The sequence below is a fragment of the Glycine soja genome, chromosome 1, assembly GCF_004193775.1.
Source record: "Glycine soja cultivar W05 chromosome 1, ASM419377v2, whole genome shotgun sequence".
In the NCBI taxonomy this organism is placed as follows: domain Eukaryota; kingdom Viridiplantae; phylum Streptophyta; class Magnoliopsida; order Fabales; family Fabaceae; genus Glycine; species Glycine soja.
In genome coordinates this window covers 55,037,827-55,108,303 of record NC_041002.1, presented here as the reverse complement: position 1 = coordinate 55,108,303, position 70,477 = coordinate 55,037,827, and the positions used below count along the sequence as shown (strand labels likewise).

At 31.5% G+C, this 70,477-nt stretch overlaps 9 protein-coding genes and 1 pseudogene across 11 annotated transcripts in view; 5 read left to right on the top strand and 5 right to left on the bottom strand.

Moving 5' to 3' along the window:
- LOC114424341 (DNA-directed RNA polymerase IV subunit 1-like) overlaps window positions 1-3,963 on the top strand; it is a 14,050-nt gene extending 10,087 nt beyond the window's left edge. Inside the window, exons 15-17 of one of the 2 annotated variants that reach the window (XM_028391193.1) lie at window positions 308-540; window positions 2,193-2,304; window positions 3,176-3,963. In XM_028391193.1, coding sequence (XP_028246994.1) covers window positions 308-540; window positions 2,193-2,304; window positions 3,176-3,346 — 516 coding nt within the window. In that variant the 3' untranslated portion in view covers window positions 3,347-3,963. Of the gene's footprint in view, window positions 1-298; window positions 541-2,192; window positions 2,305-3,175 lie in introns of both variants that reach the window. The other variant, XM_028391186.1, reaches the window with a different exon arrangement.
- Window positions 3,964-5,669: 1,706 nt separating this feature from the next.
- On the top strand, window positions 5,670-6,963 carry LOC114397703. The gene is made up of 4 exons (XM_028359919.1): window positions 5,670-5,844; window positions 6,018-6,166; window positions 6,328-6,527; window positions 6,909-6,963. Exons 1-4 carry the CDS (start codon window positions 5,670-5,672, stop codon window positions 6,961-6,963), a joined length of 579 nt encoding a protein of 192 aa, XP_028215720.1.
- A 3,645-nt stretch (window positions 6,964-10,608) lies between these two features.
- Window positions 10,609-12,644, top strand: LOC114424331 (molybdenum cofactor sulfurase-like). The gene has a single exon (XM_028391177.1). The coding sequence runs from the start codon at window positions 10,674-10,676 to the stop codon at window positions 12,501-12,503; it is 1,830 nt and encodes a 609-aa protein (XP_028246978.1). The 5' UTR covers window positions 10,609-10,673; the 3' UTR covers window positions 12,504-12,644.
- A 5,390-nt stretch (window positions 12,645-18,034) lies between these two features.
- On the top strand, window positions 18,035-23,394 carry LOC114424320 (hydroxymethylglutaryl-CoA synthase-like). Its single transcript, XM_028391166.1, has 12 exons — window positions 18,035-18,166; window positions 18,710-18,816; window positions 19,374-19,506; window positions 19,848-19,991; window positions 20,169-20,327; window positions 20,579-20,652; window positions 21,195-21,270; window positions 21,454-21,509; window positions 21,595-21,682; window positions 21,856-21,996; window positions 22,086-22,235; window positions 22,803-23,394. Exons 1-12 carry the CDS (start codon window positions 18,104-18,106, stop codon window positions 23,025-23,027), a joined length of 1,416 nt encoding a protein of 471 aa, XP_028246967.1. The 5' UTR covers window positions 18,035-18,103; the 3' UTR covers window positions 23,028-23,394.
- Window positions 23,395-24,947: 1,553 nt separating this feature from the next.
- On the bottom strand, window positions 24,948-26,215 carry LOC114424309 (bifunctional dTDP-4-dehydrorhamnose 3,5-epimerase/dTDP-4-dehydrorhamnose reductase-like). Its single transcript, XM_028391157.1, has 2 exons — window positions 25,645-26,215; window positions 24,948-25,565 (listed from the first exon to the last, which is right to left on the bottom strand). Exons 1-2 carry the CDS (start codon window positions 26,179-26,181, stop codon window positions 25,119-25,121), a joined length of 984 nt encoding a protein of 327 aa, XP_028246958.1. The 5' UTR covers window positions 26,182-26,215; the 3' UTR covers window positions 24,948-25,118.
- A 3,751-nt stretch (window positions 26,216-29,966) lies between these two features.
- Window positions 29,967-35,948, bottom strand: LOC114397628 (annotated as a pseudogene).
- A 1,767-nt stretch (window positions 35,949-37,715) lies between these two features.
- LOC114424294 (phospholipase D gamma 1-like) lies at window positions 37,716-43,262 on the bottom strand. The gene is made up of 10 exons (XM_028391136.1): window positions 42,090-43,262; window positions 41,520-41,636; window positions 41,122-41,316; window positions 40,347-40,595; window positions 40,141-40,209; window positions 39,918-40,065; window positions 39,542-39,690; window positions 38,950-39,126; window positions 38,647-38,844; window positions 37,716-38,302 (listed from the first exon to the last, which is right to left on the bottom strand). The coding sequence occupies exons 1-10, from the start codon at window positions 43,053-43,055 to the stop codon at window positions 38,009-38,011; spliced, it is 2,562 nt and encodes an 853-aa protein (XP_028246937.1). The 5' UTR covers window positions 43,056-43,262; the 3' UTR covers window positions 37,716-38,008.
- Window positions 43,263-45,232: 1,970 nt separating this feature from the next.
- Window positions 45,233-51,938, bottom strand: LOC114424302 (homeobox protein HD1-like). The gene is made up of 5 exons (XM_028391145.1): window positions 51,105-51,938; window positions 50,891-51,011; window positions 46,130-46,320; window positions 45,914-46,045; window positions 45,233-45,729 (listed from the first exon to the last, which is right to left on the bottom strand). Exons 1-5 carry the CDS (start codon window positions 51,363-51,365, stop codon window positions 45,589-45,591), a joined length of 846 nt encoding a protein of 281 aa, XP_028246946.1. The 5' UTR covers window positions 51,366-51,938; the 3' UTR covers window positions 45,233-45,588.
- Window positions 51,939-57,965: 6,027 nt separating this feature from the next.
- Window positions 57,966-64,884, bottom strand: LOC114424278 (ubiquitin carboxyl-terminal hydrolase MINDY-2-like). 2 transcript variants are annotated; one of them, XM_028391126.1, is made up of 12 exons: window positions 64,516-64,884; window positions 62,149-62,267; window positions 61,958-62,064; window positions 61,784-61,871; window positions 60,405-61,485; window positions 60,237-60,291; window positions 60,031-60,112; window positions 59,802-59,882; window positions 59,407-59,454; window positions 59,212-59,261; window positions 58,985-59,108; window positions 57,966-58,580 (listed from the first exon to the last, which is right to left on the bottom strand). In XM_028391126.1, the coding sequence occupies exons 1-12, from the start codon at window positions 64,709-64,711 to the stop codon at window positions 58,488-58,490; spliced, it is 2,124 nt and encodes a 707-aa protein (XP_028246927.1). In that variant the 5' UTR covers window positions 64,712-64,884; the 3' UTR covers window positions 57,966-58,487. The 2 variants fall into 2 exon arrangements, with proteins under 2 accessions (XP_028246927.1, XP_028246918.1); XM_028391117.1 differs by having other exon boundaries at window positions 59,350-59,454; window positions 64,516-64,881.
- Window positions 64,885-67,074: 2,190 nt separating this feature from the next.
- LOC114424266 (protein STAY-GREEN, chloroplastic-like) lies at window positions 67,075-69,326 on the top strand. The gene is made up of 4 exons (XM_028391106.1): window positions 67,075-67,428; window positions 67,524-67,697; window positions 68,430-68,597; window positions 68,704-69,326. Exons 1-4 carry the CDS (start codon window positions 67,300-67,302, stop codon window positions 69,046-69,048), a joined length of 816 nt encoding a protein of 271 aa, XP_028246907.1. The 5' UTR covers window positions 67,075-67,299; the 3' UTR covers window positions 69,049-69,326.
- The last annotated feature ends 1,151 nt before the right edge of the window (window positions 69,327-70,477 follow it).

The window sequence follows — 70,477 nt, the reverse complement described above, 5'->3', positions numbered from 1 at the left end:
ATAAACACTTTAAGCTGATTTTTAAGTCATGAGATTGTTAAAATGTATGACTTTTGTTTCTTCAGTTATCATTTTCCATTTTCAATTCATACATGCTAGTTTGCTGTTTCCCAGTAAATTTACCATGGTTGCCATTTCTCTGATAACAAAATAAGTGCATAAAAGCTGAGATTCTCAGTTTGTGCCTAGTAAGGATAGACTAAGAAGAGTTCTATGGTTGTTAATCGTTATTGAGAAAAACTAGTATTGTACATGTAATACTGTCATTTGCAAATTGTCTAACATTTGCTTTTATCAGGGACATCAGGTAGCTAAGTCTGTAGATGTGTATGAGCTGCTTGAAGCCAGTTTTGACAAGCCGAACAATAAAATTGGTACTCATTTGCACAAATATTCATCTGACAAATGCGGTTCTGAGTTTAGGCATAAAAATGGTTATGCCTTGAAAGAGGGAAAACAGTGGAAAACCATTTTAAGAAATTTTGTGACAGTAAATGATATTCAGAAGCTGACTTTTGCATCGAGGTGCATATTGAACAAGTAAGATAATCCACTTTTAGCCTTTTCTAACCTCTGTCGTGGTTTGTGTTTTTAATGGTATTTAGCAATGTATATTCTATGTATGACACCTACATTACCATATATAGCATGAGCTAATATTATATAGTACAGTTGGAAGGTTGTATTTATTATTATGCCATGGTAGTTTCTTGCAGTTAGGTGCTTCCACGAAACTACTTTCTGCTTTGTAATCATTATACAGTTGGAAGGTTGTATGTTATTTGCCTTGGTAGTTTCTTGCATTTAGTTGCTTCCACAAAAGTACCTTCTGCTTTGTAATCATTATTATGTTTTCTTCTGTCTTTTTATTTTATTTTTATAGAAAAGTTTTTCATTGAGTAATGAGTTCATGCTGCTTTACCTTCTAGGGCAATGCGCCTGTTGTTTGGATGGAAATATTTCTTTAGACTTATTAGAGATATAAAAGTAAAACTATCCTTGAGACTCAGCCTAGCTTGAACTTTTAGAAAATTGGTTCTTAACTCATTTTATATGTAGCTATTTCTCTCTGTTTTGTATTAAGTATGACCAACTACAAAATTCCCTGTTGAATAAAACAATCCTTGAGGCTCAACCTAGCTTGAACTTTTAGAAAATTGGTTCTTAACTCATTTTGTATGTAGCCATTTCACTCTGTTGTGTATTAAGTATAGACCAACTACAAAATTTTCTGACATATTGCTATCAATTTATCTCAGTTATTTTCAGAAGTAAATAACATAAACAAATTAGTAACATGAATAATTTAATGAGGGAGTTCCGAGTAATGGATGATTGGGAGATGAAGAGAAAAACTTTAACAAACAACAACAAAGCCTTAACCCACTAAAGATAATTCAAATGGTTATAATTTGTTTGTAGTACAGTAGATTCAAACATATAATTGAACGTGATCTAATTTGTTGAGGTTTATTTTATTTTATTTTCTACATAACAAGTATTCATTGATAGATTATCATCATCATTATTGTTCCTGCCTTTGGGGAAACTGCCAAGGCAGTTCCATGTTTGTTTATTTATTCTGTTCCTCAAGGCTGTCTTGTTTAGGTTCTTCTCAACTTTGGGGCAGGGTAGGCATTTTTTTTTTACATAATGGATTTTTCAAGGAAGTTTAGAGCTTGTTTACTTTGAGAAAGTGTTTTTTTTTTTTTCATTCAGTTTTCAATTTTAATTACACAAATGACACCTTATTTTCATTTGTTTTTTGTTTTCAAATATTTGTGTAGAAAACAATGAAAACCATAGAAAGTTATTTTCACTGTTTTCCATACAAACATTTGAAAACAGAAAAAAAAATGAAAACAAAGTGACAATTTTGTATATTTAAAAGGGAAAATAAAAACAAAAAACATTTTCTCAAACTTAAAAGAGCCTTGCTTTGACCTGTTTCCCGTTAAGTTACTTTTTTAGGTCCCTATTGTTTTATTGAGTTTTCATACAAGTCCTTGTATTTAATTTTTTTATTGGGTCTCCTAAAAATATTTAGATTTGTTCTGTATTCTGTATGTTGTTGCAAAACTCAGGGTATATTTTTTTGGATATGGTTTTGTTTTGTTGTCTAGGATCACTTGCTTTCATTGAGGATCTATGATTTGCAGAATAATTGTGAATTTTGGCTGTTGTCAATATAGGTATTCAATTGATGAGCTGCTAAGTGAGAGTGACAGGTCAACAATGCTAAGGGTTTTGAATTTTCATCCTCATAAAAGTGAGAAGTTTGGCATTGGACCACAGGACATTAAGGTATGTGTGCTTGCATGAGGTGGTTTTGATGTGTGATCAAAATTTATTTTGTTTCTTCGTACAAATGTGCATTAAGGTATGTGTGCTTGTGTGAAGAAGGTTTGGATCTGCAGTCAAAATTTATTTTGTTTCTTCTTGGTTCTTTCTAATGTGCTTAAAGGTAATGTATATTAAATTGGAGTGCACTTTAAATTTCACAGTTGGGAAATTTTTCTATATTCTCTGAAGAAAATTATCTATATCCTCCACTTAAAATGCTCCTTTGAGAAAGGTACTTGTTTTTTTCTGTCTATGTTCATTATGAACATTTATACCTTATTGAACTTGATGAATTCAGTGGAGCCATGAAAACAAGTATAAATTGCTCAAACATCCCTCCTTCACCTCCCAATGAAAAATACAATAAAAGATGCAGTCATAAGAATTGAGAGCATTGTTTGATTGTTATGAACTTAGCTTGATTTATCAGAATGAAATCTTTCTTTACGTCTTGTTTTTGTAAATGAAAAGGATGGAGCTAATTATTTCACTTTTCTATATGGGAAATTTCATTCCATGGTTACAAACTAAATTTATAGGTGCAGTATAAATTTAGTTTGTATTATAATGTTTAAAATAGCAGCCATTTGGCTCCCACTATAGCATTATGCCGCTATTTGGAATTGATAATTATGATTCCATAGTAGCATTTAAGGGATAAATTCCTATCAATGATAACGATATAGCAGCTGAGAAGAAAGAGATGCTTGTGTCAATTTTGCTTCTTTTGCCATGGTCAAATCTTTTGCTAGTAAAAATGTATCGTGTAATGAAGTTTTCTTCTTGCTCCCGGTCCCGGTTGCCCATGCCTTTTTCCCTTTTCTATTCGCAGGTTGGATGGCATCCAAAATACAAGGATAGCCGGTGCTTCCATATAATAAGAACTGATGGGACGGTTGAAGATTTTTCATACCGCAAATGCATTCTTGGTGCTCTTGATATCGTTGATCCAAAAAAATCAAAGATCCAGGAGAAAAAATGGTCAGGACATGGTGACACGTAATATCTATGCATATCCAAGCATAATAAGTGACTGTCATTTGATCTGGTGACAGTCACAGACTCTATAAAATATGAAGTGATGTTTTCGCCGAAGAAATCGTTGTAAAAATACAGTGGGAAGGGTAATAGTAGTGCCACAACTCTACAATCACAAAAAGCAACGTTGTTTTTCTGCCTTTGTTGTATTATACTATCTCAAGGCTAGACTGGGTGATAGCTTATTCAAATGTCGCTCGATGGATTTAGCTCGTCTGATAGAGGTAGTGCAGCAAATCAAGAGTAAAGTCATAACTTTTGTGCAGCAGCACATTTTGAAAGAAAGGAGATGATTCATAGATGGGAGTATACAAGATGGAACAATGGTAGTATTTTTATTTTTTTTTCAATCTTAACAATTTAAATTTTATTTTGTATAATAAAGATGGAGTGGGTTCTTACCCTTAGCTTCTTTTTGCTTCTTCCACTAATACTTTATTTGCCAACGATTACGTAAGGCAAAGAAAGATCTAGTGGAAGCAGCAACGAGAAGCTTGTAAAAACTTGTACCCCCAGACCATTTGTATTGATGAATATGTGGCAGTTAAATATAAGATATGCCTGATTCAAATGTCATGCTTATCTCCGCATATCTCTAACGCGCATATTGAATGCGAGTAGTTTCTTTCAAGCATGTATTTCACTAAAACATTATCGTTAGATTAAAAATCTACGTCATGCATATCATACTAAAAAAATTACATTAACTTTTTGTGTATGTTATGTGTAGGATGTTCTTCACTTCGAAATTGAAAATGCCATTATATTTACGCAAATTATGCTTATAACCTAAATATATATAGGTTATCCTTGACTACTTTTGTATTTCAATTATTAAATTATTAAAACTATTTTGATAAAAAAAAATGTTTCATGGTCGTTCTTCCTCCAATTCTCATTTCCATAAAAAATATGTCTGGTCTGTACTTAAAATAAAATAGATAGTCCATCCTAACATTTTTTTCATCACTGATCTGACCTAACGTTTTTGTCATCAATGTAATTACAGCATGGTCTTTCTCAACAAAGAAAAATAAAGGGTAAATTATATTTTTGATTTTCCTATAATCTATAATCTGCAAATTTGGTCTCTTATTTTTTTTTAATTTTAATCTCCAAGTTTTTTTAAAATTTATAATTTTGATTCATTTCTCAATTTAACATATACGACCCCCTTTGGCACTATATCACATTTAATCATAATTGTGTTGTTTGGATTAATCATCAAAATACTAATACATAATTAGTCAAACGTTAACTTTTACGGTTAATATATGTTAAATTGAGATTGGACCAAAATTGTTGCGAAAAAAAAATGAAGAGACGAAAATTTCATATCATAAATTATAGGAGCCAAAATGCAATTTAGTGGAAAAGAAAATATGGTCTTTCTGCCTACAACATACAAACGAAAGCAGTGGGGAAAAAAGTATGTAAGTATAATTACATATGTCATAATATTCATGATGTTGCACATGACTTTTAAAGTATAAACCTATCATCTAAAGATCCAAAATTAAAGTTATCATTATCACATAATCACTATTAAAATTTACTCATATTTACCTTATGCATCCATTTGATTCAGTATTATGAAATCAGGATGGCGCTGATCACCACAGTCCATATTACCACAGAGTATCTATGATGCATAGATTGTTTATTGAGTTAATTAAATTTTTTTTGTTAGATCCTATACTCCACTTAAGAATTAGAATTTTTGATTATTTTTTTATCCAATGATAAACATTAAATGAGTTACTTATATATAGTTGAAAAAATATTTTTTATTATTTAAATTTGGTTAAGTAATTAACATTGTTTATATAAGCAACATATATTATTGACTCTAATGATAAATTTATTAAATAAGATCATTTAACTTTAAGCAACAAGTCAACAACTTTAAAAATGACCCAAGGAATCTAAAGAAAAAGAAAAGGAAAACTAAAGTACAGATTATAACATTTTTTTTCAATTAAGAAATATATACAAATTTTCTCACTCGGATAGGTTGGTGCAATAAATTGGGCCAGACAAAAGAAATTGTAAGTACACGGCTAACTAAAGTTGAAGAGTCTTTTATTCACTTGTATTATGGTAAACTTTTTTACTTCTATTTAAAGTGGGATTATTCCTTATACTTAAACTCCAATAAACAAATCACAAAGTGTGCATTTTCTTGAATCATTTGGTTCCGGTTTGTGCCACAAAAACAGAAAGTGGTCTTTACGTTAGTGAAACTTATAGCCGCGGGTATCGTTAAGCTTTTCGCTTTATAGGTTGGTATGAATTATGAGCAGAACAACAAACCAAAACAACTTGGATTCACAAATCATTGCTTCAATTTTAGCTGTGCTGTGCCAGACAAGACACTTATAATGGGAATTTGGTGGTGGAGGCTGATTCTGCTTTCTCTTGCTGGGATTCTCTTCTCTCCTAAACATGGTGCTTCCCAGAGAGGTACATACGTACGTAATGATAACATACCTTTCTTTCTTCATTCTCTTTTTGGATTGCAGGGTGAAGCAGATATCAAACCGAATAATAAACTTTAGCAGAGGATGGCTGAAGTATAATAAAATGATTAATTAGAAAACAAACTTTTGTGGTTGACTTTATACATATACTTATAGGTATGAAATATACGTTTATGAAGAATGCAAGCTCAGCTCCAAGCGTGTGGTACTACGAGTACGAGGACATCATAATTGGTGGGGGGACGGCGGGGTGCCCTTTAGCAGCGACCTGTCCCAAAATCACAAGGTTTTGCTGCTTGAACGAGGTGAAAAAAAGAGATGAAAAAGGTGGCGAGTTTAATTCCTCTACTAACAAAAACTATAATTTGCCAATAAAAAAAACATAATTAAGCAAATGCAATATTAAATATTAATGCATGCCGAATACTAGTCACAATTAACCTCTTCTTTGATGTGTTGTTGTTAGGGAAGCTGGTTGGGATGGAAAGCTAGTGAAGAAGTCATACGAATGGGTGGAGCGATTGTGCGGCAGTGGCAATCAGCGGTGCGCGGTGGATTGTTGGAAGTAGGGGTGCTTCCTTACAATGGCTTCACTTTCGATCATATTAGAACCATCGTTCAGGGGCGGATTCATTCTGGACAAGATAATGGGTCCAATTTCAACGGGTGAGTTGCAGCTACAAACCACTGATCCAAAGACTTGAAGAGATGCGTGCGTGGCATGAGAACCATCGAGAATCTCTCGGTTCAGGTACCACAACATGCAACACTTGAACTTCTCTGGAGCAGTTCTGCAGAGACACTGTGATGATCATATGGCATTACAACGGAGGATGCCAAGTTGGAAGAGTCGTTGATGCTCATTATAAGGTTATTGGCGTCGACGCTCTCCGCGTTATCGATTAATTATTCTCCCGGAACTAATCCCCAAGCCACTGTTATGATGCTTGGAAGTTACGCATGTAGTATCTCAATCTCTATGTGAATGTAAGTATATGGTTGCTGCTCAATATTCTAACTCTTGTTTTCTTGATTAATTTGGTGCAGGTATATGGGAGTTAAAATTTTGAGTGAGGGACTTGCTGGCGGTGAAACCGAGTAGTGTGTATCATATATATGTTCTTTGAGGTTCATCAAATGGTGTTATAGGTCAATGAGAGAATCAGATTAGGTTTATCAATGAAGTTACTTCATAATGAGAAAGATAAGGAATGGCTGCTGTCGCATTGCTCAATCAAAGCCAAAACAGTGGAATAAATATTGTTTCAATTAGAACATTTTTTACAATTCCTCTAGCCGCGGCTACAACTAGAACATTTTTTATGTGTTCCTCAATGAATATAAAGAAAAGTGAAATTAGTTTTTTTTTATCAAATCATAGTTAACCAAAATAGATCCTTAGTTTACTACAGCACTGTTGCCTTTACGGTAAAAAAAATTATACAAAAGGAAAGAGAGAGAATGAAGAAAATGAAGCAAGATGATGCCAGTGAAATGAAAAAGGTTAAAGAGGAGCAGAGAAGGATCCGCCTTATGATACACATTAGTTACTTATGATATAATATTTTCTCAACTTGTCCCTCAAATTAAATTATTAGTTTGTGCACGTTAATCCCTGAAATTTAAACTTTGTGAGTAAAAGTTAAGAAAATATTGATGATTATTTTTCAAGTTAAGCCAAAATTGAACTAGCTAGTTAAGTAATATTAAATATTGTAAAATTTATTTTTAAAAACTTAAACTCCAAAGTGGTAAGGTGCAATTTATTCAAAGAGAAAAGCTAGCTAGCAAAGAATCTATGACGATGGAGTAAAAAATAGTGGTGACTTTTTAATTTTTAAGATAAAAAAGATAGCTTTGCATGGAATGCGTAGAAAACAGGCACCACAGCACTGAATGAAAGGATATCCAGGAGCATATGCTACATGGCCTCTCTGAAGCCATATTGGAAGATGTGTTTAGATTTACAATAGAGTTTGAGAAGGACTATATAATAAGCGAACTAGTTGCATGATTCATGTTGCTTTCTTTCTCCGCCAAAGGAGAGTTGCCCGGTAACTGATTTTAGCTTAATTATTAGTGTATGCACTTTGCTCTACTTTTCTCCTTCTACACCGTTTTACGGGTTGGGTATGCAATCATTCTTTAAGAATTTTTCCAACTATTTATTTTAATAACATTTATATTTTTTTAATGAATCTCACCAGAAGTTAATTTATTTGTCTTAAAACAAGTTTTTGTGAAGAAACTATTCTTACACGTGACTTTTACCTCATTTAACTCTAATGGTAAAATTGAACGAGTATCTATAACGCTGGTTCTTAACAAGTTAAATAACTTTGACCGAGATGCTCTAATTAACTATATATGCATAAGGTATGTTTCAGCGCTAACTTTATTCCACACTCAAGTACATCCCAAATCGTAGGATCATGGGAATGTCATACTTTAATGAAGAATATAAATTTATTAATCTTTATAATAACTAATTTAAAAAAGAATAACTTTTATATTGGTTAACAATATAAAACGTGTTGCATTAACAATAAGTACCTATTAAATTCAACAAAACAAAGTGAACAATGTAATGAGATTATTTTTTAATTTTAGACTAAAATATACGAATAGTCTATTAATCATATAAAGGTTCTTAAGGAAAAGTAGCTGCAATTAGGGATCATGAGGTTGGTTGGAGTGGATTTACAAGAGACAAGTATGAAAAATTAAAATATATAAGCTTTTGAACAATTTATTTATATACTGTATAAGTTTATATAAATCATATACTAAATTATTAACTAATAGTATGTTTGATTTAAATAATATATAAAATTAATAAATAACACGAATAACCAAATAAGATATTTAAGAACTAAATTATTTTATTAGTTGCGTAATTTTAATATTTTTTAAAATTATTATAATTATTAATTTATGTTTTTAATAATTATAAAAACTAGACTGTAAAATATATTATTAACTCTAAATGTATATGGTGCAGGGTGGACCCATAATACATAAATTATGTAAAATATATTATATATTATTACTAGGAGAAAGAGGGTACCTCTGTATATTTTTTTATAAAATAACAATAAAATGAAACATAAAGAAAGAGTAAAGTTAAATAGAAAATAAGAGTCTAAAGAAGTTGTGAATAATTTTAGTAGGTAGTGTTGAGAACAAAATAGTCTTGACAAAATGTGGAGATCAAAAGAAAATATTTTCTTTATATATTGCAATAATGAAATTTGTAATAGATGAATGCTTTTGAATACATAAATTACATTAATATTAAAATTCATAACAAATAATTTTTTTGAACATATAGATTATATTTTAAATTTATAATAAATAATTCATATTTTGATACAAAGTTACTTAAAATTGATAATTTTTAAAAAAATTATTGAATTGAATTTAGAAATAAAGATGATAATGATATGTTGAAAGAGATGGAGAAAGTTTCTTAAAAATGTTTTCATTAAAGAAAAACTAGTAAAAAATATTTCATTTAACACAACTATTCTAAGTTATATATGGAGAAAATGTTATTGGTACACGTCATACAATAAATTATACAACTAAAAGAGAGAAAATTTTGATAAAAAATAAAGAGAAATGAGAGATAATAAATAATGTGATAAAAAATAATATTAAATAAATTTTAAGTGTGAGTTGAGTCTCACATTAAATAAAAATAAAAAAATTGAACATGTAAGAAAAAATATTCATAAATCTTAAGTTTTTGAATTAAAATATATTATCAAAGATCAAAGCTTCCGAAACCAAATTTCTTATGTCTTGGGCGGAAATTACACGGTTTGACTAATCATAATGAGTCCCACCTACACCTAGGCTCTTACACATACATGGAGTGTTTCACACTCGTTCGACTTCCCATTTACACTCATGATGATGGACATTTCATATTTGTGTTGTAAAACCCATGACAGAGCGTTTATTTACTACAAATTAAGGGAAGAGAAATAAAGAAGTTTGAATTGAATGTAAAAAAAAACAAAAAAAAAAACTGTACTCCATAGAAAAAATGGGCCAAATTATGGCTAAATGACCAATTTAATGACATGATGCTAATAAAAAGTTTTCCGTGAGTGTAATCACAAAAGTTGAATCAGTAGAGTGAATTAGAAAAGGCAAATATCACAGATAAAGACAAACAGAATAATTTCAAAGAAGAATTTCGGGTCTTCGTGATAGTGCCCGGGCACTATGAAAACTCAGCCTTCGCCCTTTAGCTTTGTTTGTTTCCTATTTCAGCATCGTATAGGTTCTGAATTTTCAAGTTAATTTCAATACTCTACAAACTCCAATAGTATACTAATTTAATTCCTTCATAATATTGTCTAAGGCTGTAAAGCAAGGTACGTATTATGGACCAACGAACTTTGCTGTCCGGATAGTGATTTTCCACATACCTAATCTGATAAGCAAACCCAATCAATCCAATATTAGTTTGTCAAGGAAATTCATTGGTGTCATGGTGTGAAATCAAACGATGCCGTAGTCGATCAATATCACCAGTGTAGTAAATTGCCATTGTACTAAAAGCGAAAATGTTTTGTATAAGGGTAGAGTTAACAATTAAAAATTATAAAATTATGACTTACGTTAAATTTTATTGAAAATAGTCAATGGAAAAGGGTTGTGGAATACTCCAAGGGACAAAGACTGACTATTGAACATAGACATTTAAACCAACCAACTTAGTGAAACTTCCAATGAAAATGAATACAAGTAGAAAAAAAGAAAGACAATATAACAGAATAGTCTGAAAGTGAAAGAAAGAAAATGTATCCACCTTGCGCAGGGGGAGCATCACAGCCCTGCTACAATGGTTGTTTTCCTTCTTCTTTTCTTGCCTCCAACTCTGACAACTCTCATAACACTCCCAATTCTAGCCATGACTTTGAGGCAGCCACATCTACGACTCTTCATCCACACACCCAATTCACCAACCATGAGGCTCTCCCTTCTTTGGAAGAGTCCTATATTAACTTCACCAGAGCATACCCTTCATTTGGCAACACTAGTCAAGTTGATCGAATTCGTGACCAAGAATATCACCACTTGAATCCCTCCAATGTTTGTTTTGACTACACCGGATATGGCCTTTTCTCCCACGCTCAGCAGCAAAAGCAAACGGCTTCAGTTGCTTCTTCATCTTCTTGCCCTCCTCCATCCTTGCCTGAACCACCCTTCTTTGTTATCTCCTACAAGCCTGTAACTTTGCATTCTCAGATACTCTACGGCGGCCAGGAATCGGAATTAGAATCCAAAATCAGAGAAAGAATCATGGCGTTTATGAGCATCTCAGAAGCTGATTACACCCTTGTTTTCATTGCCAATGAGGTTTCTGCCTTCAAACTTGTAGCAGACTCTTTCCAATTTCATCCTGATGGAGAGCTTCTTACAGTGTATGATCACAAGAGCGAGGCAGTGGATGAGATTATTGAGACCTGCAAGGAGCAAGGAGTTCATGTCTCGTCAGCTAAGTTCTTCTGGCCAAGTCTCAGAATCATGAGCAGAAAACTGAAGAAAAAGATAATGAGTAGAAGAGGGAAGAGAAAAAGAGGTTTATTTGTTTTCCCACCTCATTCAAATGTTACTGGAACACCCTATTCGTATATTTGGATGTCCTTGGCACAGGAAAATGGGTGGCATGTCTTGCTTGATGCACGTGCATTGGGATCTAAGGAGATGGACACATTGGGCCTCGCTATGTTTAAGCCTGATTTTATGGTATGTTCCTTTTACAAAGTCTTTGGTGAAAACCCATCAGGTTTTGGGTGCTTATTTATCAAGAAATCCACTATCTCTGCTCTAAAAGAATCAGACAATGCTACAAGCATGGGAATTGTAGGCCTGTTTCCAGCATCTAGACAAGAAACTGAACCAAAGGAACAAGAGTTTGTCATGGATAATGAAGAAACTGAAACAAAATCAGTGTCAGCACATGGGACTGAAGAAGTGTTTTCAACAGAAATTGTGGAGTTAAGCTTAAGCGCATCCCTCGAGTCAGGTAAATGTAGAGAAAGATTTGGCACGGTGAGTGGAGGCTTAGAGGTTGAGTGTAGAGGATTGGACCATGCTGACTCGGTGGGGCTAATAGCAATTAGTATTAGGGGTAAGTATCTTATCAATTGGCTGGTTAATGCATTAATTAGTCTTCAACATCCACATGCTCCAACTGGGCTTTCTCTAATTAGGATATATGGACCTAAGATAGATTCACACCGTGGACCTGCTGTGGCATTTAATGTGTTTGATTGGAAAGGAGAAAAGGTAGATCCTGCAATTGTACAAAAACTAGCAGATAGGAACAATGTATCTTTAAGTAGTGCTTTTTTGCAAAACATATGGTTCTCGGACAAGAGTGATGAAGAGGGACAAAGGACTTTGGAAAGCAAAGTGCATAGGGTGAAAGTGTTGGGCCAACCTAATAAGACACAGAGCAGTGGTTTTGGGATAACTGTGGTGACAGCTTCACTTGGTTTTTTGACAAACTTTGAAGATCTATACAGGCTATGGGCTTTTCTTTCCAGGTTCCTAGATGCAGACTTTGTGGAGAAAGAGAAATGGAGATACTTGGCTCTAAATCACAAAACCATTTATATATGAGTTGTTACCATTTTGCTTTCGATCATTTTTTTTTCATTTATGTTATACCCATATAATTTCTATATTTCCGTACTGTTCAACAATGTATCTGTCTACTAATCTACTGCATGTCTGCATCCCTCGGACACTAATAAGTGATAACATCATCTCAAATTGTTCTTTTTCTTTTCTTTTCTTTTTTTCTATTTTTGGTGTATTATCTGATTTTGTTGAATATGATTTTTTTTGCATTAATATATGATTTTTTTTCTTAATAGGTATTTTTATTTTTATTTTATGTTAACTTTCAATTATATGTTTTTGTCGTTAATATTAGAAACTCTAATTTTATTTATTTATTTAGTCGGAAGAGATTTTAAAAGTTTAATTTGATGAAAATAGAAAAGTAACTTGAATCCAACCCCAAAGGCCCAAATAACCAAGACGATTGGTTTGAAGAATAAAATTGGATCGCTGGCCCAATTCACCTGGTTACGTATGTTGTTGGTGGCGACATGTAACCTAATAAGGAAAAAACCACATTATTGTTATAGTTTATCGTTTGAGTAAATTACAAGGATTCTTTCTGACATTTTTTCTTATTACACTTATATTCTTCCATTTCTCGATTTTGTAATCCTATAAAAAAATCCCTAATCTATTTTCTGGTGTAACATCAGACACCCATTTTCACCACTCATTGCGTTGATATATAGGTGCATGATTGTTGACGTGACACTAATATACTCATGTAACACACTAACACCTGCCAAAGTACACTAATACATATGTTAACATTGGTATATTGGCAGTGCAGATGATTTCTTGGCTCATTCTCAGTATAGACCACTAGTTATCTTGGTTGACCAATTAGCTAGCTTTTATTAATTAATATTATTGTTTCAAATTCTTTTAACTAAAAGGTTAATATTTTATTTTTATTTATAATAAATAACTCTTTATCTTAATATAAACTTCAAATTAAACTTTAAAATATACATTAGTAATTATAATCTCTCTTTGTAACTATTACTGTGGTGAGAATCTAACGAAAGATGATTATAGGGATAAGTTAATTTCGGATAAATTCAAATCTAAATTGATCTAGACTAATTTAAACTTTCTCAATTTCATTCACTAAATTTTCTTCATTTGATTTTTATTTTATTTTAATTTGTTTTTCACTTCTCACTTATTTTCTTTCCTACGAGACTAACAAACAACAAAAGGTAAGTCGAAACACACATATATATATCAATAACATTAAATATGACGTTAATATATGTAGGCTCTAGCTAAAGTCAATTTTATTAAGTGTACAGAGATAGATAGATCGGTTTTCTTTTTTATTAAGTCGAGTTGGTGAAGTCAACCTAACACAAAATCATCCTTAACTCAAACTTTTTTTTTAGAAGAACTTAACTCAAACTTAGCCGAGTAATTTGTTTTTTGAATCATAAAAAGCTGGGTAATTTTTGTAACTCACGTTTTATTAAATATTCTGGATGGCCTATCAAATTTGATTGATTTTAACATCTTAAGTTATGCTTGTTTTAAATTTTGGTATGCTTGATTTGAAAAAAAATGAATTTTCAAGAATTAATTTAACATTTGAATTTGTAATAATAAATTTGAAAAAATTATATTGTAAAAATTTAATTTTTTTTTAAAATATTTTATGTTTAGATATGATTTTTTAAATGCAAGTAAAAAATGATTTTTTATTTGATAAAATAAAATTATTTTTAAAATGTAAATAAGATATAACTTATAAATATGATTCCTTAATTAGTTCAACTAAATATTTTTTTCAGAATAAATTATATTCATTGTATTATTAATTTTTAAAATAAAAAATGATAGAAAATACCTTTCGTTATTGTACAAATAGATTATTTTCCCCCAACTAATATCCAATGAGACACGCAGACATAGACTTGTAAATTTAAAATTTATTCATTTTAAATAAGTTTGATATTTAAAAAATAGTTATTAAATTTGGATGTGTTTCTTTAGCTATTTCTAATATTATTATCTAATTAAAATTCAAGTTTCACTTCGATAATTTATATTAACATTTAATGAGAAACTTAATGACATGAATTATCAAAGTGGAATTCTAATTTTTATTGAAAAATAACCTTAGAGAGATTACAGTAAATGCTTATAAATTTCATTCGTAAAAATTTTGTTTAATTTAAATTCAATAATATGCTATCATTTCTACGTTTCAATATAAGTGGCGCGCTGTATTTGAAAAAAAATCCTTAATTAAATGTTAAGTTATTTTAATATTTTAAATAAATTTCATTTTAAATTTTAATGTAAGATTGTATTAATAATAAGATTAACTTTGTAAAATTATTATTATTTATTTATTTATTAAAAAAATTGTCTGTGTAAAATTACCTAAGATAATACTTATTTTGAGATAAACTAAGTATATATCATCAAATTAATAAAATTTATTATTTCCTTTTTTTTATAAATAGTACTCCATTCATTCATTTTAAATTGTTAATTTTTATAATTTTTATGTTTCTATTTATCTCTCCTTTGTAAATTTCAAAATCATATTAATTATTATTTTACTAATTATATCCTAATTTATTTCTTAATCTTTACTTAATTTACATGTGCATTTATTATGGAGAGAAAATAAAATAAAGAATTTTAAAACTATTTTATTAGAATTAAAAAATTTATTATATTTCTAATTTTTTTCATAAAAATTTTTAAAAAATAGATAAAAAAAAACGAATGAAGTATAATTTAGTGTTTTTTCTTACCATTCAAATAGTGCGAAATCCCCTCAACCACAAGACATAAAACATGGTCTTGTACATTGAAGGGAAGAAAAAAAATAAACCAAACCGTGTCCCCTCGTGCAGAGCGTGGAATGTGAGGTAGATAAAGAATCATTTATTATGAGTTATTGAATGGGCCTCATTTATATGCAGTTTTCTTTTTGGCAACGTGAAGCGCGAGGCTGTCGTACGGCCGTCAAAAAATTAATCCTCTATTAGATTAGATCTTGACTAATAATACTTATCATAAAGTAATAATAATTTGTGTTTTTTTAATTAAATAATTTAGGATTCGAATATTTTTCTCTTATATGAGATCATAATTTTTTATAAATTTTAATTATTATTTTTTACAGAGATTATTTTATACTAATATTATGTTTGGGATGGGACATTTCGTGAAAATAGTTTGAGTTATAAAAGAAATATTGTTTATATTTTATCGGTACTGTTATGTATGAAGAATAAAAATATATTGGGATGCAACGTATTGGGAAGAATACATTTTAGATATTGACTAATATTATGAAGAATACATTTTTTTTTTATTTTGCATGAAATGTTCTGGGGGATTTGGTATTGGGAGATTTGGTTAATGAGTAGGTTCATAATCTTTTATAATAATCGGTGAAATTATTTGAAACTCATCTTATATATTAAAACTTGTTTATAGTTATAGTTATTGTATAAAGTTGGAACTCAATCAGGAATCTTTTATTTTTTTCATGATGCATTTGTCCTTGAAGGTATCTTTTCTCATGACTTGTGGATATTATTTTTTATTCTGATAACCAATATAATATTTTACTTTGTCTTTAAAAAAATCATTTGCCATAAAAAAACTTATATTAACAAAAACTAATTTACTAACTTTAATTGTGAATAGAATAAAATTTATGGTGTTCAAAAATTGAATATAATATGATAAAAAAGAATCATATGACTCACTTATTTATTTTTATGGAAAAATTAAGAATATTAAAAGTTCCTTAGATTTACAAACTATCAATTATTTTTTACAAATTCTTATGAGTTTGAATGTTTGTAAAAATTTATGAAATTTTTTGAAATCTCTTAAATTTATAAAAAAAATCAAATCTTATGAATTTATATTTTATAAATTTATTAAAATTTAAATCATAAAAGCCTTTTAAAAAATCATTACATTTTCATAAAATATTTTAAAATTCACATAATTTTTTAACTTAAAATATATTTTAAAATCCTAACTGAAGAACGACATAGGTCATAGGTGCATGTGAAGGCAAGAACTTTGTGAAGATAATTTGAAGTAAAGTTACACACGGATAGAATTAATCCTCTGTTACTTACGTTATCAAGTGCATCACCCTAAGCTAGCTCGCCTCACGTCAGATTGTAGCATCAGCATGTGAACGGCCAAATAACTAGCAATGTAATTAAAAATGATGAATTAGATACTAGCTAGCCTCGGTGCCATGCCAACTGTATCTTGCTTAATTTTGTGCTGTGCCCATCAAATTGATTTGAAGACAAGAAGCCTCCAATCTTCATCCACGACTTGGATGGAGTGCCAAGACATAATTTTATCCATCAAATAAATACCAATATGCCAAAGAGATGTTCATTTTATGGAGTACATTTTTTTGCGTTTTACCAACTATTTCTTAAACCATCTCTTCTTCTGTTTGGAAAACAAAAATCAGGGGTTATATTTTGATAACCAATAATTTCAAACACTCAATTAATAATTCTATTTTTTTTATCTCTCATAATATATCATCAATCAAAATCAATAATTTATCTCTTCTTTCTTTTTCTCTCAAATTGTAACCAATTCAAGATTGTTAAGAAAAACATTTTTCAAAAAAAAAAAAAAAAGAGTTTGGTAACTTGGTAAGTGATTAACGGTTCTACAGTTGCAATAAACACTAATAATTATATATTGGGAAGCATATGGCTCGCATTGCAACGGCACATGTTTTAAACTTTAAAGTTGCCTATGGGGCCCTTCAACAGTGCAAATAGTAGCATATTCTTTGAGATTCATTGTTTTATCCCAATATTTATTAGCTAATTTTAACATAATAACAATATTTATTGGCCTAGATGTGTTTCCACATGTGTAATTAACATAATAATGATTTTTAAACTGTGGTTATAATATATAAAAATCTAAAACCTTTTTGGGAAGAACTACTCTATTTTTGTGTTTGATTTATCTGATTTTGTTCCACGAATCTTAGAAAGAAAGAGAAAAATAGGTAAAAAAAATGAAAGAGAAAGTGAGTATATTCATTGTAATTTTTAACATAATTTATAGTAAAATAAAGTCAGTAATAATTATATACAAATTTAAGATACCCATTTTTAATTTTTAAGAGTTAATAATAAATTATGGTGGAAGAAAAATATTTATTTTATGTTTCAATGAATGATAAAGATTAATTATTGTTTTTCACAGTAAATATTTTGTTGCTTCTTCTTTGGCTAAATCCGATTTTCGTTTTGGCTTGAATAAAAAAAATAAAAAAATGAGTGTATTAAAAAACTTGTATCCATAAGAAATATAATCATAACAAGAAAGTGAAGGGGGAGAAGAAAAGGGAGATTGGTAATTATAATATTGCAAGAGAGACTTGCGTGGTTGTTGGTTGGGGCTAAATGGCAAAGCGGTGGTAAAAAAAAGGGCAAAAAAGAGAAAAGGACGTGGTGTGTGTTTGGGTTGGGTCCTGCTTCTACTTGTACACCTCACCACTGGCTGTTTCCTTTATATATATGCTAAAGTTCCCAACACTTGCCATGTGAGTTTCTCTGCACTCGATCAAACACAAAATGGAAAAGAATGTGGGGATTCTCGCCATTGACATCTACTTCCCTCCCGCTTGCGTTCAGCAGGTCACCCCCATTTTCTCTCTTTTCTTTTCAGTTTGTCTTTTAACGTTTTCCAAAACAACCGCGGAAGCTGAGCTCGGTACCTAGAACCTTTGCTCACGCGAATTTTGTTTTCGGTTACTGTTACTCAATTCATTCAAGATTTAGTAGTGCGGTATCTTTTATTTCAATGAGTTGGAACTGGATCAAATCAGTAACGGTTTTCTTAGGTGCATCAAATCGATTTTCCAACCATTTTTGGTGCAAACTGATGCTGTGACTGAGGTCTCGAATTTTTATTTTTTTCACTTTATGTTAGATGAGTTGTCATGTGAAAGGAGCTAGCTGGAAATCATAAGCTCTACGAAATTATTGATTTCTTGTTGATTTTCCCATGCTTCTTTTCTTTGAAGCTATACAATACTCTCGATACTTCCGAAGCATCGTGTCTCGGACCTTATTTTCTTTTGTACTGTTTTTTTTATCTCACTGATATAAAATTGATGTTGCTTCAACCTTTTTGACTTTTAAGTAAGGTTTTCATTTTCTTCACATAACCACACGCAGGAAGCATTGGAGACTCATGATGGTGCCAGTAAAGGGAAGTATACCATTGGACTTGGCCAAGACTGCATGTCATTCTGTACCGAAGTAGAAGATGTCATCTCAATGAGGTTTCTACTCTGATTTGCCATTGTGTTTGGACTTGTCATGTTGTTGCTTGTAGTTACTAGTTAGTATCCCTGCTTCCGAGTTATCCTTGTCCTTTATTGACTATGATATCATAATACATTATATTTTGTAAATGCTAAAGTAAGTTTTACAACTTACAAGCCACCCATGATGAAGATTTAGCTCTGTCAGTTTTTTCCAGGATACATGGAATAATCTGATCTATTTTGATGTTGTCATGAACCATTTAAAACCACAAGAAGGTCATTAGATTTTTGCATTATGTACCACTAGTAGTGTCTCTTTTAGATTAAAATGAATCTTTTAATCTTCTGTGATCTTTTAGTCTTAATGTAATTTTATTGTTTTATCCGTCTTGCGTGACACTAGACATACGGTTGAACTTTGAGGCCATTTTAATATATTTTACACTCAGTGGCTGGTTTTGGCATGTTTAATGTTGAATAGGAGTATAGGACTCCAGTGCTGAAGATTTATCTTCAAGCTTATAATTAATATTTCTAATCTCATTTCTTGAAGACTAATATTGCATCTTCAGTTTGACAGTGGTTACTTCTCTTCTTGAGAAGTATGGGATTGATCCTAAACAAATCGGTCGTCTGGAAGTTGGAAGCGAGACCGTGATAGACAAAAGCAAATCCATCAAGACATTCCTGATGCAGATCTTCGAGGTATAGCTTCAGTGTCTAACCACGTGGATTTTGGATATATGATTCAGCCTTAGTTCCACGTATTTAATCTTGGAATGAAATTTCTTGAGCAATTTGGGTGTGTCAAAAGAGCACACGGCTAAAGTGGCTTATACCTAGCTGACAGCTGTGCCCTTTTCATCCTAATACTAACCCGTTACCATCTTTATATAAAGTTATTAAGTAATGTTTTACTGTCTTATAGGATATTTATAATGTTAATAATCAGATTGGGTTGGTTCTATCATATAATTTTCTCAATCACATCATTTATTTCCTTTAGTTTCTAATACAATATTCATTTATTTGTTTGAAACAAACAGAAATATGGAAATACTGACATTGAGGGTGTTGATTCAACTAATGCATGCTATGGAGGAACTGCTGCTCTGTTTAATTGTGTCAATTGGGTGGAGAGCAATTCATGGGATGGACGCTATGGACTTGTTGTCTGCACTGACAGTGCAGTAAGATAATTTCCTAAACATTCACGTTGAATTTGGACTATATTCAGCAATACTAAACATGCTTTGCACTTTCTTATATGTAATAAGGACAATACAACTTCCTAATTCAAAGTTCTAGATTATGTCGTAATGATGGTGGATTAATTTCAAGCTTTTGTAAAATGTTTCCTTTCTCAGGTCTATGCTGAAGGACCTGCCCGACCTACTGGAGGAGCTGCTGCTATTGCCATGCTAATTGGTCCTGATGCTCCCATTTCTTTTGAAAGCAAATTGAGAGGAAGTCATATGTCTCATGTTTACGATTTTTACAAACCTAATCTTGCCAGTGAATATCCAGTAAGCTTTTGAATCCCTTTTCATTTCTGTATAACATTTACCTTTTGGGATCATAAACATAGAAAAACAACTTGCAATTATTTTCCCTTGTGATGATCAAAATTATCCTTGCAAGTTTCACTTTATTTTTGTCTTGATGTGACATGAAGGATAGCATTTGATTGTTCACATCCATTTACTTTTACCCATAACCTGCTGATAGAGTTTCAGGATGCCAACTGCAATAAATTCACATATTTTTTGTGCTGTAGGTTGTTGATGGAAAGCTTTCACAAACTTGTTACCTCATGGCTGTTGATTCTTGCTATAAGAATTTCTGTCACAAGTAAGTCTCTAATGTTAATTTTAGTTATCACAAACATATGTTTTATAAATATAAAATTGAACTCATTCAAATTGATTGAAAGAGTCAAGCCCAAATAACCCAATTTAGATATAGGTTTACTCCACATTTTACTGGCTCGATGCAAATTGAGTCCGGCCTGTCTTGGTCCCTATTGACATTTTTTTTTGTTACACTAAATCACATTTTCAAAATCTTAAATGATGTAATGATGTGAGTTGTGCGCATATTGAAATTTATTCGAAATCACGAGTGAGACTCATGAAATAGGAAAGGTGAGTTTGTGTTGTTAGCATTTCTTATATTCTAAATGGGGCCCATCAAGGTTTAAAATTGAAAAGAACTGACTGTAAGAATGGAGGAATTCGAGCTAGACAGGATACTGAGCTTGTCCTGCTGATTAGCATTCCACTTACTAGTCGAAGATAAATAAATCTGATAATATTTGTATTAACACTTGTATTGTGTTCAAAACATCAATAATAACTGACCAATGAAGTACCTAACCATATTTACTTTTGCAGGTTTCAGAAATTCCAGGGAAAACAATTTTCTCTTTTTGATGCTGAATACTTTGTATTTCACTCTCCTTATAACAAGGTAGTTTAGATTTCTTAAGGATCTTGTATTTTTTCTCCCAACTCCATACGATGCATAATATTGCTCCCTGTAACATATTCTATATATTTCTGTATCTCATTGATGTATCTTCTTAATATGTATATTTGTTTTTCTTTAGTATGTCTATTTGTATATTTCTTCTAATTCCATTTGCTTCTGCAGCTTGTACAGAAGAGTTTTGCTCGGTTGTTTTTCAATGACTTCTTGATGAATTCCAGGTCCTCTTCATTTCTCCATCCTCTGAAAAAGTTTCGTTTTCAATCTGTTAATGTGAAGGTGTTTTAATATTGATTATGATTGCAGCTCTGCGGATGAGGTTGCCAAAGAAAAACTGGGACCTTTTGCAACTTTATCTGGTGATGAGAGCTACCAAAGTCGGGATCTTGAAAAGGTTTGAGATCCTATCCCCAAAAATCAATAATCTCCTGTTTCTTTTAGATACTGATTACCTTTCCTTTTTGACCTTGAGTTGGAAAACAATCTAAGGTTCATTTATAGAATTCTATTGCAAATGGACAGTATTGAAACTTTTTGCCGATGATGTGCTATATTATTAATTTGTAGGCATCCCAGCTACTTGCAAAGCCTCTATATGATCAGAAGGTACAACCAACTACTTTGATTCCAAAGCAAGTTGGAAACATGTACACTGCGTCTCTTTATGCAGCATTTGCCTCCCTCATTCACAACAAACATAGCACATTGGTGAATGTTCTGACCACTATCTATGATCAAGCTTCTTCACAACAATGTTTCGTGCTTTCTAATGAATATTTACATTTTTCAATTTTCAGGCAGGTAAGAGGGTGATATTATTCTCATACGGAAGTGGCTTAACTGCCACAATGTTTTCTTTGCAATTACGAGACAGTCAACATCCGTTTAGCTTGTCAAACATGGCTAGAGTGATGAATGTCGATGGAAAATTGAAGTCAAGACATGAGGTAATGATCTATAAAAGTCTAATCAAACATGGAAATGCTCCACATGTGCTATTCTGGTTTAATATTAAATTGAACGTAGCCATGCCGAAAACATAAGAATGCATTTGTTTTAACAAATATTTAACTGATAACTGACAACCGACAAATTTGGTAGAGGTCAAGTTGAGAGACAGATTCAATAAAAGAATTCCTGATTTCTACTTTTAGTGTTTGGTTTATATAGTTACTGTCAGATACTATTGCATGTTTGGGGGATTTTTTTAAAGCTCTAAGGGGGTAATTATTTCCTTAAATTTAGTTGAATCAAGCATGCATATATAGGTGCTAAAGAAATTTCCTTTTAGTTGTGTCCTTCCAGAAATTTTAGAAACTTCAAAGATAGATGTATCATTTTCTGAAGTATCTTAGAACTTGAAGATTAATAATACCTTAAAAGTCAACGGGACAATAAATGGTTGAAGTCGATCAGTCCTTTGTTTTGATTATTGTTGCAATGTTTGTTAAGATGGTGGAAACAGAACCCTGTGTTGAATAGTCTTTTGATGAGTTTATTTTTTTTTAATGCAGTTTCCCCCGGAGGAGTTTGTTGAAAACTTGAAGTTAATGGAGCATAGATATGGTGCGAAGGAATTTGTGACAAGCAAGGACAGTAGCCTTTTATCTCCGGGCACATTCTATCTCACTGAAGTTGACTCCATGTATCGGAGATTCTATTCAAAGAAAACTAAAGAAAGCAGTTTGACTCACGCTGAGAACGGTGTGATTGCTAATGGCGTTGCTAATGGCCACTGATGTTGAGCATGTACAATCAGCAGTCAACTTCGCCTAGAATGAGGAAGGGTATTGTTATTTGCGAAGTTCTGTTGGTAAATTGTTTCTGGGGTGGCAAGTGTTATCGATTCAAACATTTTATTGTATTCTTTTAAGATGTAGCTAGTTACTCTAGTCTAAGTCTTGTACACACAAAAAAAAAAGTTACTCAAGTCTAAATTTTATCTTTTTCTGTGTATTTTTTGCATTTTAGTGAATGGAAATTAGTCTTTGAATAAAAAAAAGTTGCAATAACTTTTATTCAGGTGGGTTATATGAATCACATGATGGGGTTGGACTCAATTAAAAATCAAATTTTTAGGATTATTTATCATATAATCTCTTTTAATAGTTTTCTTTAGCGTCATTCTTGGACTTTTTTCTATCCTTTTTTTTTACAGGTACAAGACTTTCTTCTATCAGCATCTTCACCTGAATCGATTCTGTCGTCTTTTTCTTGACAAGTGTTATATTAATAATACATCATTGTATATAGTTGTTCTGTAATCCCTCCATTTCATCAGTTGTTTTAACCTTTTTTTTTTCTGAAAAAATTTGTTGTTTTAAAATTTCAAAGTCTAATTAACATTTATTCTCAAATATACAACATATTTAATACTCACTATTACTAGTGCATCAAAGATAAAGTTATTAAATTATAACATTTTAGTTTAAATATAACTATTTTATTTCTATTAAATATTTTTTTAATTTACGTGTATTAATCTTTTTTCACTGAATTTGTGTATTAATCTTTTTCTTTTTACAGAAATTTATGTGTTTTAATCTTAAACAACTAAAAATTCGGATGGATGGAGTATCCTGAACTTTTTGACAAAAAAAAAGGGTTTTAAAAAAATTATTTACTGATTTGGTGTTATTTTTTAACAATTTACATAACATGGGTTATTTTTATCACCTAAGATGCAGGATGTGCTACTCTGAGTGGTACTTTATACTCGTTTGACGCCTCCTGTTATGATTGTCATGATATTGATTATATCTATTGATGTAAAAAAAATAATATTGCCCATAAAAGCTCTTACACTAATGGTTACCCTAACATGCATGTTTTATATAGTTAAGTTACACAAACATTTATATTTCCAAAACCTTTTATAACACTTCTTTCTGCACATTATCCTATATTTTTCTTAAGTGAATAAAAGTCATGTATAAGTGAATACAAATAAATTATAAAAGTAAATAAAATTAATGACTATGAAACTATAAGTGGATTATTTTTTAGAATAAACTATATGTGGAGTTAGTCTTTAAAGAAAAAGGATTACATATACAATATTTACGTTTCTAATTCCATGTGGTATTTGTTTTTGGTGGGTCCGTGTAACGTGGAATATTTTTTTGGAAATGTGTTTTCTTTTTTCGGAAATTGGTTATAATAAATCCGAGCCTATAATAATGATTCGATATAAATGTGACATTTTTTTTACATTTGATAGTATATATAATTTATGTCAAATATGACATTTTTTTACAACACTTATATTAGATGTTTAAATTTTGTTTTGTACCAAAAAATAATATATTTAATTTTGTAAGAAAAAAAATATACTACAAATTTTAGAAGGATGAATTTTAAATATCCTCATAAATCATGAAAATTATATTTTAGGCTTAATACAATATTATGGCCCCAAGTGTCTCTCATTATAATAATACTGTCCTGACTGGATGCATCTTTACTTTAGGCCCAAACATTTTTAATTGAGTCCATAATGAAATGACTACACGTAAAGACGTGTTGCTTCGTTTTCGCTTTTCAATCATTCGTAGTTTGAAGAAGCCAAGAATCATTCTTCATTAATCGTTATAGCAAAAATGAGTCCATGGCTCGCTCTCACTCAAAAACTGGAACAAGAGAAAAAGATGATGCAAGAGTTGATTACTTAAAATTAAGTAGGTAACAACTAGTTTATTCATATCATAATAAAAAATACAAATATAACATAAAAATTAAATGCAACAAAACACACGAAGGAAAATCTGAAATGGTCAGCAGAAGAAGATGTAAATTAAAACGGTAAACTAACATAACATGTCCAAGTTATGTTATGCCTTTTTCTGATTTGGCTGGAATACATACTTAACGAGGGAGTCTTTGATGGACAAAAGTTGAGGAAACTCCTTCTTCAACTTAGAGGCGTCAAGCTCGTTGTTGCTTCTAGGGGCAACAATCACCTTAGCCTGCTCCTCCAGAGTGAAGTTCTTCCATGTAAAGTTCGGATCCACGTATTCCTTGTACATCTGTAAAATCTCGTTGTGACTTACGACTCCAGGGTTGGTGAAATTCCAGATCCCAGTGAGGTTCCGCTTGGCCATCTCCAGCGAGATTGGGAGAAGCTCGTCCAATATGGTCATGGAGTTGGGAATGTCGACAACCTTGTCGTATCGAGTGATCTTAGTGATGAAATTCCGCGGGTTCGACAAATCCGACGAAATCGGCATCCTCACACGCAACGTGCACACGTTCTCGTAGTTCCCAACCAGATCCTCCACCTGTCACATCACATAGAGAGAATATTGATGTTTATAGAAAAGATAAGATCTCGTGGTAGTGTAAGAAGAGAGTAGGTACCATGGCTTTGGTCTTGGAGTAGAAGGATCCGGTGAAATTGGGAGTATCGTGTTCCTTGAAGGCGATGCCGGATCCGAGAGTGTGGGAAGAATCGTACTCGAAGATGCAGCCGGTGGCGTAGTTGATGAGGATGAGGCCTTTATGATGGCAGACGTCGGCGAGGGTGAGAGTGCCGACGACGTTGGTTCGGATGGTTTCAACTTTGTGAGATTCGCACCAGTCCACATTGGGTCTACCCGTGACACCCGCGGCGTTGAACACGTGGCTGGGCTTCACAGCCGCTATGTCCGCCTCCAACGACGACCGGTTCTCCAATCTGCCGGTGCCGTACTCATATTGGATCCCGCGCTCTTCGCAGAGCTTACCCAGTAGACCACCAATCCAACCGCTGCGACCGTAGATCAGAAATTTCAATTGCTTCTCGCCGCCATTTGCTTCTGCACCCATCCTCTCTCCCAATACAATCTCGCCATCTTCTACTCTTCTCTCTTTTATATACACACACTGAGCGCGACGGTGATTATAAAAATTATACATTAAGCAAAATTTAAATATTAATTATGGTCTAAATTTTATATCGATTAAACTTTTTGTACAGAAATATGATTATGAGATGTTTTCTTTTTCTTTTCTTTTATCTCTTTTCTTCATTTCTTTACTTCTCTCTTCCATTTCTTCATCCATCCTAAAAATCAACTGTACACTTCAGTGTTTTTCTAAAATATATAATATTTGCAGTCAAAAAATAAAAATATATAATGTTTGCTTTCTTTTTACTATATTATTTGTTTATTGAGTTAAATAAGTTTTTATTCCTTCAATCTTTTTAAATCTCAATTTTTAGTTTCTCAAATTTTTTTATATAACTTTTCGTTTTTTTATTAATTTTCTGTTAGTAATTTTTTGTCTGTTTTTAGTTATTTATTTATTTTTATTTCTCAAAATTAGTCTTTATTTTATCAGTTTTTTAGTATTGTATATATTTTATATTTGAGATTAATTTTAAGCAATGAAAATAAATAAAAGGTTAAAAATGGGTAAAAATATTTTAAAGGACTAAAATTTATTATGAAAAAAATTATTAAAGAACTAAAAGTTGCTAAGAATATTGAGTGATAAAAAATTATAATATGAAAAGTTGAATTACTGAAAAGTTAATTGATTCTTGTTTATTTTATTTCAAGTTGTACACAGAGAATTTTCTTTCATCATGTGGCGTTACTTGTATGCATTTGTCTTGATGAATACGGATAAAATATTGTCTTGATGAATTATAGGTTAATTTAATATTTGATTTTAAATAACTAATCTTAATTTAATAATATTTTATTCTTTGCCTCCCGTCGACTACCTTCTCCAATCTCCGCTCTCACGCACGTTTTTCGTCCATTATGTTAAATAAAATAAATATGCACAAAGATTTTAATTGACTATTCTCTCAAAGATTTTAATTTTAATTTTAAATTATTTAAATTGATTTCTAATTTTTTTAAATTAAAATTAAATATAATTAAATATTTTCAAAGCACCATTAAAATTTTCATATATTAAATTAATTTTTGAAACTTTTAAAATTAAAAAAATTAAATAGTATTTTGTATGTGTTTGTAAATATTTGTGTAAAATACTTTACTAACAAGTTATTGATATCAGAAAAAATTACATTCGAATTTTTTAAACAAAATCTCAAGTTTAAATATATGAAAATAAAGTGTTTGGAATAAAAAATCTTATTAAAAATGATAACTTAAATTACTAACAAAGATTAGTCATGACAAAGATAATAAATATTTTACACTAATAAAGTGATGATGAAAAAAATCTATGTAATCTAAAAGTATTCTAAATATATATAGTATATATATGATTAATAAAAGTCAACTTAGCTTGATTTGATTTTTAAAATTACACTTAAGTGTAAATTTTATCATCCAATCATCATTATTTTTTAAATTTTATCACCCAACTTTTTCCCACACATTTATTATTATATTTTTTAATTTTTGTGTATTTTACCGATCCATTAAATATGTAACGAAGTTTTTGTGTTCGTAAAAAATGACATTATTTTGTCATTAATTTTTTTAAAAAAAATATCATTTTTGTTATCAACATGATATAAAATGTGAAAAAATAAAAAAACATAATAATAAAATGTGTGAAAAAAAATACCTGGATAGTAAAACGTGGTAAAATTTAAAACATAATAAAATGTGTAGGAAGAAGATTGGATAATAAAATTCACCAATAATGATAATTGAGTATGTTAGTAAGATATAATAACAACACACTTTAATTATAAAATTGTTTAACTGCCACATGTTTGGTTTGGTACATATCCTCTTTCTTTCTGTGCCTCAGAGATCACAAAAACCTTAACCCAATGAGTCGCATTCGTGATTAAACACCGTTAAGTTTATGCATTTTGCTGCTCGGAATAATTAAACATCAAATTAACTGTCAATTAAAATTTTGAATATATGTGACATGAATCGTGTTGTGGGTATTTGTTGGTTCATATTTTCTTGTCAATATAAGTCCTTTGTCGATCCTGAAATCGCCACGATGCCAATGGTGACACTGAAAGGAAACCTGTCGTGCTCGCATATATACATGCACAAGAGAATAAAATTGTAGATGACATGTTTCTGTAACCTATAAATTTGCGATGGAGAGTCTTCTCAAATCATAATGATCTCATTTTCAATGGATTTCTTATCAAGGAGTGACCCATCTGCCAACTTTTTTTTTCATATAAAAAATTATTTACATATGATATAAATATTTGTCCCGTAATTTACAAATTAATATGCTATATGTAAAATTTTGGGATTGGGCTTCTCTAAAATATAATCTGCACTTTAGAACGTAAAATGTGCTCATCCTAACTAATCATTAAAAAAGAATAGACAGTTCTTAAACACTTTCAACTAATGAGATCGAAAAAAAAACAGTTTAGATCATTATAATTAATTTTAATTTTTCACATCAAATTTATCTTCTTAAAATATTAAAAATATATCACTTATCATTATTAATCATTATTGTCGTTATCTTCGTCATCTTTGTTATTATAATATGATTATCATTATCATAATCACATGGTTGCAACCACAATAATAAGGAAAGTGATGGTAATAGTGATAAGTAAGGGTAAAAATATGTTAGATTTTGGTGAACCTAAACCTAACTCACATAATTATCATTTATAAGCCTAAAAAATCTAACTTGTTATTTGTTAAAATTAATTTATTTACATACCATGTGATTTTTGTGAAGCACGAGTTCTAGCACAGAGGTCTTTAATGTATCACCTGACTCTTATAATTTGTAGTATAATGAAAAAATGTTAATACAATTAATTGACCAAGAAATGCTGCTACTATTCTTTTTAATTTAGTTCTATTGAGATTCAAATAAATAGTCAGTACCATGTGTGTTTGGAATGTTGATACAATGAAATTTTCCTCTTTCCAGTGCATTAAACGCACAGTAATATGCTATGTTTGGTAAGGGAAAATAGAGAGGAAGAGGATAAAAATAGAGAAAAAATAATATAGGCGGGTTTTATGAGGATTTCTCGTCTCTTATTTTTATTTTTATCTTCTCTACCAAAGAGCGTCATAAGTACTTAGTTTATATTTGGATTAATTTTTTTTCCCTTCAAATTCCAATGCTCAACTGCAAATTCTGACATACAAAATGAAGGAAAAAATTATTATTTTACCAGTAAAAATATTTTTGAATTCTCCCCGGCTAAAATCTAAACATGCACTCACATGTTTAATGCATGTGAAAGATTCAATTCTCAACTTTTTTCCAAACATACACTTACATATACCAGCACATTAATGATGTTGAAAAGTTGATTAGCAACAAATGAATTGCTTTGAAATTCTTTTTCAAATACCAGATAGTAGTTGATGCTACCACAAACGTCAAGATGGCCTTTGTGTTGGCTAAAAACTGGGAAGGAGATCCATGTGATAATATAACACACGTGTGGGAACGTTTTAGAATGTAGCAAAATTTAATTGGTAGCGACAGCAACCGAAATGAAGCAAGCTTTGGAGGAACAAACGGGATGGGGATATACGAACAAGTTTTTTTTTTTTTTTACAGAGAGAAAAAAATTATAGGAAAAACTTTCGTATACATTAAACAGTTGTACTTTTTAAAAATACAAAAATATGTCAAGAAAAAACCACAATTATATAAGAGCAAGAAATTAGCAGACAAATAACATATTGACGTGACAAGTAATCAACAAATCATATAAATAACTTTAACATTATACTTTAATCTAAAATTTTAAGGTTTAAATTTATGAATTTTATCCTTATTTATAATATTCACACAGTCGTATTCTAACAGAATAGGAATTGATACATGCTTCTTTTTTTTAGGCATTGGTACATGTTCATTACAACTTATATCGGAAAAAGAAAAAAAAAAAAACATAAGCTTCTAAAGTCTAGTACGTAGTATCCACTGAGTTTAAGAACTCACATATATGATCAGATGGTGATATTTTCTGAGTCCTGATAAGGTGAAGGTGCCACTTATGTTCCCACCAACGTCTGGGAATGCCTCACAGCCAAAAAGAGGCTTCACTTTGCCCTTTGAATCAACTTCAAGCGGATATTTTAATAGATGACTTTTCATTTCAGTTACCTCTTCTGCTGCATATTGTCTCCAGTTAAACTCACTCAATGACCTTCTATAACCATGCACCTGAAAAACACAACACAATTCTCCAACTTAGTGAAAAAGGATCCAATTGATTTATTTAATTTCAACGGCAGGAATCAGGTAAAGGGCATTCGTATGTATCATCATAGAGCTTTCTCAGTATGCATATGATCCAATCACAACTACTCTCTCTTAAAAATGCTTATCATGCTAAATAAGCTTCACTCTGCTCTTCTTTTACTTCCACATTAGTTATAGTCTATATTGTTTTATGTATACGTGCATGATGAGCTACCTCAAACTTCTAAATTATGATCAATTCACACGTGCGTTATATCATTCTGATTATAAGCACAACCTACAATTCCCTCCAAAATTTTGTCACAAGAAAGCACTTGTAAGTTTATAAATCTTGCCTGCCCACGAGGTTTAGATTGCTTCTTTGCCCTAGTATGATTAGGCTGATATGCCCGCATTGCTCTGTCTCTATCTCTGGTGCCTTCCATGGATTGCTGGTTTATGTTTGCGGACCCCAGTAACACATATTCATCATCCACTATCATTCCTTTTGAATGAACATAAATCATGAATCTCCGGTTCTTTTTAGTGAGTGCCTAGGTTATCAATGTGCAAACACGAATGATAAACTTGTTTAGGAAGCAATGGGACATCCAGATAAGGATAAACCATAAAGTTTATTCAAGAGGGTAAAAAAAATAATACCCGAGGCATGATTTCTTCTGTAGGATTTACAACATTTTCATTGTCAGGGATCTCACGATTACCAAGGCAAAAGAAATTCAAGTAGTCTTGTGGTTCATACTCATTGTCAAGCCCAGCCTTCTGTAAGGCCTTGTAAATAGTGTCATACATCATTTGCATTGTATTGAACTGCAAAAAAATCAACAGGAGCTGGTGAGACACACAGACAACAGAATCCATAAACATTATGTTATCTATATGGTTTTTTTTATCGTATTGTTTTAAATCATGTATTGTCACTATACAAGATTTATTTACATGGTTAACCAATAAAAAAATTATTTTAATATGACTTTTAAATTACTTATTATAAATTTCAACAAACTTATTCTTTAGGACTATTTATGATTAAATGATAATACAAAAGACCTTTACATTATCATGCATATGTATTGTTTATTCTTTAAATTTAAGGGTATATGCAATCTTTCTTATTTTAAAAAACTAACTTACTTTGTAATGATAAACGTCAAACAACTGCCATGAGATCCAGGCAGCAAATAATGATCGTTTTCAGCAACGTCAAATATATATATATATATATATATATATATATATATATATATATATATATATATATATATATATATATATATATTTGTGCTTTTTACAATAAAGATCATTTGATAACATGATTTAAGCACAAAATAATAATCAGCTGTTTCTTCTGGCTTGAGACTAATGTTCGAATACCAAATCTTCCTAATCCATCATGTTGGTCATCCAGCCAATAAAGGTTTTTATGACTTGTCTTACGTGGCACCATTTTAAGAGTTAAAGGAAGCCTACCTGCCAAAAGAGAATTTGCTGAGTAATTCGTCCAGTAGGTACACCTTCAGGCCACATAGGAATGACAATATACATAGAGAATCTCTCATTTTGCTTGATTTTGTTGGCTATTTTTAATGCAATTTCCATTGGAATTAAGTTGTTTGCATCTGTGATGAAAAGGGGGGAAATTAATATATAACAAGATGCCTGTTGCAACTTACAATGTAAATGATGTTTACTGAAAATTGTAAACAGGGATCCCGGATCCATATCCACTTTGTTGTCTTGTTAAAAGAAGCTTATGTAATATGATACAGCTTTACAATCTCTGTCTTTTTGCCACTTTTAAGAATAATTTTTTTAACTTCAATACTCACCAGAGTCTTTGCCAGAATCCCAATTATATGTTGAGCCAATAAAGTATTGGTTCTAAATATAGATGGACTTCTGGGCAGCTCGAGTTGCCTTGAGATAAGCTGAATGTATGCTCATGTCTATCAGTACATTCTTTCCACAAACCAAGTTCTGATCAATGAAGTGAACGGTATTAGCATTTTCCTTCACAATAAAAAGGTAAAATTTCAGAAGGAAGTCACTTCGCCCTTCTTATAGCATCTTGTGGTTCCTTTGGAAATCCTTTCACAGAATTAGAATTAATTGAACGGAAGACCTTCAATTAGAAAGAATGCAAAAGATAAATAATCAGAGACTTAACTTGAACAATTTTCTCAAATGGAGTAAGAATTCTTTGTTAGAAATAGGAGCATGAATTACTTCATCTATTTTCCAACACAATCTATAATATACCTGGACATGCCAAGTCTACCGGTTATCTTCATTCTGGCAGGGAACTTCATCAATGCCAACAAATGTCAGGGATTCTATCAATTTTCAGTAATGAATCATCATGTGAACTTTTCATCTTTTGAAATCTATGCATTTTTAATGCCCTTAACCAACGCTCCTCAAAATTGGTGAGGATGTCATATGCTGCTGGACCATCAACTTGGGAATGCAAATCGTGCCATGGTTGTCTTGGACAATAAGTGACAGACCCCTGTTTATTGTTATACAAATGAGTTACTATTATAGTATTAACCTTCTCTTTCATCTCAGTTTCATCCTATTATTCTCTGTATCTTTCTCTTCATTTCTTATTATATCATTTATCAACTTCTCTTTATTTCTCTCTTTTTTTACCGGTACACCCCAAATTTGTTTAGTTTGTACAAAGAAAACATTTACAAGGCCTTTTTTTTTTTTACAGGTGTAGTATAAATGAAAACAAATATTGCATGCATGATATAACTCAAAGTATTTCTCCAAATAGATGCCAAAATTGTTTCAGAAATCAACAATGTTATAGTCAATTTAAAGTAAGATTTTTAATTTAGAAAAACTGGAAATTGACACTAGCAGTGTCAGTTTCACTTCTTCTATTCAAAATACACAATGCCTATTTGTTTTGTTTCTTTTTTTTGTAAATAATATTAGAAGTCAATCTCATTGTCTACTTCCTTTATTTAAGAAAATATGGAAGTTGACAATGACCATGTCTACATCCTTTTATATATATATATATATATATATATATATATATATATATATAAGATTTTACTTTAAACATATATAATCATTTAAGTTTAATATAAAAATAAATTAAACTAATAAAATAAAAATATTAAACCTCAATAATATGTGAAATATAAGTTGATTCTCCTAATTTATCAACTATCAAGTCATGGTAGGTGGAATTGAGTCAATTATGAGTTGTTAGACAAATTTCACATAGACGATGTAAATAGAAGAACACTCTTTTTTTTTAATATATAAAGGAAGTAAAAAATATTGGGTTCAGAGACAACTCAATTATATTCAGAGACATATATACCTCCAATGATCATTTCCAAACAACAAATATTGGCTCCTAAGCACAACACCACTTTCAAAGCAAAATGAAACAAAAAAGTGAAATTTTATACTGATTTATTATTATTTTGACTTCATTTAGTAAACAAAAAACTGTTATTTTGACTACAGGTTGGCTCGCCTTTCCTTTTTGTGAACTCTTTTTTTAGCGAGCCAAATTAAGATGGCTAAACCTGCCTAAGAAAGTGGGTTAAGCGAGCCGTCGTTGTGCCAAGTCTGGTGTAGGATAGTAGTCGTAGTTAGTAGGAGTTTTTTGTTTTACGTATTATATAACATTTTAATATTTTAACATTTCCTGTTTCTTTATTTGTTGACACATGAGTCTGCTAGCCCACCATTAAATGAGTCAGGCTACATTTTCAGTGAGTAAAGAATCATTCTTGTCTCTAAAAAAAATATAAAAAGTGTAAATCAACAATCACTTTCTTTTGTGTTTTTTTTTTTTTTATGTAACAGCTAATTTTGGTATTGTTTCCTCTTAAATAAAAAGCACAACTTCTAAAAAAAAAATCACTTTAGTCGAAAATTCAAAAAATGTTTGTGATTAAAGTGATAATAATAACATATATTTAGGGATTAAAATTATAGATGACAAAACAGATTATCCAACTCAATATGCATGAGTTGTAAACTATGATGGATTAAACTAAGAAAGTCTGAATTCAATCTGAATCTAAAAATAAAGTCCAAGTCTTGTAAAATTGATTATTTTGAACTTTTAGTAGGTCTTCGCATACTTAACCCATATTGAAACCATGATCAGATCAATTAAAAAAGTTTACATTTAATTTGAGCTAAAAATTTTAAGCCAAAAATCTACATTTTCTTGGATAGGTACGTTCGAGTCAATCTGATTAATTAAATTCATTTTGTCACTTGTGATTAAAATGATAATAAACAGTTAAGTTTGATGACTTATTTGATATCTTAGAATCTTGTTTAATATTTTTAGTTTAAGGCACTAATATAAGAATCCCTATCACTTTTAGTAACCAAAGTAACTGTTTACTCTTTTTTAGTCCATATTGAAAGTGGACTTGCCCGCTCTACTTCAGATTTTGGAGTGCTAATTAATGACGAGACAAACTAAAACCAGATGAGCTTCACCATTTTTTTGTCCATTAAAATGGAAAAATATGGGAAAATGTTAATGCAAATAAAAATGGATGATTCCTTGCTCTGTCCTCCAATAGATTCACACAATGTTTTCAAGAGCAATTTTTTTCTGAGATTTTGTCAAATTCTCTATGATACTCCTATCTATTTTTTTTTTATTCCTATAGTAATTCTTCTTAATTGTTTATTACATTAACATTTTTTTTTATATATTAGTATATTACACTATTCTTCTTTAATTGTTTAAAAAATATTACACCATATATCTTTATAAAAGATAGTTGTTGCAAACATTAAAAAAAGTCGTACAATTCTAAGAAACCAAGGAAAAGTTAATATAATTTGCTCTCTTCTCAATTGGAACACTATTGAAGATTAAAAGAATAATTACCTTTTCTAAAGGGAAAGTAGGTATAAGAGACCCCTACATAATCAGGACCAGCACCTACTCCATGGCTATAAAGACCTTTTCAACAGGGGTGTACTGAATGGATAAACTCAACACTGATCTATCCTTGCAGGGTTTTCCAGTATCATTAAGGATGGGGAAGAAGCCCTCAACTCTTGTACCACTACATAACTGTTCCACTGGAATTCCCACTGCTCCAATAATCTCAGAACCCACATCATAATTGTGCTTGACAACAAAGTGGACTTCAGAAGCAAGATGTGCAACAGGGACATTGAAATTCTGCGTCCAAACAGGGTTCTCGCTGTTTCTGATGACAAAAGTTCTGGCAATCACGGCACCGGCCACAGATACCGTAACATAGGAATCACCGGTTCCAGCTTTGGACACGTGTGCTTTGATTTTTCCTCCAAGTCTTGGAGATAATTAACTTGGAAACCATGTCTCCCATGTCCTTGTTAGGAAGGTTTCTGGCCTCGTTGAGCCATATTTCCAAGTTGGCATGTAAGAGCAAGAAGATACTCAAGGAAGTCGAAGTGGCTGGAAATGGAACAGATGGTTGAGCATGTCCATGGTGTGAGCCTCCTCCCAGAAATGAGCCATATGTAATGTAAGAACTAAGAAATCACAACCTTTTGGTATGTCCGCAACCGCAACTTTGTGAAGGAACAGTTGGTTGTAGTAGCTACGTGCATAGAGAGGAAGAAGACTGGAATTTTAAAATGATACCATACACCTCAAATTTGACGAGAACAAAAAAAAAGTCATCAACTTATTATTGTTAAAAAATAAGTTTAAATACATTTTTTCTTGTAATTTATTTATTTTTACTTTTAATTCTTATAGTTTTTTTTTATTTCTTGCGAATTATGTTCATTTTTTTTAGCCTTTAAAATATTTTAGATAATACTTTGAATATTTTGAGTAGTAAAAAAATATTATCTAAAACATTATAAAAATGAAAAATAAAACAATATAATTGGTAAAGATTAAAAACAAAAAAAATAACTTTACAAGCACTTAAAAATATATTTAAGAAAATAAAATTACCTCTAAATTACTATTTGAGAATTTTTAATGTTTTTAAATTATTGTTGTTTTAATTAAGCATTTCATCGTATAAATTTAATTAAATTTATATGATTTCTAAAATTTTCATGAATTATCATCAAGCATATAGATTAATTGACATATGATTATTTATAGGGGTATTTATGGTGTGTTTTGGTTTGATTTTTAGATAAAAATTCATCTAACCCAAACATAAAATAAAAATATTGTCTGATTTGATTTGATTTTAATATAATACCAAAACATGAACTAAATTAAATCAATTTTTTACAATTTGATTCGGTTCAGTTTGACTTTTTTTATGTTTTTAATATATTATCATAAATTAAAATCTATCAAATAAACTTATATCACTATTATGCTATATTATTTAAAAATAAAATTATTTTTTATTATATTTTATTTAACATATTTTAATTGAAAATTATTCTATTTAGTATTAATATAAAATTATGTGATCAACTTTTATTGTTACATAATATTAATTTGTGCATAACTTGATATCAATAATATATCTTATTTTAATATATGAAAGTACATCTTGATTATAAAACAAAGAAAAATTAATAAATTATTTATACTTATTATTGATTATCATAATAAAAAATAATATAATTATATTATACGATTTGTTAGATTTTTTAAAATATGATTTTGAATACTTCCAACTTAACTAAAAATCTCATATTCCAATCTTGATATATACTTCTTTAAATACTCAAGAAAGAACTTTAAAGCTAGTAAATGTTATTTTTTTAGTTTAAAAAAACAATTAAAAATTAGTTTAGAAATCCATTTAAGGAGCTTCAGAATAATTTATTTTTTTAAAAAAAAAATAGCAACTGGGTGTACAATTATTTGTTGAAAATGAAAGATCCTTTATGATTGTGGGTGAGATTATGGTGCAGGTGAATGGGTCACACAAACAGCTCGCAGAATAGTGATCTTAGTTTTTAAGATAAACACGACAACTTGACAGAGAGATGGCTGCGCTGAAACTAGAATGAAACTTGACCCTACAATTCTTAATTGTATTAAATATATTTTTTGTGTTATTTGTGTCTTTGATTTAAAATAAAAGTCCACAAAATGAATCTTTACTAATTTCTTTAATTTTAATTATTGTTTCCTTCAACAAATTAAATCCAAATCTTTTCCGGTGTGGTTTTTATTAGATTTTTCCTTTGGGAATTGCAAATTAACTCAAAATTATACTAGGTTCTTATCATTTTATCGTTACTTACAACGACCTCATACATGATCCCGCAATTTATTTATTTATTTATTTTCATTTCAGGAATAGTAAATACTCTCATTTTCATTATCACATGAAAAAAAAAAAGTCCATTACCGTAATATCTATCAACATAACTACAACCTTACATTAATATAAAAAGGAAAAATGGATTTATTCGACTAAAAAATAGTAAAGCTGGTATTTAAGACTACCTTAAATCTTAAATAAGACATTGAGTAAACTAGTACTTCAAAGCAGGTTACAAGTTCAAATCTTTATACTCCTTTTCTTTTCTTTTCCAAAAGAATCTAAATATTGTAAATAAGCTACTAAAATCTGCTATAGTATTCACTGAGTTAGAGAACTCACGTAAATGATCAGATGGTGAGATTTTCTTTGAGTAGTGTGAAAGTGCCACTTATGTTCCCACCAACGTCTGGGAATGCCTCACAGCCAAAAAGAGGCTTCACTTTGCCCTTTGAATCAACTTCAAGCGGATATTTTAATAGATGACTTTTCATTTCAGTTACCTCTTCTGCTGCATATTGTCTCCAGTTAAACTCACTCAATGACCTTATCCGTCTTACACATTCAAGGCTCTCTGGTTCCTCAAAACATTCTTCCACGGCTCCTATATGTTCGCTCCATAGTGACATTCTATAACCATGCACCTGAAAAACACAACACAATTCTCCAACTTAAAGGGAAAAAAAAAATCCAATTGATTTATTAAATTTCAACAGAAGGAATCAGGTAAAGGGCCTTCGAATGTATCATGTATCATCATATTGCTTTCTCATAATGCATACGAATGATATGATCCAAGAACATCCTTCCACATTATAGTTATTTTCTACATTGTTTTATGTATATGTGCATGATAAGCTACCTCAAGCCTCTATATGATGATCAATTCACACGTGCGTTATATCATTCTGATTATAAGCACAAGCTACAGACTAAAGTTCTCAAAAAAATTGTCATAAAAAAGTACTTGTAAGTTCATAAATCTTGCCTGTCCGTGAGGTTTAGATTGCTTCTTTGCCCAAGTATGATTAGGCTGATATGCCCCCATTGCTATCTCTGTATCTCTGGTGCCTTCCATGGATCGCTGGTTTATGTTTGCAGACCCCAGTAACACATATTCATCATCCACTATCATTCCTTTTGAATGAACATAAATCATGAATCTCCGGTTCTTTTTAGTGAGTGCCTAGGTTACCAATGCGCAAAAACAAATGATAAACTTGTTTAGGAAGCAGTTAGACATCCAGACAGGGATAAACCATAAAGTTTATTCAAGAGGGTGAAAAAATACCTGAGGCTTGTTTTCTCCAGTAGTTTTTACATCATTTAAAACATTTTCATTGTCAGGTATCTCACGATTGCCAAGGCAAAAGAAATTCAAGTAGTCCTGTGGTTCATACTTATTGTCAAGCCCAGCCTCCTGTAGGGCCTTGTAAATTGTTTCATACATCATTTGCATTGTTTTGAACTGCCAAAATATCAACACGAGCATGTGAGACAACCACACAACTGAACCCATAATAAAATTATGTTATCTATGATTTTTTATCATACTATTTTAAATTTAAGGGTATGTATACTCCTGCTCATTTTAAAGACAAACTTTGCAAGAGCTTTTTCCTTTTAAATGGCAAACGTGATACAAGTGCCATGAGATCCAGGCAACAAATAATGAGCATTTTCAGCAATGCAAAAATATATATTTGTGCTTTTAAGAATTAAGATCATTTGACAATATGAAGCACCTAATAATCAGCTGTTTCTTCTGGCTTGAGACCAATTTTTTAACACCAAATCTTCCTAATCCATGTTCATGGTCTAGCCAATAAAGGTTTTTATTATTTGTCTCATTTGCACCATTTTAAGAGGTAAAGGAAGCCCACCTGCCAAAAGAGAATCCTCTGAGTAGCTGTACTTGTAGGTACACCTTCAGGCCACATAGGAATGACAATATACACAGAAAATCTCTCATGTTGTTTGATTTTATTGGCTATTTTTAATGCAATTTCCATTGGAATTAAGTTGTTTGCACCTGTGATGCCAAGGAGAAAATATTAATATATAGCAACTGCTTGTTTCAACTTACATTGAAATGTAAAAGCTGCTGAAATTTGCAAACAGGGATCCACTTCATTTTCTTGTTAAAAGAAGTTTCTTGCAAAAAATTTGCTGCTACTGAATATGATACAGCTTTACAATCTCTCTCTGTCATTCTTAAAAATAGTTTTTTTAACTTTGGGATCAGAGCTCAATACTCACCAAGGTCTTTGTAAGAATCCCAATTATATGACGAGCCAAGAAAGTATTGGTTCTCAATATAGATAAACTTTTGGGCTGCTCGAATTGCCTTGACATACGCTGAATGTATGCTCATGTCTATCAGTACATTCTTTCCACAAACCAAGTTCTGTTCAATGAAGTAAACGGAATTAGCATTTTCCTCCACAATAAAAAAATAAATTTCAGAAGAAAGTCACTTCACCCTTCTTATAGCATCTTGTGGTTCCTTTGGAAATCCTTTCACAGAATTAGAATCAATTGAACGGAAGACCTTCAATTAGAAAGAATGCAAAAGATAAATAATCAGAGACTTAACTTGAACAATTTTCTTAAATGGAGTAAGAATTCTTTGTTAGAAATAGGGGGTTGAATTAATTCTTCTATTTTCCAACACAATTTATAATATACCTGGGCATGCCAAGTCTCCCGGTTATTTTCATTCTGGCAAGGAACTTCATCAATGCCAACAATGTCAGGGATTCTATCAATTTTCAGTAATGAATCATCATGTGAACTTTTCATCTTTTGAAATCTATGCATTTTTAATGCCCTTAACCAACGCTCCTCAAAATTGGTGAGAATGTCATATGCTGCTGGACCATCAACTTGGGAATGCAAATCATGCCATGGTTGTCTTGGACAACCAGTAACTGGCCCCTGTTTATTATTATTATACGAATAAAACAAACAATTACAATGTAGATGACAGCATAACCATTATAAATTTGAAATGGATTCTGTATGCTGAATCACAAAACTCTTATGTTCCTTTGAAAAAGAATGACTTAATTGCACTTGAGGTTCCTCTGCCATAATTGAAATTCCACTTTGTCCCATTTTTTTCCTATTATTTTAACTTGAATATTTAACAAAAATGGTGACATGCTGGTTTAGCAGAGTGTTATGTCATTATGGATGACATTATTGTCCTAATAGTGCATTAGAATGTCACGCTATTATGGATATGTTGACATGAAATATAATAGAGTTTCACATCAGCATTTATGTTAAATATTGGATGTCTAGTTAATGAGGAATAATATTGCACAATTAAAAGGAAGTCAAATCTGAAATAAACGGGGGGAGCAATAACAGAGAGACCAAAAGTGTATTTAGAGTGGAAACATTCAGACAATTTTCTTAATTGGTAACTAGTAAAGATTAAACAAAAATGATGATTTACCTCAAAGTTAGGATTATGATAGTCATCTTTGTGTGTTGTCTGCAAAGTCCTAAAGATGGAATGGTTTGGGGTATCATATCGGCCCACACATAAATCAAGACCTCCGATGAAAGCTTTGATTTTTCTTTTATTCTGACCTGCATCAGCATCCACAATGACTGTCTTCTGATGATGGGTATAGATTGTTCCAGCTTCCTACCAGTTAAGTATAAAGCAAAATACTATTCTTTAAATACATATACAATATACTAGTAAGGTTACACGGAGTAAATCTATATATACAGCCGAGCATTTGAGTATCCCATCTGATTTTTTTACAAAAGATGTACATAAAAAGAATAAAACCCGAAGATAAAGATTATTTAACTTTATTCTTTTAACTATAGTATTTCTAATACCTGCGTTTTGACCCAGCTATGTCCTTTTCCACCAGCTCGTGGGCAAAGAAGCACTCGTACTGAAGAGTTCTTGAAAAACTGGCGAGTGTCCTCATCATGAGTGTTCATGAGTCCAACCTACATTCATAGTAAGTAGATGATAGAAGTAAGCAACTATTTACATACTATATTTTTCGATTCAAAATTAATCAACTGCAGGAGGCACGCCTTCCTGAACATGAAACTGACACATAAAAAGAAAACCAAAATATGGTACCACAATACCACAGAATACCAAATGAGTTATCTATAATTTTTTTCCCCACAAGTATTCTCCTTTGCAAACAACTCTGTTCAATGTACTGTTAGACAGTAAATGTGGATATCTTTCTCAGCAAGGATTCAAAAGTTGGTTCACCACTTGTAAAAGACTAATCTTTTTCCAATAGAAGACTCAACCCCCTTTATTATGAATTATATATAAGGTATGCTTTGTTTTCCTTCACAAAATAACTAATGGTTAAACTATACAAAGAAATGTACAAATCATAAAGAGAAACATAAATAATGCAATTATTTGAAGTTGGTTACCGTTTTAAATCCAAGCATGCTTTTAGACGTGGGATCATCCCAAACAAGGAGCAGCACTCTCACACCTTCCTGTGATTTGGCTTTGAGAAGATCACCTAAAGTGTAGGATTTTCCATTAGCACTATCCCGAATGAGACTAACATTGTAGTACACAGACCACCCCACAATGTAAACCAATCGACGAGCCTCACTTATTGCATCAAATATGTCATGCCAACAACTTCCATGCTTGTAATTCACATATCCATCCACCTTCAAACTGGGAAGGCAACCTTCTTCAACATGAGCATCCTGATAAAGTGTAACTTTTCCACCTTTTCTAAGGGGAAAGTAGGTACCAGGGACCCCTTCATAATCAGGACCAGCACCTACTCCATGGCTATAAAGAGGCACCTTTTCAACAGGGGTGTACTGAATGGATAAACTCAACACTGATCCACCCTTACATGGTTTCCCATTAGCACCAAGGATGGGGAAAAAGCCCTCAACTCTTGTTCCACTACATAAATGTTCCACTGGAATTCCCACTGCTCCAATAATCTGAGAACCCACAATATCACTGTCCTTGACAACAAAGTGAACTTCAGAAGCAAGATGTGCAACGGGGACATTGAAATGCTGTGTCCAAACAGGGTTCTCACTGTTTCTGATGACAAAAGTTCTGGCAATCACAGCACCGGCCACAGATACCGTAACATAGGGATCACTGGTTCCAGCTTTGGACATGTGACCTTCGATTTTGCCGCCAAGTTTTCGGGACAACATGGAAACCATTTCTCCCGTTTTCTTGTGGAACATGTCCATGTTGGGAAGGTTTCTGGCCTCGTTGACCCATATTTCTAAGTTGCCATGTAAGAGCAGGATCCTTAAGGAGCTCGAAGTGGTTTGAAATGGAACAATTTGCTGAGCCTGTCCATGGTGTGAGGCTCCAAAAGACGGAGTTTCACCATAAACCAAATGAGCCATGTAATGTAAGAACTAACAAGTGTCTCCTTTTTGGAATGTCAGAGTTTGTGAAAGAACAATAGGTAGGTGTTGGTGATGAATCTGACCAATGGAATGTGGGGGTGAGCAATGAGCATTTGAAGAAGTAGGTGTCATAGCTAGAGAGGGAGAAGACTGGAATTTGAAAATGGTGTTGACCCACTTGTGATATAATTGGAGTGTTTCAACTTTGACGGGATAAAGCAATAGAAGAATGAGATATAGAATAAGTCATGAATTGTGATCAAGAAAAAGTCTTGAATGCACTGTCAATGATGAAAATAAAAGCAAAAGATAAAACAAGTGGAAACAAAATACAATATTATATATAGCAAGTGGAAACAGAATACAACAACTTGGGTGAAAATGAATTACATCTTATATGAATTGTGTGTGTACAGTGAACGGTGAAGGGGTCAAACACTAGCAGCCCCAAGAATAGTAGTGGTCGTCATTGAGCTACTATCAGAGAGAGATGGCTGCGCGGAATCTAGAATTCCTAAATAACTGAATCATATCTTAGCTGTATAAGAGGAAGTGAAAAAATAAATATACACCCAAAACCTGATTCTATTGATTCAATTTTAATCAAAGGTAAATTATCTCTTAATTAATTTAATTTCAATTTAATAAAACAATTATATCATAATTAATTTGATTGCTTTAAAAATTAACTTGTATTTATAATTAATTAAAAAATTGTAAAAAAAATAGATAACAAAAATATGTTTTCGTACCTCCTAACAAAACTAGACCTTGGTTAGACAACATTGAACGGCTAGAATTTTCACTAAGGCCCAACAGGCCCAAACAAGTTGTAGATGTTAACTGAACCATAATACGCGAGAAAAAGGTGTATGTCAAGAATAAACAAAAGTATATCTACCATTATGTGATATATTCTCACTGTAGTAAATAAAAATGAGTAATGTTCTGTGGACATTTCAATGTTTCATTAATATTTAGAGATGAAAAAACAAAAGAGAGAAATAATAGATGTAATGGAAAATATAATATGACAAAAATAGAGATATAGGTAAATAAAGGATGTTTAATGAGTATTTGTAATAATGAAATGTCTATATATCATTATCCAAGAAAATCTATGTAAATTTTCATAAAAAAATAAAATTTATGTAAATAGCATTTGATGATACGTATTAAAAGCCTGAAACCCTTATGATAAAAAATAAATAATTAAAGCCTCAAACCCTCCTACATTTTTTGATCTTATATACTTGGTTTTTTAAATCATCTCACACTTGGTGGATCTTGTGCTAAAGGCAAATCAAGCATTGGGTTTAGTTGCCTTGCAGGCCTTCAAAAACAATTTTCAAAGAATGATCTCATCCTTAATGGCTAACGAAGGTTCGTGAAAGTGACACTTAATTTTGATTTAATGAGTATTAGATTTGACTTAGTTAAAAAGAATCTTATGAAAAAATCTAAATTAATTTTTTTTAATATCATCATAATTAGGACCTTAAACTTTCAATGATATCTTAAGATATCTCTCACAAGCTTCGATCCCTTGAATCTATTATGGGATTAATAATTATTCTAAACTTAAGTTGTACCCATTGGGTCTAAACCAAATAACCAAATATAATTTAAAGAAATTTTTTAAAAGAGGATTTTATTGAAGAAATTTTTTAAAAGAGGATTATTTTAACCAAACAACACATTACTCAAAAAAATTAATTTTAAAATTAAAAAATAATAATGATATTACCAATAATTTTAATTTTAAATTTAAAGTTTTTTTATTTTTAACTGTAATTTTAATTTTAATGGTCCCTATGTTAGCCCTCTCCAGGAGCTCAACTACATAGTTGTGAAATTTAAATAAATAAATCCAACAAATAGTTAATTCTTTAACTCGTGCTTAGCTTATATTTTATGTGATTCAAATGTTCCAACTTTATTATAACTTAATTGCTCATGAACGTGTAAGCCAGAAATCAAATTAGTGCTCTTTAAATCTGCCTTCTAGAGTCATTTCTACCATAGATGCATATTCTTATCATAATACCAGACTATCAATTAAGGTAAGATCAAATAAATTGAATGAGCTTTCATCATCAAGGCGAACCACGATACTAATGTGAAGAAAGCGATCTTTTGGATAAAGGAACTCGTGTGACATAAAAGTTCAAATATTGGACCAAAGAGCATATATATAAAGAACCGAGAATCTTTCAATCATCTGTGTAGTAGTAGGAATAGTAATAATTCTCCCGCCGGTCAGAAAAGTAGCAAACAATTTACAAAGATAGTTAAAAAGAGAGGCAACTTAACCACACCTAAAAGAAAAGTTTGCATACGTTAAATTCCACAAATTTACAGCCAGTCTATAATTTGTTTCAGCTATCTTACAATATTACAGTAACCCACATGCATCTACTATCTTTTGCATCCTTAGTGGGACTACACTCTATCAGCAATATTAAGCATGTCCTTATATATAGTTGTGTTGCTTGCTAGCTGTTCCACATAGTTAGGGACAAAATAATGTCTACCTCTTGCGCTTCGACTTCAAAGAGGTAACCGATTGAGAGTTACTGTGCCAGTTGCGTTTCCTTTGGTTGATGAACCAATTATTAATTTGCTTCAGCTGCAACCCTGTCTCCTCCACAAGTTTTGCCTTGTCATCTTCCTGCAATTAAGAAAGCATTACGAAGCGGCATGACCGCTTAATTAGCAAAGAAACATCATTGTGGAAATGCATTGCAGAAATAAGGAACCCTACTGTCAAGAATTAATTGGTTTCAAAGAAACATGAAATAAATTACCAAAATATTAATAAAAAGATGCAGGAATATGAGAAGGTGGTCACTTACAGTTGGGTAAGGCCACTTTGCATGTTGCTGCCACCAGTTCTTTAACACAGAAGTTGTGTCACCTGGTAATTTCCCAGCTCTACGTTTCCTTAATATTTCTTCCCTGACATCTTCAATTCTTGACTTGAAACCCTGCAGAGATTATTAAAACTGGTTGGTGATTCAAACTTAAGGAAAATAGCAAACATGTTACCTGCAAGCATGTATAAGAATGACCTGTTTCAGCTCAATCTTTAGTTCCTGGCGAACTCTTTCCATCAATGACCTTTCAGATTCTGTAGGAAGTAATGGACCAAATCCCATCATGTCATGCCCTTCCGCGCTAGATTGATCTAAAGAAAAATCCATTTGTAAATCATCTTCATCATCTGACATTGTTGCACCAGTTCCTTCTCCCAAACTCACTCCTGAAATATAATTAAATAGCGAACCAGATGGCTTAAATTTGGGAACATTTGAAATGGTAAAAACAAATATGTGATTTGATGCCAAAATTCCCATGTACTAGGTTGTGGATAATAAACTGTATACTAGAGAAATTATAGTACTTCACACATCACACATGTAATAACCGGTAGATACTAGGAGATAAACTTCACACATCACACATGTAATAACTGGTAGATACAAGGAGATATACTTCACACATCAAATTATTGGAATTGGCACATAACTAAGGGAAGGGGGCTTGTTATGTCTGGTATCTTAGCCTCATCTTATTTTTACTTTGCGATTACTCTTCAAAAGAAAAGTTTATCTTTCAGCTCCAATTAATGAATTAAACCAGAAAATACCGTATATTTTGGCCTGACCACTTTGTCATTTGAAAGTGTAAGTCACAGGGAGCAGTCTAAATTGAAGGGTCCCTCTTTTGTTAGTGGAACCGTGACGGGGTCTCGAAATAATGCCAAAATGTTTGACACATCTTAATCATACATAAAAGCAGACATTAAAGTTAGTTTCCGGTAACATCAATGATGGACTAATCATCTATTTTCAATCATAATTAACCAATGTCATTGCCCAGGCCAACTGAATTTTCTCGTAAAGTGAGTTATACTTTGAAGAAGTCCACAAGGGACAGTTGAATATCCTCTTCGTTTTCCAACTTAAATAGGCCATATGTGCGGTCATATCATGAATAATTATGAGGTGCACATATATAGTTGGATACGGATATAACCATAAATGATTCACGATATTTAGCATGAAGCATCTCTAGTTAAATTAGAAAATAGAAATTTTGCGATGGAAATTAAATTAGATTATTTAGAAGAAAAAAATTAACATGGAAAGAAATTCGTCATATGGCTGCTCATGCATATATTAATTTCTTAAAAGACTAACATGAGTATTTAATCCAGTTTATTATAGGAGAAGGAAATTAGTCATTAATCAATATATATCTTGCATCGACATAAAATGTTACGTAGATCAATCAAGCTTCAAATACATACCAAAAACTATGAGATAAATAACTAGATACTCGCTTGACTTTTGTTTTAATTCTTTAACCTTTTGTCAATCTTCTCCCTCGACTTTTGTTTAACAAGTTTCATGCGCATACACCCATTTATAATAAGAAAATTTTAAATAAAGAAGCTCTATATTAAGTAAATAATATATATATATATATATATATATATATATATATAATATACTTACAGATTTTTTACAATATTACTTAATTAAAAACTGTAATGTATAATAAATTTATTTAACTAACAACTAAAAAATAATGTATATTAAACTCATTAAATTACTTATAACAGTAAATATTCTTCATTGAGATGAACCGTATAAAGACTCTTATGTAGTTTCACTTTTTGGTGGATGACATTTACATCTTCTAAATGTTGTTTACGTATGTATTATGTAGTAGTCCATGTATGATGCATTATACTACATATACATGGCAGCCGCGTTAGAATAGAACACAGCATGCACCAGCCAGTCAGCCTCAAGCAATCACAGACACCCTCAGCTCGTCCATGGAAGCATTACCAATAATAGGATTACCATTTAGCAAGAAAGAAGTTCTAAATAATTCTGAATGGCTCTTAAAAAGGGTTTCGATTTTTTAACACCCATTTCTTTAAAATGTTTTCCTTCCTTTTATCCTATTTTCTTTTTTTATCACGTCATATAACACACCTCTCTCATTTTCACTTTCGTCTTTTTTTATTCTTTTTTTTCTCTTTTTTTCCAATTATGGCATGCGCACACCTTTTTAAAAAAATGTGAGATAATAAAAAAAGCTTGTGTATTAGGAAAGGAATTAAAGGAAAGCCATCTATATATTATACAATAAACTTTAATCTTTTCAGACCTATATTTTTACACTTCCAACAGTTTGGGATAGTGAGGCGTTTTTATTCATTACATTGTGTTCCTAACATGCCTTTTATCTTTACCTATATTTTTCTTTAATACTTATATATGTCACCATCATATATATATTTGTGTGTGAATTGTTTTCTCTTTCTTCTTCTTATCTCTTCTAATTTCTTTCTTGCCGGCAATTCATGATAGTTACATACAATAATACTTGCATTAAAAAATTAAAATCTATTTTACATTAAAAAATATAATGATAATAAATAAATAAAAATAAATCTATATACTCTAATGTATATTCTTAAAGCAACAAATTTTTTTGTTAATTGTGTGAAGACTTTGCATGTATTCACTTCAAGACCAATTTCTGTTAATTTGATGAGTGAAATTCTAAAAATAAACCATTTTTCTACTTTCCAAGTCTAAAATTAAGTTTAAATTTTGTTAGTTTGTGTAGATACTTCTATTTATAGTATTAAAGAGATATGGATTTGGGTTTTGTTCAAAAAAAGAAAAATTTTATTTAAAATAACTTCATATCTCTTTATCTTTATAAAAAAATAAAAATTATTTCATATCTTTTTATCTTGTATAAGATAAAGATAATTTCTAAATAATCACACGACTAATTATGATAATTAATTACATAATCTGATCCTAATATGTAGCAATAAAATCTTATTCTTATTTTGTGGGCAACTTTCATATTTATAAAATAATACTCTTTGTTTATATTAATGATACTAGCAAAAAATATAATAATATTCCACAAAAATATTTATTTGATATTTAATCAAATAAATATTTTCTTTTGCAAAGATTAAAATTTGTGTATGACTCTGAATGTTCAATACTAGATTGATGGTAAAATAATCATAATTAATTTATTAATTAAGGTAGGTTTATAATAATACTCCTTAACACCTAGATAGCAAGTAACATTTTTTGCCTTCAAAATCATTATTAGAAGAATAATGCAATTTTTTATTCCGTCATTTATAGCTCAAAGTTAACTCTAGAGTATAATATTACAATCAAATTTTAATAAATTAACCCAGATTATATCTAATCATTGAATGACTTAAGAAACTTTTTTCTTCTCTCCTTCAGTTGTCATAGTTAAGGTCTTAATTTATCAATACTCCTTAACTAGAGTTGTTGGATTCCTTTCGAGTTAATAATTAATTCTACAAATATTTAATTATATCTCATACTCATTCAATTAGTACACAAAGACATTAAATGTCTCAAATTTAAACATAACAAATAACTTATTAATTAATATTATGATCTCAAGCCAAAAGAAATTATTATATTTCTTCTAGTGCATTTCCTATTAGTGTATAAGGTAAAATTAACCATTAAGAATTCTCGATTCAGTCTTATAAATGATTCACATATACATCATCTATATATGTAATTTAATGAATATGATCTATTTATTTTTATCCAACAAAGATCATTACATATATATTAATCTGTTTGAATTATTAATGTTCTATTCACAATTATTTTTTAATAAAAAATAATTTAAATTAAAATTATAAAATCTCATTTTTTATTATCATAATCTTTATTATAATAATACATTTTCAATTTTAATTAAAAACTTATCAAATTAATAATTTAAAAAACATTAAATATAATAATAAAAAAAAATTACTCTAATTAATAACATAATAAATTACATCTTAAACATACGTAATTATTCCGAACAATTCACGCATCAAGTGTGTGAAATGATCGTGTTTGTATTAGAATTAGAAATCCGTAGTAGAAAAATGGTACTTGTCCTCAAATCAAATCAGAACTGAATGCTGATGCGGATTGACAAGAAGCCTAAGTGCCTAGCATTTTGGGATTTTTTTCTTTTCATGCAGTACATCCATTGCAGGGAAAACAAACGAGGAACGGTCAATCAACTGTTCCAAGTGTCTCTCCCAAAACAAAAACTGTTCCAAGTGTCTCATATTATTTTATAATCATTGTCATCTCGTAATTTGTCTGATTTCCCCGTGCCCCACTTCCATTTGATTTAACTAAATACTTACTAATGCTAATATAATTAGTAGGATTTCCCCCCCTGAAAACTGCATTATAAGTCGGTTATGGCATTGTAAGTCGTTGGCAGTGCCATAGTGGGACGAGAGGGTCTACCATTCCTCACCAAACTAACTAACTCTTCCCATTGCCATTTGTGTACACTCCACAAGATAACATTGGTAGACCCTACCACTCCATTCCTTAGTCTAATTAACTCGACAAGAAAAACTTTTAGAAAAGAAATTATGTATACCATTATGCAGCTTCTTAAATCCCGTCAGACACAAGAAACAACACAATACTTACATACATAAGCCCGTAAGGGACATGATTATGTGAGAAGATTAATTTTACGCGCCCACTAAAAGAAAAATAAAATAACATCACATATGCTTGCCTAAAATATATAACTTGTTCGATTTTTTATTAATATAAATAAACAAATGATATTTATATTAGTATTCAAGTAGCAGATGAACCATTTATATTTAGTATTCAAGTAGTAGCAGCTTGTTTATCTAATCTAATCTAATGAAAAACAAAAGATTAAATTAAAAAAAAAACCAGGGAGTAAAAGTAAAAAGATAGATAGCATACCAGTTAGAGCTTGTAAGGCATTTTCGATATCACGGCAGGCCATGACAGCCTCGACGGCGTGGACTCTTACATGTTGCTGAAGCTGTTCTTTGAAAGTACACAGAACTATCAAATATTGTGCCTGCGGTAGTAACACCAACAACATCCATCCTGAGATTGTCTTTGTTGGCACAAATATGATCAATCACTTAGAAACAAAATACTATAAATTTACCAGGAAGTTGTCAAGTTCTTGGCGGTGATGAGGGGAGAGAGAATGAGTGTTGTGTGAGACATAAGAGCGTAGAAGATGGTGAGACTGAGATAACTGAGCATCGATGAGTGGAAGCTGGTCGATCGGGGTGGCCACACGGAGGCATGCCACGTGTGCTGCCAGAAGCTGCTCGTACAGCGGATGAGTCGTTATCTCCGCCTTCAGCTGACGGTGGTGATCGCCGGAGACCTCACCCATCAATCCCAAGCTTGGTTCTTGCATTTCTTCCTTTCCTTTTGTCAAAGGAAAAGGGAAAGGAGGATTGGGTTGAATAGGGTTATCGGGGAAAACAAAAAAAGTGAGGCTTTTAGGTTGAGGTTGAGGACCACTCTATTCGGTAATAGGTGTAATATGTAAAATGATTATGATTTTGTGAGAGAGAGGGAGAAGCACAGTGCACAGTGTACACAGCACACAGTTGTATCGTTTTCGGTGTATATAGGGATCTGAGATACAACTTTCTGCACCACCTCTGATAAAAACAAAGATTTTACATACACACGGAAAGAGGGAGAAGCAAGGGCATTAAAAACGATTGATTGATTTGAGTGCTGCTGGTGCTTGTGAGAAAGAAAGAAGCAAAGCAAGGGCAAGGGGTATGTAGAGTATGGATGGATTCAAGTTTTGTTTTGAGAGAGAAGAGAGTAACAAGCTGCGGAATCATTACTATGAAAGGGGTCAGAAAAAGAAGATAAAGCTGCTTCTGTCACCTGACAACTTCATTTCTTTTCTCTTTTATTTTTTTATCTCGAACATTAAGGTACCTTGATTTGATTGGCGACGATGGTTTTGAGTTTATCACCAGTCAGTACGAAAGAAAAAAAATCTGTGGCTTTTGCGAATACAAAAGGGGATAAGAAACAGACAAAATAATTAGGTGCTTCAAGGACTCTATTAAAAGTTTAAGATTTTTTTATAGTAGTTCTTTAATTTATTTTTTACGAAAATATTTTTATTTATTAATTGATTTTGTATACATTTTATATATATATATATATATATATATATATATATATATATATATCCTTTTTAAGCAATAAATTTTTCTTTTTCAATATTTAACAAAAAAGAGACAATTTCAATCAAACGGGTAGAATTATTACTAACATGAAATTTTTTTCTCATGAGAATAATGCTATTCAAGTCGAATTTAAGATGATTGATTGAACTAGAACGACCCGTGCAAGTTAATTCATGCACTTGGTAATTTTAAAAGAATGCAATTATTTGATAAATTTTCATGTAGTCAAAATTTATTGAATAAACACTTAGTTTAATTGTTTATTGAAAATGTATTTAAATGTAAAATAAAATAAACACTTAATAAGAATTTATTGAATAAACAATATGGGAAATCAAAATCCGAATCTCCGCTAAAAGAAATGTTTACATTTAGTGTCTTGAATAAGATTGCCTTTTAAAGAAGAAAACTTGTGAGAAACAAAAAGAAAAAAAAAACTCTAATTGGTTGCAATTAAGGTGAATTAAAAATAGTCATAATTAAGATGAGTTTCCAATAATGGATAAAATAAATTGTAACACATAAACATGTGTAAAAAAATTTATATATATATATATTGTTTTGTTTGTTGTACGCGTAAAATATGATATTGTGACAAATTTTTTTATTCATCAAAAGAAATCAGACTCAAATATCAACAGATTTATAATAATTTATTCATATATTATTTCACCAACTGCAAATATTTGTTTATATCTCAATAATTAATTTGAAGATGTCTTAAATTGATGAACCAAAAAAAGTTGATTTAAAATAAACGCTTGAGCCATCTGCTTTAAGCAATGTTGGCAACGGTAACTGTGTCGAGCGTTTCCTTGTGTCTAAGTGAAGCTTTATAGTTGTTCTATTGGTATCACAACAACAATGCTAGTTGCACGTTGAAAACTATGATCTGTTTTTTACATGCATAATTTTAGGTAAGATTTGAAGTTTTGTGCATTTTAAAATTTAACACCATGTTTAAAGTTGGTGTGAAGCTTTCACTAGTTTATTTTGATAATGACTAATTTATTGATGATTAATTTTTATCAAAAAAATTTGTTTAATCACACTTAATATAGTTTATCTTTTAAAATCTCGAACCTAAAATTTTGTTTAAGATATTCGACTTCAATTTCACTCGGACAAATGCCATTCTAACCATTTTAAAACTCTAATCAAATATATCAAGTCTACAATTTTTTACAAAATGATTTGATATTTTATCAAATAAATTTAATTTAATTTACAATATATCCTTTAAACGAGCAAATATAAACTCAAAGATTAATTATCTTATTATAAATTTTTGATTTAGCTAAAATTTGGTATATGACCATTGAGAAAATATCAAATATTCAACTCATATTAGATTATTGAAATTTCATATATATATATATATAAAGAATTATTGAAAGAAATAATTGCTGCCTCATTCAACTATACTCAATTTAATTAACTTCTGTAAAAATCATGAACGGTGAAAAAAATTGTAGCATGAAGATATTTTGATTTTCTTAATTTTTATTTCTTAATCGAGGAGGAACATTCAAGTTTGATCTTCGGGAAGTTATTAATTTCTTAATTTTTAAGTCATTAAAGAGAAGAACGTAGCAGGAGCAAATATATATATATATATATATATATATATATATATATATATATATATATATATATATATATATATATATATATATATATATATATATATCATAATAATTTCTTTTCTAGAACCAATTAATATGTGGACGCAAATAGATTTATAGTACTATCCATTACAATTATGCGTGATATATGAATTCAACTAATTAGAGGGGGAGGACAAACTTGATGACCGCTAAATTCAGCCATCGTTAGTTGTACCAAAAAGAAAAGAAAATCAAACATTAGTTACCATAATTTAATGTTTTAAATTAACCGACGATATTTAAAATATACGCAACAACAAAATATGCTTTCGATTCCAGCGAGTAGGTTGAACAAAAATATATGAAAAAAAAAGGAAACCTCAACCAATTGAAGTGATCCACTAATGAAAAGAAAATAAAGATACATATCCTTCTGTCACCAACCTTCATTTAAGTTTAATTTTGTTAGTTGTTCATAAAGTCGGTTGAAGGTTGTGCTGTCAATGTTTCGTTCTTGCTATTGGTGGTGCTATGCTTTTCAATTCATCTTCCACGTTCTTTACTTGTTATGCAAATGTATTCTGTATTTTTTTTTCCTTTAATTATATTGTGGTATTTGGGAGTACGTAGGGGGGGTGAAATCAAAGAAAGAGACAGTGTGTATGCTCTGTGAGCAACCAACTTAATTTGAAATGAAAGGGTTTTAGCAGTATCATAAATCATTTAGAGTAAGCCTACAATTTGTTAGTTCCACCTTATGCACATGTGTGTATCATCTTTGATAGGAGACTTAATCGTTGATCTGTCTTCTCCTGTTGCACACTAATCTCTGTTTTTTAATTATAAGCATTTCGTCGTTGATAAATTAAGAGACCAAAATTAGTCACGGATATCTTCACAGACTAAAATTTGTGGTTTTTTGTTTACTTTAAAAAAATATATATAACAAACATGCATTCATTTTGTTGTTGTTTCAACAAAAATCAACATCATTAATTAGGAACTGCGTTAAGAGATCAGATGGAAACAGATACTGGTCGAGGGGCGGCTAAATGTGTGGCGGGACAGAAAACTGGTGGTTGAACATCATGAAATGAAAAAGTTATAATACATAAAGCAATTGGAAAAAAATATCATATAAAAATCTGAAATGAATATTCTCTTTACTTGGTTCTTGATTACTTTTGTTTGAAGAGTCCGTGTTGCGTGGAAAACAAGGAAGCATTTTATCCATAACATTCTAATAAAAAGCTTTCAAGCAACATCTCATATTTAGTAAATTTGTCCAATTATGTTATGCCTTTCTTTTCATCTCGTATATATTGTTATGTTTTATTATTCATCTTTTATTTAAATTTAATATAATTTTATCTTAAGACCACAGCACATATTTCGAAATCAGCTAGCGATAAAATAACCTTTGAACTTGAAGCGCAGATATGTTATCCTAGATGGAAAGAAAGCAGTCCTAATATCAATGAGACAAGTACACCATTTATAAAAAGACGAACTCACATAAAAAATATATATATGTATATACAATAAAAAATGGAAAAAGGAAAAAGAGGAATCAGTAATAAGACAACTGATATGATGAAAAAAATATATTATAAAAATATTATAATTGTAAAAAAGTCCCATTAGATCCAAAGTTGCTTCACTCCATTCGATTTCACTGTGGTTGACAATGAATAAAAGAGGCACAGTAACAACACTATCAGCATCAGCTATAAAAAAAGAAAAAGAAAAAAAGAGAGACCTTGTTGTGAGCTGTGACCTGAGCCAGTTCTGTGTCTGTGATGGTTGGTCCGGCGTTCTACGTGATCTTTTTACCCATTTTACATCTATCCAATTTACATGTAACAACTCATGTCTGCTTTTTTTGGTAGTAACTCCTCATGTCTATGAAATATTGAAATTTGAAATACACAACAGTAGCCTGCAATAATCATTAATCACTGCTCTTCCCAATTACTAATTCCAAAAAACACAGCAACACTTCCAAAAACAAAATCATGTTGGAGTATATAAACATAGTTAGTGCTTGTTTGGGTTAAAATTTAAAAAAAAATGAAATTAATTTTATAAAATTGATTTTACTTAAAATTGAATTTGAAATTGTATTGTACAAAAAAAGAATTTGAAATTATGTGATACGTGCATATGAGTATGTATAGTACGTTTAAAGTTAAAAACATTCTAAATATCGTTTTGTGCAACTGTGCGAGTGGTTTGACACTTGTCTCTGAATTAAAGTCATGGTCTCATGGAATTCATCTCTTTGAGTATGGAGTCACAATATTTGTAAGTATTTCATCTTTTATTAAGTTCACTTGATATGAAGGAAGATTAATGTCTTAGTTATATAAAAAAAGGTTAAAAACATAGCTCACATTTTAGGCTCCTCGATGTTCTATCATATATCATTAGTACTATTGTCACATTACAAGTATTGATTTTTTTGGGTATATACCACAAATATCTTTTATTAAACGCATTTTAGACTGTCTACGTACAAATCATAGCTATTACCTTTAAGTTGAAGAGAATGTTTTGTCAATGCAAATGTTAAAACTAACATTCAGTAGTTCAATTTAGTAGTTGAACACTTAAACATAAAACGAGAAGGTAATTTTAGATTGGTGTCAGGGAAAAAAGAAAAGTGTTAACTGAAAGAGTTTGATCATGGATTGGGAATAATCCGACCCGATCCGGGTATAACGCATAAAGGAAGAGAGGGAAATTAACAGAACGTAGTCCCCAAGAAAAAAGAGAAATGGTGGTGGTCGTGGATGAAGCTAACAGCTGGACTTGCATCACTATCACTGCTGTAGTTGTGTCGTATTCTATCATTATTCATTTCTACGTTAATAACAGGATAAATAAAAGTGGTCCCCCGTTTAAATCTCACCTCAATTAAACACGACAAATTATGTACCGAGGAGAAGAAAAAAGACGCAACATATGAAACTAAAAACCAAACTCGTAATGCTAATTAGGGATCTTCCATCCATCACTTTCATTTCACCCTGACCACAATAAAATAACAATCAACTCTTTCCACTCCTCCCATTATTGATTTTTTCGTTTCTCATTATAACAAATTACATCATTCAGTAGATTTACTATTTCTATTACTAAAGCCTTTTGTTTTAATTAAGTTAGGGGACAAGTAGGTTAGATATGTTTACTTATTGTGTTTTTGGATTTATGTTGGATTATTTAGTTTTACGTGAAGAATTGATTTTGACTTCAAATAGTTTTAGATACCTACTGATTTGAGTTTTAAAAAAAGTACATTGAATTTTATTACTGTAATTGTTTTTAGAATAAAAATTATTATATTCATACACCCAACTTTTTTTACAAAATTAAAAAAAAAACTTTCTTAAAACTCACTTTCATTTATTTATTTTAAATTTCTCAACACATCATTTATATCTATCGATTCTCTATCTCTCTTTTCTTTTCCATTCATACACGTAAGCCCTAAAAATGAAGTGTATAATTAACATTTTGAAGAATAAAAATATACAAACTTAAATCACATCAATTCTAATTTTTAAACATGAGGGAAAAGGGACGAAACAAAGCTTGAAGAGTAAAAAAGTATGCTTACTAAAGTATTTTCCTATGATTGGAATGGAGATAATATAGAAGGAAAAAATAAGATGAAACTGGAATTAAAAAAGTTTTCTACTAATCTGGGAAGAAAAAAAATTATTTTATTACGTTGCCATATTGTATGGCTATATTTTTTTATTTTCACCTCTTCCCTTCATGTCTCCATCCAAATAAGAAAATAAAATGTCTCCTCTATTTTTCTGTTTATCTTATTTTCTCTTCATATCCAAACAAAGCATAAGGCAGACAATTTAACATCCTTCCAGAAATGAGCCGTCAAATCTGGTAGGGAACTCGAACATAACCTGATGCCGATGACTTTGTGACACACAGGCTTCTACAACTCCACTAGCATCAGCACCCAAAGCTAAATTCTTTACGATTATTTAAATACGACCCAAATTGAATACAAGATTTGTTGAAACGTGAAAACAACTCATACTAGGAGCTTCAAAGAAATTGCATTCTAAATAAATAAATGCGCCCCATCGCTTCAAAGCCATTTTAAAAATATATTGTCATCGCAAATATATATGGGGATATTTTGGGATAAAACTTGCCAATCACAAATTAAAAGTTAAATTACTAGCTCATTCTAAAAATTGTCATTACAAGCAAATACTACGTGGTATGAAAAGAAAAAAGAATGTATTACTTCCAAAATTTAAAAATCAACCTTTTTACCTTAAAAATTTAATACCATGCACATTCCCAGTCAGTTAACATCTATCTAGCAAGTTGGCAACAGTATCTAATCGAGAGGACACACAGGTGAAATGGCAATGGTAAACCTGAGCCGACTGAGCTTTAACTCCCTACTTAAAGTGCTGCAAAATCAATCAGCATACAATGGTTGGGATTGTTAGTCCAGACAATATTAAGCGACGGCGGGAAGGGTTGAGTGTTGTGGTCACAGTTTAAAAAGGACCTAGCACTGTTGTACACTATATACTTCCAATATTTACAAAAGAAACTTAACCTAATATCACATGCAAAGCATGAGGAATAAGATAGCTGTAATAAGGTACAATTATCTAGGCGACGCATTTTAAAGTGCAAGCTTCTAAACAAACTCTGCTAGTGAAATTCACATCACATCACTATACATTTATCTTTGGATTTTGCATCAGACCTGGGAGATGCAGATGTTGATGAAGATGAATGTCTTCCAGTGTTTCTTGCCACCTGAAAATAGCATCACCAGAAAATTCTTAAAATTTCAACTTTCATATAAGCAGAGCTAGTAGAGTAGTCAAACACCATATCATTTTCTTAGAAAAGAGTTTATAATTTTCATGCACTTAGTGTAAAGAGTTTTACATTATCAACAAATTAAAAATCACTCTAAGAATGACTTTTTAACAATCTTATCATATATGACAACTTGTGACTGAATGATGGTGTAAAATTAAATTGTTAGTATATTATAGTTAAAATTCTATAAAAATGATCAGGTATTTGCTACCCAATAATAAAGATCCTCCACAAAATTGAAAATGATCCCATCCATTGGCTGCCACTCAATAAGATACCAAAGCAACTGACAACACTGTGAGTGTATATACACACATATCCAAAACAGTATATACCTGGGGACCTGTGACCAGTCTAGAGCTACCACTAATGGATGATTGCGGCTGTGAATTATTCTGGCGTGGTGGCTGCTGCTCAAACTCCTGTTGTTGCAAGGCTATTGCTAATTGGAGATCAGAACTGTCATAATTACAGATATGATGAATTTTTACCAAACCATCTTGAATCCATAAAACTATAATTTTGAAATAGTAAAAGGTAACAAGTTTTCATGGAAACTTACTTGATATCTAAGCCTGCATGTGTTGCACTATCTATGCTGGCAAGATAGTCCTGAAAAGTGAAGTTGTCTAAATATTAATGAGAAATTGGTTTGCAAGATTAACATATTTCCCTTTTAAAATTTAAAGAATATACATACGGCAGTGCTGGTCAGAGCATTGTTCTCATCCCAAGTACTACTTTCATGGTTTTCTACCTTGAATTCCTTGAAATTACCGGTCATAAACAATGTATCACCATTGACCTGAAAGATAAGTACATAGCAAACTTAATTTCTGCAATTTAATACTACACAATGTTAGCATGATTTTATTTATTCACACAAACTTGGATAAGATGGTTGGTCATTAGTACAATGAAAATGAAACTACACAAGATACTAAATAAGGATTCATCCACACTGAATTTACTACAAGTCCAAGAAAACTGCCTGCTTGCATGACTTGTCCCTAAGTATCCAAGAAGCTCAAATCAAGCATATAACCTTTCAGTTTTCAAGATGTTTAATTGAGAACATCTACCAGTGGCAACATAGAAAGATAAAAAATAAATTATTTCAATAAAAAAGATCATAAAGCAATACTGTTTTACCTCATTCAGTTTTTCCCAGACCAGATCAGGCTGATTTATGTAACCTTGGTCCGTGGCTAGAAGATAGAGCTCACCCTCAAACTGTGAATAAAGAGAAAATAATTTTAGTACGAAGACTGCAAGACGACAGACAACATTTTTTTCTCGATGACAAAAAGGTACTACTGGTTGCACTTGATATCAGTAATCTAAATGACCAAAGAAAAAAACCTTCAAGACTTTTACTGACCTTGAACATGGTGCTGAAATGATTGTTACGGAAAAAAACACACAGCTCACGCTCTTTAAGCCCATCTTGTAAACAGAAAAGACTGCAAAAGCATTTATAATATACAAAATGTGAAAGGAAAATTCTTCATAGCCAATGAAGAGAAGTATACGGATCACAGAACTAGATCAATTTATTTAGACCAACAAGATAACGGGTCAACATACCCATAAAATGTCAACTGGCTGGCATTATTCCTCAAGAAACTCTTGATCAATTCACCTAAGACCATAAAAAAAATGACATAAGTCTCCCATAAGATAATATATAGCTATCTAAGAAAATAATATTTTAATGAGAATCAATCCACTTCTTCAATATATGGCACCACTTACCTTGTTCTGGAGTAAGTTCATCCTTAGCTCTTAGATCAGGAGCAACTAAGGTGCTTCTGTCAGCCTGTTCTGCAAGTACCACCTCACCTTCATAAACAGGTTCACGATCCTCAAAATTTCCAGTTCTTGTATCCAATACACATTCCTCTCCTTCATATATGGGCTCACTCCCTTGAACACTTGAAGTCAATGCTCCAGAAACATCAGTTTGATGATATCTGACACTAGATGAATCTGAATTTGTATGGCCAGGGGATGAGAATGATAATCCTGTGGCATCAGGTCCATGAGATTCACCTACAACTTCATGATCTATAGTTGTAGGAGTGGATTGATCATGGACTTTTCCATCACCTCCAGAAAAATCTGCACGGCACTCAAACAAAGAGACAGAGTGTTTTTCAGGAGAAGGGATAACTTCACTCTCATTCTGAACCAATGCATCAAGGCTGTTCTTCTCAATCACATCATTCAGGTCAAAAGATTCTTCAGGTCCCGTATAAGTTGATTGATGAAGGTCACTTATGGTATCAGTCTTTAAGGATGAATTAGCTGCCTCTCCCAGTGTAGAAGTAGAAGATATCTGTTCGCTGTGGTCTTTGCCAGAAGCAGCACAATCATCAGATAAGGAAGGCTCTGGGCCATGCTCATGAAAGTTACTGTTACCAGCACCAGAGCTATTTCCTAATTTATCTCCACAATCCATATTTATAACCTCGTCATTACACATTTTTCTATCCATACTGACAGAAATTTCTCCTCCATGCATGTGACCTACAACAGGATCACTTTCATCCTCGGACATTTTCAAGACTCTCAACAACTCTGCCTCTTCTTCTAGATCACCTTTTCTTTGTATATGATCAGAAATAGAATGAGAAGAATCATCAAACGACCTGGCTTTTGAAAGACTGGGAGAGGGAACTCCAAGAGTAGCAGTTGTTGCAGCCACAAAATCAACACAATCTTCTTCTGGATTATTTTTATGATGGACCTCCATGTTTAGTGTTTCAAGAGAGACAAGCTCTCCCATAAGGGAATTATAGGATTTTGATCCAATTGCATTCGCAGTGTCATAATCCTGGCTCAAAAGAACATGAAGTATTGAATATCAAATAAACACATCATAAAATAAGAAATAAACCCCACATTGTTTAAGAAAAACATAAAGATAACATTTTGATAAGTATTTTCATATCTATTCAAGAAAGATCACTTGGCCATTTAAAATTTACAGTAAGCAATGAACCACACAACTTTCATCATAATCTAAGGCTAGATCAATTTTAAGATGTGGCACAAGGAGGCAACTGACACAGCAGATTGAGGTCGTATGACAAGATAGAACTAATTAATTTGGATTGAGGGTGAAAAAATACCTGAGGATCAACAATCCAGCCATGATACAAGGGAATGTCCAGCAGATCAAATATGGCACACTCTCGAGTGAATTCAAAATCACCTATTCTGTAATTCAAGGAATTTTTATCAGAACTTCAAAACTGTTGATGGATGCACATGACTGCCAAAGAAATGAGAACTGCAGAACTGACCTCCTAAATTTTATATTTACATCAATTCCAGTAGCAAGCCTAGGGAGTAAGTCAATTGCATCAGCAATGTTCTGTTGTTGATTTTCAACATAGCCTGCATCTTTGTTCTAGAGGACAATAAGAAAAATTGTCAAATCAACTAGTATCATAAAAGAGTTAATGTCACCAGTGATAACAAATGCAACTCTTACATTCACATTACTATTTGAATCAATTAATCGTTCAGCAACCAATGAAAGCAATTTCTCCTGTGAGACTTCAGCAATATCTGGACTCAAATTTAAGTTGTTTCTCAGCAGCAGAACATTACCTGCAACAATGCAAAATATAAACAATAAACCATTAGTGTGATGCTATAAAACAAGATAAACCAAACAAATGTTGCAAGTAACCCTTCTACAGCGCAAAACTTAAGCATGACATACAAGGAAACAAATGGTTAAATTACATTTTTAAAATGATCATCTAAGAGAGCATCGGTTTGCGTAGATCCAATATTCAAACTTTCCAGATAGTACAAAAGAAAAGGGAAAGGAAAATATAATAGGATTCCTACAAAGGTGACTTCAAGTTAGAAGAAGACTTCCACTTTAGTAAATTAATATGATGAGAAATACCTGACTAGATATGAAAATAAGAATAGTAGCTGGTCAGAGAAATCACGAGAGGATGAGAAGAGAATATGTAATCATTAAAACATACAGTGTGTGCCTTTGAGTTCTTTATTTAACTTCATTTGTGGTGTATATGAGTTGCCCTAATCAGCACAAGATAATTCATGCTAGATGATTGCTGTAGATAATTCCATAGCTGTCAATCCCAAAGAGTGACGCAGAACAGCTGACAGTGAGATGAAAGGGTAAACCTTAGAAGAGAGCAAATACTATAGTAGGATAACAGATAGCGGGATGGTCACTGTTATGTCGAATTAGAGGGTAAACCTTAGAAGAGAGCATGAGATAGTGAGATGAAATGCCTAGACTACAAAACAAAACAACATGGGGACAGAACAGAGCAAGGCAGCAAATGTCATGGATGACTGGAAACAGTGAGAGGTTCACCGGAAAATGGTCTCAGAGGTCAGGGATGACCAGAAGGTCAGAAACTATGGAGAACAAAGGCTGCAGAGGTTGGGGATAGCTAAAAAATTGTCACAGCTGGCCAGTAAATAATGCGATACGTCAAAAATGTAGCTGGAGAAGGATGGATGTTTTTCAGAAAGGAGAACAGTAGGTGCCGCTTCATAACAGAGAGCATGCAAGTAACTGAGAAAGTTAGGGTTTCATTCTGTCCCACTCCAGCCACGATTTTGTCTGGCTATCACAGCCACTAATTCAAGCTGAGACACTATTCAATCTTTGTAGCATGCTCCAATCCCTCCGTGATGCGATTCCATGATGGCGCTGCTATTTAGTGCCATTGACAATTGTGGACAGTTATTTTGAACTATCATTGTTTTCCAATAATAGATAAAGGAGAGTGAATTGGGGAGATTTACTGGCATATAATATCCTATCCTTGAAGCTAAAGAAAGTTTTTGATACCATGACTTTTCTGCAATTCATAGGACAGAAAAGAAGAGTAGCAAGTGAGAATTGCAATGATGAAAACGTGTCACGCAAGAGAAGATAGGAGGTAAGGTACTAACGTTCATGATTGAGAAACATTGAACAACAGGGTACACTGGTACCTTGGCAGAAGAGTGAAAGCATTGACACAATTAGGACTGAAGACAAAAGTATGAGGGGCAAGATCTAAGAGAGACGCATAGGTATACAAACAGGTTGGCGTAATGGCATTTTGGTCAGCAATCAATCTGAAAGAGATTTCATACGTGGATTCTGATAAGTTTTCCTTTGCAAATTACAACTATTTGGAGTCAAGACTGTTTCCGTGTTTCCATCAATGTCAGATAAATAACCATTATACGCCATTATATTTTTGTGACACCTCCGCCATAGGCAATTTGTGATGGGAAGCCCGCTATGGCATGTTTATAGGACAGAATTTTGATCTTCCACCATATTCCGCCATTCATAGCATTGGTTTCCATATGTTATATTGTTTCAGTTATACGCTTTCCAGTATAGCAAAAAAAGATTATCTCGGATGTTATAAAAAAGTGGAATCTATCAATAAATTACTTGTTTTTGTTCTTATAATTGCAAGCCAAAAATAACAGAATGATAACTGCCACTAACGAACACGAAGGGAGCGAGTGGTGTCTGGTGTGGTGCGAAAACTAACAGCAAGAAATAACTAAAAACCAGACAGATTCATACGTGTTGGTAAACGAATTCAAAATCGGAAAGAAAAAAAAAACGATGAAAGGTTTCATGCTATCCTACTTCAATAATAATCGATAAGTAGCAGAGGCAATAGATGAGAGAATTCATTCAAAGTAAGAGGCAATGATAGAGAAAGATAAAATTCCATATCCCTAACGCAATCGAGTTTGGTTGTGAGAAGAGGCAAAAGAGAAAACGGTATCTTAGGAATTAAGCATGAAAATGAAAAGATGCGAAATGACGAAACCCTAGGATGCGAAATGCACTTACAGATAGCGAGGAGCGGGCAGGGTCCGTTGTCGTTTTGAAGAACGATCGGAGTGGTACGTCCGAGAAACTGGATCGTTTTGGTTTTGTGGACGCACTCTTTGACTGGCTGTGGCTGTTGGTGTTGTTCCTCTTGTTCCCGATCCTCCTCGTCCTTGAGTTGTGGCTCCTTTGAAGGAGAAGAAGACGATGCTGCCATTTCGATGGATTTGCTTCAAAAACTCAGATTACAATTGGCCTCTTTATGAAAAACAAATGGAGGAGTAGGACTACTAAAGCTTCTTTCATTCGTTGTTCCACCTTAATGTCAAACCCCGCACAATACGAACCATTTTCTTTTATTCCCCCTAATCTTTTCTTTCTTCTTTTTTACCCAAAGAAACGTTAACTTCTAATCAATTTAGATATTTGTCTTTTACTTACTAATAGGAGGGATTGCCCAATGATTTGCGTTACAATTCATCAATTTTTTACAAATATATATATATATATATATTATTTCACTCGTAATAAAACCTTCACGTAAACTCTCTTTTTTTTTTTTTTACCGGGACAATCTTCGTGTATCAGGTAATAAAAGGAGAGAATCCGCATCATTTTATTTTCTCAACGTGATAAATTTAAAATGAATAGAAACGAACCACATAAAAGTATAAACTGTTATTATCCTACTCTGAAGATGTTACGAATTGATTGGAATAGATTCGGTTAGGTTCTGATGTGGGTTTTTTAGAATTGAGAAAACATGGGCAAAAACATAAAAAGTTACACTACGAGTACGGGGGAAATGAATTTGTTGAGCCTACCATTTAATGGTAACTTTGGAGGACAGAGCCCATCCAGCTGCCATTTAATATCTCTCTTAACATACGAAAGCCCCGTCCAACTTTAGTAATAGTATACAAGAAGAACATTGGGCTCGGGCTCAGGAAATTGAACAAGACCCTAAAATGAGCATTGTAGGCTGTCTGACCTAACTTTTGATTGGATGTTAAACGAGACACACACTAAGGAGACAGAAACCAAGCCCACATTGGAAAAATCATCAACAGCACCTGTTTGCATACATCTAAATTAAAAATTCTAATGAATTTTACATAAGGAACATGGGATTAATTCTCAAGATTTCTCATCGTTCAAAAAGGTTTTGAAGAAGGATTCGTATTTTAAACCAATTACATGTGCTGAAATCTCGCACCCACTTCCACATTAAAATTATGTCGTTACAAAATGCGATCTATCAATTGGGGAGAGCAAACATTTAGCATCCGTTTTTCTTTTGTATTATGAAGAAATGCTTTTCAAAAGTATAATAATTATGTATTTTCAAAAATAAAAACTCAAAATATATTTTAATACTTTTTATAAATTCAAACTAAAGATAATTAAAATTTAAAATTTATTAATAAAGTTATGTTTTTTTATGTTTAAACAAATATGCAATTGCCGTACTAAAATAAAAACAAATAAGCAATTATTTTTAACGATATTTTGTTGGCCTACGAATTAGTTTTGTGATTACCTACCAATACCATAATCATTGTAGAACCCGCGAATGGCATAATAATAATGCACAACAAAGGCCCCGACCAACCTATCTATTTTTCTTTAAAGAAAAGCCTTGTGTTTTTCTTTTGAATTCGAAAAGCCACATGTTAAATATAGCACTTATTCTGAAATAGTATACGGTCCAATAATAATTCAATAGATCATTTACACTTGTAATTAAGGATAAGGAGAATAAAGTATAAAATTTTTAAACATAATCATTTCAATATATTATCTATTTTATTTTTTAGCTCTTGACTTTAATTTATTTTGACTTGAGTATTAAACTGCAAATATCTTTATCCTTCTGCAGAACTTAATAGGCCATCATTATAAAATAAAAAATAAAAAAATCAGCACACTCTCCCGAATCTGCAAGATATGTGATGACTTTCTTCTAAACTTGTGTAAAAAAGGGTACTTGAGAAAATTATTTTCCAAATAAGTGTAGTTGTTTAAGAGGGGATATATTTCCATGACACTACTAACTATTAAAAGTTTAGGAATATTTTTGAGTGAGAAATAAAAAAAAAATGTAACTAATGTAAGGTTTGAAAGTAGTCAAAATTGTAGAATAAAGTAGACTAGTGTGTTGAAAAGTGCATTATTTTGCTGCAAACTCGCAGTCACCTTTCTTCTCATATATTTTTTTAGGAAGACAAGAAGACATTAGCTGCCATTTTTGAAAGTTTTATGCAATAATATAACACGTAATAATAACTCAGCAGAGCATAGCAGAAAAGAAAGGTGTGTGAAAAAGAAATCTAAATGGATTATTATTTGATTTGAAGTTGCCAAACATAACGAGATTTTTATCCCTTCCTTGTTTTCTTAGAAAGGACAATAAACCAAAAAGTCTGATATACCCGAAAATTTGGAGTACCGCCAATTAGGGCAACCATACCACGTGGATAGTGCAAAGCATAGAAACGTATCCAAAAAGAACTGTAGCAATCATCACAACACAACCAAGGCTACTACTTAAAGCAACCGCAATATTTTGGCCAAAAGTCACAAATTACTACACGCATCTAAATTCTTAGCACTCCTCCGACCTATAATACCCTTTTCTATTTTCATTGTTGAAGCTCACAAGCAAAGGCTAAAGTAGATTAGATTCTCCTCAAGCAAAACCTAGAGCTCCCACACTCCTCCACTACTTAGAATATTAAAAGCCCCTTCCTTCATCAAGGTACTACTGTTTCATCTTCCCTCAAAGATTGGAACAACAACAGGAACATGGGTACTCTAACAACTGTTCCTGTGCTCCCTTCTAAGCTTAACAAGCCTTCGCTTTCTCCGCGTCACAATTCTCTTTTTCCCTACTACGGAAGACGCGTCGGGAAGAAGAACAAAGCAATGGTTCCTGTATGTGCTTCTTTTCTTTTCTTAAGTTTTTTTTTTTTTATCAACATTTATCGTTGTTGGGTTTGTCTGATGGGTTTGGTTGGGAATTGGATCAGGTTGCTAGGTTGTTCGGGCCAGCCATATTTGAAGCCTCAAAGCTTAAGGTTTTATTCTTAGGAGTGGACGAAAATAAACACCCAGGAAATCTCCCAAGGACTTATACTCTAACCCATAGTGATATAACCGCTAAGCTCACCTTGGCAATCTCTCAAACCATAAATAATTCTCAGGTATTTTTCATCTTTGATCTTACAATTTTGTTTTCCAATTCTTTTGGAATCGTTGTTGAGCAAAAATTTAGTGGAAAAGAAGATGCAGATGTTGTCACAAAACGGAGGAAATCAGGGTATCTTACAACATTCTTGCTGTGTAAGAGAACATTTTTTGGGCCAAAAGGGTAGGAAATCATGATAGATGGTAACATGTGAATCATACTGCCGACCAATTAGATGGGTGCTTGGTTGAATTCATTGAATTTTATTCTGTAGAAATAGTCGTTTGAGAAAGTGATTATTTTGCATAATTAATTTGATACGCAAGACCCACGGAAATAGGAACGGATTGTTCAACACTCCAACCTGGTAGAAAATGAATCCTTGTAAGTCCAAAATGTGTGTTTGACTTTTGTAAACTCCCAACCTAAAATTGGTGATTGTGTTTGTTTACCAATAATAATATATTTTGGAAAATCATAATAAAATTGTATTTGTACATGATTTGAGTCAAATCATGGTTTAGAAGTTCCATAAACCTAATAAATTGTGTTTTTGCAAATCATTATGAAAACACTAATAAGTAGGGCAATGGTCACAATTAATTTAGCAATTGGCTTAAAGTAACCTCTTTTTTCTTTTCAATTTCTAATTGCAATCATGAGATTCCTGAACATATTATTTGTGAATGAAACCACCTAGTTTACAAAGTTCAAACTGAGGAAAATAAACATGGGAATTGAATTGCAGTTACAGGGGTGGTACAACAGATTGCAAAGGGACGAAGTGGTGGCACAGTGGAAGAAGGTGAAGGGAAAGATGTCTCTGCACGTACACTGCCACATCAGTGGTGGTCATTTTCTCTTAGATATATTAGCAAGGTTACGATACTTCATCTTCTGCAAGGAGCTACCAGTGGTAAGATAGTTTTGCTTGCAAGCATCTAATTATAATCTCTCACTCTGATTGGTCAATGAATGAAAAATAAAACGGAACATGTGTTGCTATTGCGTGTGTTAATTAGGTGTTGAAGGCGGTGGTTCACGGCGACGAAAACCTATTCAACAACTACCCAGAATTGCAAGATGCCTTGGTTTGGGTTTACTTTCACTCAAACATTCCAGAATTCAACAAGGTGGAATGTTGGGGCCCACTGAAGGAAGCGTCAGCACCAATAGGTGGGGCCAAGGAAGAGAGTGAGCAAGAAACTCTTCTAAGTAAGGAGGGCTTGGCAATTCCACAGCCATGCCAAGAGGAATGCGAATGTTGCTTTCCACCGCTGACGTTAAGCCCAATTCAGTGGTCTCAACAAGTTCCCAGCCACCATTACGAACCTTGTGATGGGATTGAGACCCAACAAAGTCTATAAACTTCCAAACTATCATACACAGAAAAGAAAAAAAATAAAATCACATCACAGTTACAGGGATGCTGGCAAATTCATATGCCATTTCCCTGTATACATCATTAGGACAAATCAAATATTCAAAACCCATTTCAATGTAAATAAGGAAGCTCGTATTTGCAAAAAAAAAAAAAATTAACTTTCTTTGTTATGATTTTTCTTTCGTAAGAAATTAAATTAGTTCGTGTATAATATTTCTGTGTGCATGATTATATCTAAGAATTAAACAGAATTTTTTTTTAGGAATGGAAGTTCTATTTATATATACTCTTATAGCTAGATTTTCGCGGTTGTAATATTGTTTTCTCAGTTTCGTAGTTTCTTTTGCGTGATAATTTTTAGGAGTTTCAGTCAAGTAAACTTGTTTGCAAAAGGGCGACGACAAAAGTTTGACACGCTCAGTTTAAAAATATTTAAATATAAGATTGAGATGTTTGAATTAAGATTTAAGATGGTATTCTGCCGTAGAAGAGAACATTCAAGAATGCTGGTGATCATAATAACTAATATGGAAGAAAAGGCCAAAACAGTGTTCAATAACGTTATTTTACGAGTTATCTTTTGTCTCTACATATTTATCTATCTAAATGAAATATTATATTCTTTTTGGTTTAAAAATATAAAACTAGTTATCTTGATAAAAGAAAAAAGGTTAAATTACTTTTTCTTTCTTTCTTATAATTTCATGATTTTTCTTATAATTTCATGATTTTTATTTTTTTAGTTCCTATAATTTGATAAGTGATTTTTTTAGTCTTTATAATTTACATTTTAAGGATTAAAAAAGATCACTTTCAAATTATAGGATAAAAATGAATTAAAATATAAATTATAAAGATTAAAAAAATCACTTTTAAATGTAAAGATGGGTACTAAAAAAATCACTTGACTAATTTAACCAAGAAAAAAAAAAAAACTCAACTAAGGGGTGAGTATATATGGGTTCGGACTTATTGACTGTCCGTTTCACCCGTAAATTAAAACGGCTTAAGATTAATTAAATGTTGGTGTACATTTAAATGTAGCCTTTTTCGTTGATGTATTAGACCCTATTCATGGACTCATTATACTTTTTGAATATTATTTATTATTTTGTAATTTTATTGACATGTGTATTTGAGACTGGAAACACACTGAAGTCTCACTTTCAAAAGTAATAGAGATGATGAGAGATAAAAAAAAATGTGTAAAGAATATTGTTAAGAAATAAACTTTGTTGGTATATATAAAACTTTAATTTGTCAATCTATTATTTTTAAGCTTGTCGTATTAGCAAAAGTTAATAAATATTCTCTAGTTCTTAAATTAATTATAATTAAATCAATCAATAAATTATAATTAATAAAATCAATATAATTATGAATAAAAAAATGAATATAATTCAATAGCAATA

What these genes read in the sequence shown, in the direction of transcription:
- LOC114424320 (XM_028391166.1), top strand. Translation starts at nt 18,104, where the DNA reads ATGGAAAAGAATGTGGGGATTCTCGCCATTGACATCTACTTCCCTCCC. An exon ending in ATCTTGCCAGTGAATATCCA is followed by an intron (nt 20,328 to 20,578) that starts GTAAGCTTTTGA and finishes TTTGTGCTGTAG; the next exon opens with GTTGTTGATGGAAAGCTTTC. An exon ending in AATTGAAGTCAAGACATGAG is followed by an intron (nt 22,236 to 22,802) that starts GTAATGATCTAT and finishes TTTTTAATGCAG; the next exon opens with TTTCCCCCGGAGGAGTTTGT.
- LOC114424331 (XM_028391177.1), top strand. Translation starts at nt 10,674, where the DNA reads ATGTATCCACCTTGCGCAGGGGGAGCATCACAGCCCTGCTACAATGGT.
- LOC114424294 (XM_028391136.1), bottom strand. Translation starts at nt 43,055, where the DNA reads ATGGCTCATTTGGTTTATGGTGAAACTCCGTCTTTTGGAGCCTCACAC. An exon ending in GGATTCTTACAAAGACCTTG is followed by an intron (nt 39,691 to 39,917) that starts GTGAGTATTGAG and finishes TTGGCATCACAG; the next exon opens with GTGCAAACAACTTAATTCCA. An exon ending in AATCTAAACCTCACGGACAG is followed by an intron (nt 38,303 to 38,646) that starts GCAAGATTTATG and finishes TGTGTTTTTCAG; the next exon opens with GTGCATGGTTATAGAATGTC.
- LOC114424278 (XM_028391117.1), bottom strand. Translation starts at nt 64,711, where the DNA reads ATGGCAGCATCGTCTTCTTCTCCTTCAAAGGAGCCACAACTCAAGGAC. An exon ending in TGAACTTACTCCAGAACAAG is followed by an intron (nt 60,292 to 60,404) that starts GTAAGTGGTGCC and finishes TTATGGTCTTAG; the next exon opens with GTGAATTGATCAAGAGTTTC. An exon ending in GACTGGTCACAGGTCCCCAG is followed by an intron (nt 58,581 to 58,984) that starts GTATATACTGTT and finishes TGCTATTTTCAG; the next exon opens with GTGGCAAGAAACACTGGAAG.
- LOC114397703 (XM_028359919.1), top strand. Translation starts at nt 5,670, where the DNA reads ATGAATTATGAGCAGAACAACAAACCAAAACAACTTGGATTCACAAAT. An exon ending in GGTTTTGCTGCTTGAACGAG is followed by an intron (nt 6,167 to 6,327) that starts GTGAAAAAAAGA and finishes TGTTGTTGTTAG; the next exon opens with GGAAGCTGGTTGGGATGGAA. An exon ending in AATGGGTCCAATTTCAACGG is followed by an intron (nt 6,528 to 6,908) that starts GTGAGTTGCAGC and finishes AATTTGGTGCAG; the next exon opens with GTATATGGGAGTTAAAATTT.
- LOC114424266 (XM_028391106.1), top strand. Translation starts at nt 67,300, where the DNA reads ATGGGTACTCTAACAACTGTTCCTGTGCTCCCTTCTAAGCTTAACAAG. An exon ending in AGAACAAAGCAATGGTTCCT is followed by an intron (nt 67,429 to 67,523) that starts GTATGTGCTTCT and finishes GAATTGGATCAG; the next exon opens with GTTGCTAGGTTGTTCGGGCC. An exon ending in AAACCATAAATAATTCTCAG is followed by an intron (nt 67,698 to 68,429) that starts GTATTTTTCATC and finishes ATTGAATTGCAG; the next exon opens with TTACAGGGGTGGTACAACAG.
- LOC114424309 (XM_028391157.1), bottom strand. Translation starts at nt 26,181, where the DNA reads ATGTATAATTTTTATAATCACCGTCGCGCTCAGTGTGTGTATATAAAA. An exon ending in ACTCCAAGACCAAAGCCATG is followed by an intron (nt 25,566 to 25,644) that starts GTACCTACTCTC and finishes GTGATGTGACAG; the next exon opens with GTGGAGGATCTGGTTGGGAA.
- LOC114424302 (XM_028391145.1), bottom strand. Translation starts at nt 51,365, where the DNA reads ATGCAAGAACCAAGCTTGGGATTGATGGGTGAGGTCTCCGGCGATCAC. An exon ending in AAGAACTTGACAACTTCCTG is followed by an intron (nt 51,012 to 51,104) that starts GTAAATTTATAG and finishes TTACTACCGCAG; the next exon opens with GCACAATATTTGATAGTTCT. An exon ending in TGCCTTACAAGCTCTAACTG is followed by an intron (nt 46,321 to 50,890) that starts GTATGCTATCTA and finishes ATTATATTTCAG; the next exon opens with GAGTGAGTTTGGGAGAAGGA.